The sequence below is a fragment of the Pholcus phalangioides genome, unplaced genomic scaffold, assembly GCF_987345545.1.
Source record: "Pholcus phalangioides strain wild (caught in Gottingen) unplaced genomic scaffold, Ppha-v1.0 ptg000009l_1, whole genome shotgun sequence".
Taxonomy (NCBI): Eukaryota; Metazoa; Arthropoda; class Arachnida; order Araneae; family Pholcidae; genus Pholcus; species Pholcus phalangioides.
The window spans coordinates 5361005-5433093 of record NW_028301602.1 but is presented as its reverse complement, the minus strand read 5'-3'; the positions used below and the strand labels follow the sequence as shown (position 1 = coordinate 5433093).

Sequence of the window (72089 nt, the reverse complement as noted above, 5' to 3'; positions counted from 1 at the left end):
CCTGTTCTTGATTCTACAAAAAGGCCCGTCATCCAGAATGTTAGTGGTTAGAGCAGCGTTTCCCAACCTTTTGAAGTTCGCGGCACCCTCGAGAATAACATTAAAATCTTGGGGCATCCTTCCTTGAATACAGAATGCAGTTTATTTACTACAACAAAAATCACCGAGTAAAAATACATCAATAAAATTTTGTTCGATTAATCATTAATCAATATGAAATTTGTGATTGATGTTTAGAGCACAAATACTTGAAATCAGGCTTAAAAGTTGGCAACGAAACACGTAAATTGTCCTCAAGTTCTTGCAGTTCAAGAAAGAAAATTCAACTGGCCTTGCGGGGAAACGAACCCACGCCGGGTGCGCACCATTAAACTATAAAGCTAATGAGTCCTGTTTCCTTCAGCTTTGACATCGCTGAAGTCCATTTCACCTGTAGCCGACGCATGCGATATCTTTACCCTTTTTTTTCAATATATCCAATGACTATATGTGAAATGGACCTCCTCGGGCGGAGGAAATTTTTTTCTGCTCAGCAAAAAAATAATAATAAATAATGATAAAAAATAACTGGATGCCCGTTAACACTCATTCTGAAAATCATATTCCTTAAATTTATTCACCATAAAAACTGCGTCATTATTAGTTACTTTTGTCCATAACCAATAAACGAATAAAAATAAAATTTCATCAGTAAAAATATGCCTTCTAGACAATAATATCCTAGAATCAAACCGTTTCCTACGCACATTCTTTTGGATTTCAAGCACAGAAAAATAAATCTTTTGAGTATTAGTATTGTTACTTTACCGCACACAACTAACAACTGTTAAAATTTCGGAGCAAACTTGGTAATTTAATCAATATTATCTATACATATAAAAACGAATGTATGTCTGTTTGTCCTTTATGGATGGCCTGTTGTCAACCATATTTTTTTACGCTACAAATCAAATTCAGTGAACATCATGGGAAGTCTTCTAGGCTTCTTCATCTGGATACCCTCCATAACAGTTACCTCAGTATAACCCTAAACCCTAGAGCTCGAGTGTCGCAGTGGCGAGATGCTCGTCTCGCACTATGAAGCATACCGCCAAGGTCCATAGGTTCGAATCCGGGCAAGCACATCAGAAACAAGTTATTTACCAACAGAGCATGGGGCGACCTCCGATAGATGGTGCCTTCATTCCCCAGTTAACTCTACTAGTTGGAAATTGCCATATGGCGATATATAACCGGAGTTGGTGTGTGGTAAAGTAGTATAACCCAATCTATAGGATGATTCACGTCCAAGTTATATGATAACATTGTGCCTGATGGGCGTTAATACTCTATTGAGAAACTTAAGCAGAAGTGATTCATTTTATTATTTTGCTGCCTGTGGGTTACACCAATATTTTTCCACACTCCTCCCCCCCATTCAAATTTTCTTGAGCACCTATTCTGGAAATTTACCGTTCCCTCAACAAAATTTGGAGGAATGAAATTGAATTTTGATTCGTATTTATGAACACTGATACTGATTATCAGGGAATATATTTCGACTTACTAATTTTACGGAAGACGGTGAATAAATTTTATTATGATGTTCGCAATGTTGCGTTTATATTACATACGCGTTGAATTATGGTAATCATGAAAAATCATTTCGAGTTCTTATGCTCAAAATCTCATTGAAATACAATCGAAATGAAAACAAGGCACCGATCACGATGTTGCAAAACTCAGTGATTATTAGTTGCCACATAAATATGAATAGGATACGTAAGGGGAAAAATACATGACCAATATTGAATAACTACTGATAATAATGCTGATGAGAAATGAATCATTCATGAATTTCGAATTAATTTTATTCTTTGAATAGATAAGAGTAGAACTTATGATTATATGACGTGTATTATATATGGTGATTGAGATTTAATATTCCTAGGAGCTCATATCATGCATTTTGTATAAAATATATATGTGTTGTGTATTTTCAGTTACGTAACTATTATTTTATCTCTGGGATTTCTGTGCTCTATTTATTTAGGCGCGCATAATTGATTGATATTCGATACATATATAGCCCTTGAATGGAGGCTTCTTGTCTTCATCTGCTTATTTATCACAAAATCAAGTAACGTCGAAAGAAAAGCCTCAAGCTATATTTCAATTATGTTTTCATTCGCTGTTGTCGATTTTATGGATCAGAGCTCGTATGCACTGTGTGTGTGCATTATAATATCTACTGTTACTGATACGTGTTATGAGATTGAACGACAAATCTGAAATTTTTATCGTCAAAGTAAAAAAAAAAACACGTTCTTGCAAAACGAGCTACATTTCCAATTTTTATTATATGTACAGTGAATTATGTGATTTTGTTGAGATCTTTGCAATGAAGAGTTTCAAGTAAAAAATATGCGCGTCTACAGCAGGTGCGAATGGAGAGAGGTGCCCATATTACAGTATTAGATTTTGAGGGAGCTCTGCGGATACCCTGGGCCTGGCATGGCTCTAATTTATTTGCATACTTGGTTGATGCGAGCGCCCTAATTAACTTGCGTGCATGGCCCAACTTTGATTTAACCCCTTGAACTGCAATTTATTTTCAGGCAGCACTGCTCAGACAGACAATTTAATTTCCTTCGTTTCAAAAGGAGGGATTGATATAGAAACTTACGGTTTTCTTGCTAAAATAATTTGTAATTAGTAAAAAAAATATTTACTTCATACATTTACATGAATTTTTGTTATATATACATAATAGAACATAATTAGTGTCGAAATATTCTTCAATAATGTTTAACAAAAGTATATTATAGTTCTAGTCTTCTAAAGAAAAAAATATGTGTTTCAACATAATGCTAAAATGTATTTGCAACAAATTCAACCAATGTAAAAAAAAAAATTTATATATTTATCCTCACCTATATTCGGGTTTATTTTAAAATACTAATAAACTTCAAGTGTATGATACTTCTCAAAACGCTCCGGAAGATGCAGTGCCACTTGTCATCGTTTGCATCTTATGCAAATATGCAAATATGTAACGTATGCATGTAAATGCATTATGCAAATTAGATTCAAACTGCTACTAGAAGCATACAAACAAATATACAATAGACTCGCTATGATTTAATATAGTTCTCTCATAAAAAGTTTCAACAGTCAATAATTCCTGGAGAGTGCAGCTCGTCATTGTCAGAGTTTCCTCAAGAAAATTCATGACGAGCTGGACTCGTCATTTCAGTTCAAGGGGTTAATGGAGCTTTGGGAGTGTATTGTACAACCATAGTTTTTTTTTTTTTTGCGTGTCAAAATCGTGAGAATTTCTGCTGTCTTTCATTTGTTTTCTGAAACGTTCACGGATATGCATGCCACTGTATGGTTTGGAAAATTAAAAGAGCAAAACAAATGCAAATACAGTAGAGCATCGAATACCGATCAACCGAAACATCGGTTAACCGAAAGCGTTCCAGTCGCCAAAGTGTATTGTTCCCCTCTCCCAGGACCGCAATTAGATGCTTGGTCAGCCGGGGCAAGCATGCATTTTGGCGCGTCCTTGTAATGTTGATGGATAAGTTAGAGGTGAAATTTGCGCCCCCTACGATCCAGCGCCCGTTGTAGCAGACTCATCTGCCCCCCCCCCTCCCCCGACTATTTTCGAAGCTGTTTTGTACATCAGAAAATACAGAGCATGTTGTTTGTGAACGCAAGCTCTGAGGAAAATTGTGTATTTTATTGATGGGAGTGTAAAAAAATTCTCTCATTTTGTTACAAAATATATATTGCAATAAAAATGTTGAAAAAAAAAACCCCACATTTTAAATGCATAGTACAGAGTATCAGAGTACTACAGAGTATCTGCATTTCCACTTCAGAAAATATAATATTAGGATCAAAACCTACATTTTGTTCACTACATGCTGCAAAATAAGTTCACTTGCCTCTATACTCTACGGTAAAACCTCTCTTTTGCGGTGACCGGCGGGCAAAAATTCGTCCGCAATAGAGGGGATGACCGTTAATCAGAGGGTTTAAAATGCATACATTTATTATAGGGGAAAATATATTATTTGGCCACGGAGAATAGGGGGGAACCAAATCTTAGGAGTGTCCGTTAAGAGGGGGTTTTTACTGTATATTCTCCCGTTGAGAAATTAAGTGAAATTATTCAATAAAATTTAGAATAATATAAGAAAATCAACCACGTGGGAAGTGGGAATGAGCTAATATGTGAGAAAATAAAACAGAATGGAAAGAAAAGTTTCCAGGGGTGACGCTTGTTGACTACTGGATTTTCTGTAGAAGTGACAACGCCTTACCCCACTTTCAGCCATCTATGTTCTACACATATACCCTTCCTTCTGCAAGTATCTCAGATCAGGGCTGAACTTACCAGAGACGGGACCGAGAGCGAAAATAGAAGCGGGGCTTCTTAACCCGATTTTTTCTCTTCTGTGAAAGAGGGGAATCAGAAATTTAGAAAGTGAAAATCACGGAAATTCAGAATAAATACAAGAAATAATTCCAGCACCAACGAAAATTCAGAATAAATGAATGAAATAGTTTCAGAATATTGATGAAAAAATTCGGAATTGCAATAATGCCGAAAGTGCAGAATTCCAGAATCGACGAAAATGCAAAATTTATTAAATAAACAATTCCAGATAGGGTAGAAATCAGAATTTATAAAAGAGTAGCACTTACTATATGAAAGTGCTGAGTTCCAGAATTATTTCTATATAGATAAAAATGCAGAGTTATAGAATTAACACAAATTCAGAATTTATGAAAGAGAGAAATTATTATGACCCTATATGCGGGGGCCTGGTGTGACCGCAATTTGTTACACACCACTTAAGGGCAGCTCTGTCTATGATTAAGGCCAAACTCATTCAATATGTTTTGTTCATTTCTTTGCGAGAAAAAACAACAAAAAAACGGGGGGGGGGGAAGGGGCGAGTCGAGTTCGGTCGTTGTAATGGATTGAATGATATTTACTGGTCGTTGTATTGAATAAAAAATTAACAAGACGGAAATAAAGAAATATTTGGGACCGAACGTACCAATCGTAATGATGGAATGGTCGCTGTATCGGAGCGTCGTTATAACGAGCGTCAAATGTATTAGACCAACATGTTCATGAATCTTTTTACAACTGCGGACCTCCCCTCCGCCTAACCCGATTATTGCGCGCTGCTATGTCTCTATGAAGAGATATAAGCAGTTGGGGTCGAAGATCTATAGGGCAAGCTGGAAGGTGTGCGTGTATGGGTTGTGAACCTAACGCGAAGTTTGTTTCTGTGTTTGTGCTGTCATCTGCCATCTATATCTCGAACTATGAGTGAAGTGCAATGACTGAATATTTATTTGTACTGTTGCAAGCCCGTCGCTCTCTGTGGCAAGACTTTTTAACGTGGGGGGGGGGGGGGGGTCAGCTCGGCATTCGCGCCTCGACGTTGGAAACCACAGAAAATAAACTTCATTGATGATTAATATTTTTTATCGCATCACTGTCATTTTTTACATACGTGGGCTAATTAGACCGGGCACTACAATCTATTGCTGATTTCAAACGGCGGCCGGTTTTACACTCACTGAGAGGTTGGTGCGCTAACCCCTCGGTGTGGGACTCCCTGCGGTAGCAATCTTTATTTCTGTGGTCATGTCGCCGTTTCTGTTGTACCCCTGTGTCAGGAAAGTTTCTGAACTAACCAGGTATCGAACTCGCGACACCTCTAAACATCCTTTGGTACTTCAAGCGGTGTTTACTGATAAAAGAAGACTGTTGAAGAAAGCGATAAGGGATAGTAAAAAGCAAGTTGAATCTAGGTTGGCAGATAACATTGGCTCTGACCCAAAATCATTTTTTCGATACGTCAATAATGGATGTAAGGGGACAGTTGGCCCCCTCTCGATAGGAGGCTCAAAAGTAGAGAGCAATGTAGGCATGTGTAGGGCTTTCAATGACTTTTTCGCGTCGGTTTTTAATGGAGATAATGATATTCGATATACGGGTGTTGCATGGGGTAATAAAACGCTCAACGATATTCAAGTGGAAGACGTGGAGGTCCTAAATCTTCTAAGAAATGTATGTGCAAGCAAAGCACCAGGACCAGATGATATCTATCCCAGGGTTCTCAGGGAAGGTGCTAATGAATTGTTGGGGCCAGTCGCACAGATATACAGGAGTAGTGTTGCTGAGGGTATCGTCCCGAGAGATTGGAAACTGGCTAACGTTGTTCCGATATTTAAGAAGGGTAGTAGAGAAGTGGTGTCTAATTATCGTCCAGTGAGTTTGACGAGCTCCCTCTCGAAAATTTTGGAAATTATCATCAAAAGGCAGTTTGTGAAGTGGATAGACGAGAATAATGTATTGTCGGATAATCAGCATGGGTTCAGGAAGGGGAAGTCATGTGTAACTAACCTCCTTTGCTTCTATGATTACGTGACTAAGGCTTTGGGTAAGAGCAAAAATGTCGACGTGGTTTACCTTGATTTCCAGAAGGCATTCGATCGGGTCCAACATGGCAAACTCTTGAAGCGTTTACACGAGATTGGAATAGGGGGCAACTTGCTGAATTGGATAGAATCGTGGTTAAGAGATAGGTCGCAACGAGTTATGGTGAACGGGGAATTCTCTGGTTGGACAGACGTCACAAGTGGAGTTCCTCAGGGAAGTGTCCTTGGCCCCATACTTTTTTCACTTTTTATCGATAAACTCGATCAGGGTATCGATGGAATTACTAGCAAATTCGCAGATGATGTGAAGCTAATGGGGGTAATCGGGAATGAAAGCGATAGGGAGTTGCTCCAGACCAACTTAAACAAGATTGCAGCATGGGCAAATGAATGGAGCATGACGTTTAGCGTAGATAAGTGCATGGTCGCTCATTTTGGTTCGAACAACCCACGGTTCTCTTACGAGTTGAATGGTGTCACTATCCCGGATGCAACTAGAGTCACCGATTTGGGAATTCTCATTGACGAGCGACTTAAGTTTTCTGAACATTGTTCAGCGGTGGTCAAAAAATCGAATAGAATGCTTGGTCTCATTTTCAAAAAGGTCTCTTCGCGTTCTCCTAAAGTCATTCTTCCGCTTTTTCGAGGCTTGGTTCGTCCTGGACTGGAGTATGCTGTAAGGTTTTGGAGACCATACCTACAGAGGGACATAGACTTGGTTGAAGGGGTGCAGAGAAGAGCTACGCGTGTCCTTATTGGCACACAGGGCTTGAGTTATGAAGAAAGACTTCATTTTTTGAATATGTTTACATTGGATGAACGCAGGTGTCGAGGAGATATGATCGAAGTGTTCAAAATTTTCAATGGGATGGATAGGATGGACCATGAACTTTTAGTACACCGCCAATCGACTGCTTTTACAAGGGGACACCAGTATCGATTGGTGAGGGACAATGCAAGGTTATGGTGTCGCAGGGAATTTTTCTCCAATAGGGTTGTTAATAAATGGAATAGCTTACCCCCGGAGGTAGTAAATTGTAACACAATTGACACGTTTAAAAAGAAATACGATAAACATGTTGGGGTAAATCGGGAAGCTATCCATTCTTAGAATAAGACAACCATAAGTATTCTTTATGGGCATTGTATAATATTTTATCATGTGTATATATTGTTTGTAATTTGTGTTAATTGCATTTTTAATTGGGTTGCTGTATTTTTGAAACATATGACAACCATATTTTTATGGGCATCTTTTTATCAGCCACCTCGTTGGGCATTTTGCCTGTTGTGGTGTTGTATTTGTATTTGTATTTGTACCTTATCGACCTGAGCTACCGCGCCCTAAAATAAACTTCAGCCGATGATCATTATGGCGCAGGTGGGGATTCGAACCTGGGTGGTACTCGTTGCGAGTACGTCACTATGAGCACTCAACCAACACAACTGCTACGACTACGGCAATCCGTACTACCCGGTGAAAATGGTTGAAAAATTTTGCAGATCAGAGGGAACGGAAGAAATAGTTTGCGGACCGGCAGAGACAGTATTCGCAGAAATACATAAATAGAAAAAATAATTTAAGTATAAAAAAATACCATATATTAAACAAGAATTATTTAAATATACAACAAATAATTAGCGGATAAAAATACACAAATAGGAAAAACTATTTGCAGGTCGGTAAAAAATAAATAAATAGATAAGAGAAGTAATTTTTGCAGATCGGCCAAAAATACACAAATAGGAGAGATAATATGTGGGCCAGCAAAAAAATTACATTAACAGCAGAAATAATTTCCTAAACGGAAAAAATACACAAATAGCAGAAACATTTTACGAAGCATCAAAAAATAAATAAATAGAGTAATAATTTACAGATTAAAAAAAAACCGCATGCAGTACATATGGAATTGTATTTTATCTATTAAATCTAATGTTATATAGAGCGGCTACATGAACTGGGTGAAATGAACCGGTCAGCAAACCAGCAGTTGAAAAACACCATTAGGTTATAACAATTTTTTTTTGTATATTCTATGCTAATACAGTACAAAATGTGTTGTTCCCCAATACATTATTTTTTTGCGCAAATTTTGAAATATTTAAAGTAATAAAATGCATTATTAATGCCTCACGCACATTATAAAATAATCGAACAGTTTTCATTATTTTGAATCAATTTTCATCCAAATGTATTGATGTTATGCTATTTCATCATTTTATCATACCCGCAAGATGTTAATAATATTTTTGTTTTATTCCTTAAAAAAAAATTGCAAAAAAAATGTGTCAAAGATGTGTGAAGCATTGTATGTGCATAGCATATACTATCGATAATGTGTGTAAAAAATATTAAATGAATCAATAGTTACATAATTTTAATGATATTTCTACTGGAACATATTTTTTGGACATTTCTATGTTTAAAGGTATGAGTGCCCTTAAAATGACGGAAATTACTATAAATCTCGGAAACTTCAGTTTTGTTTGTTTATAATTCGAAAATCAATAACAAAAATAGAGGACATGACATGACATTATAAACAAAATATTCAACGGAATTCGGATTTAAGGATCCATAAGATATAAATCAATATTATCGCGATTCGGATTTCATTCCCATTTAGAATAATGAAGATTAATTTAATCTTACAGAAAAAAAAACCCCCAGAAAGTGAAATAAGTGTTTCATTCTGAAGTCATTAAAGGCTTTTACCGCATGATTTAGCAGAACAAAAGATTAATAATAATAATAGTTACAATGTTTTTGTTGGAAACAAACTTCAAGGTCGGTTTGTCGAGGCGACACCATTTGTGGTTTTTAGTTTAAGAAAAGAAAAGCCCCATCTTCACAATAGAATGTGGATCGTTCTAAAAATTTAATTACAGATAATCCTCATGGATGTCCTGAAGACATAATAAGACCCTTTTTTTTTAGCGCGGTTCTTTGACCGTTAGTTTTTGTTTTAAATGGGTTTCGCGGCTTTTACTGTTCTATTATGTATTAAATGTTGCATCCTTGAACAAGAAATATAAGAAGTGTGGGTATTGTGCAATTGTGCACGTATCTCTACTTGTGTAACGACTCCAGTCTTTTTCTTTTTTTTGGAAAACAGGACGTTTTTTTACGGCTGTGTTTCTGTCAAATTTGCAATTATCGAATGTCAGTTTGTTTTTTCGTTGTTTTGTTGAAATGGATGCCACTGATTGCAATTGAAATTAGATATACGTACAACCATAGTTGCGTGTCAAAATCGTGAGAATTTCTGCTGTCTTTCATTTGTTTTCTGAAACGTTCACGGATATGCATGCCACTGTGTGGTTTGGAAAATTAAAAGAGCAAAACAAATGCGAATACAGTAGAGCATCAAATACCGATCAACCGAAACATCGGTTAACCGAAAGCGTTCCGGTCGCCAAATTCAAATTTGCTCGCTATGTTGATGTTCCGCTAGCGGCCGCTAGTGCTTCCCCCAAGTAATATAAATTATATATTCCCCAAAAGTGGCTCGAAATATATACATTTTTATGTTTAATATCACTGTTTCTTTATTTCACATGGCTTCTATGATACTGGTAGAATTTTTTTCCGTGAATGGTCGGTTATATGTATCCGAACACTCCCCCAGTCCTCAATCGTTTCGGATAATCGATGCTCTACTGCATGTCTTTTTTTACTCTTTTTTTTTTTTTGTAGATCGGAAAAAATGCAGATTTCCTGAAAAAGTTTTCATTTCTTATCCGATTCTCGAAATTTCCTCGCAGTAAAATACTCGACTTGATATCACTAAAGATTTATGTATTTCATCAAGGAGGGATACCTACCTATAATGTCGATTTTTCAAAAACATGACTTTAAAAATTTATTATCATATTTTATTCAATTGGAAATCAAATGCAAGAAAAATCATGTCAATCGGTTAATTATTCTTTCAAAATAAAAGAAAGAAATATCATTTATTATCATTATTAATTACAACGTAAACGTATACCAAAATAAAAAAAAAACACTTTGAACGCGATCATCCGTAAGATTAAAAATTTAAATTATAAGATTGATTAATAATTATATATATATATATATATATATATATAAGATTAAAAATTCACAACTTCTGCATCGAAAATTCCGAAAAATTTTGCAGAAATATTTATTCGACATGTTTCGGTAAAATGAGCATCCGATTTAGCAATCGACCAATGGGAAGTTATTTTTCAAAAAATAGTGAAATTTTAAATTTTTGCTTTTAAAAATTTACATTTTTTTCAAACTTTAAAAAAATTCATAAAATTCTAACAAAAGTCAGATATTAAATTCCAATTTCCTATGTACAGGGTGGGTAAAAAGTCTGTAGAAACTTTAAAAATGAATAAAAACCGGAAAAATAACTGAAATAAAAAACGGTTTGCAGGGTTAGCATCGCTAGGTCGCGGGAATTTTTTAAGACAGGAAAAAAAAATAACTAAAAAAACAGCTGATAGGTGGCACTGGTACGAGCGACTTTGGTGGAAATATGCAAATAAGACGGTTATAAGAACTGACGCTCCTAATCCACAATCACTTCACTGTTGTAAACCGTGTATGTGGACCTGCTGCACTCTGCCGTTGCTGGATTTGTGACTTGCCTGCAATGTGTTATCCCCTGTGGTTATCTCCCCGTGAAAAATTTTGGCCACAGAGAACAATGGACACAACAACGGTACAAATATTCGATCGTAACAATTCCCTCACTGTTGGATGCATTAACAGCAGCGCTTACTTCACACCACACAGCACAAGATACACACTCACATTGTTAGGTAAACATACTTCCCGCATATAAGTCAAATATCGGAGGAAAATTATGAAAGAACAGCAAAAACTAACGGACACACAACGCTCCTTTCCCTCATTTATATTGTCCTTCCCAAACTTTTCTCCGATTTTTTAATTCGAATATCTCAGTAAATATAACACTTAAAAACTTGGAATTTTTTTGTTCGCCTCAGTAGACAGCGCAACCAGGGAATTTAAAAGACGGGGACCGTATAAAATTGAGATCTTTTTCTTTTAATTATGGGCATGTTTTCCTCAGCCGCCTGGTTGGGCATTTTGCGTGTTGTGGCCTTGTATTGTTATATTTTGTCACACACTGTATTTTCATTCTCAAAACCGGTGCAGGGTAATTTTTGAATGCTTTTGAATATTTTTTTTAAATTGAAACTATACCCCCACGATGATGGGATGAATGCCGCATCATCACTTACAGGGCACCTTGTATATTTAACGGCACTACTCTTGTCATGACGTCCGGCCCCTGAGTACCCTTTAAATTGATCCACTCTGTGTATTGGTTATCTTTCGAATAATTGCAAAATATGCACTAATATTTTTTTTCCTATTTTTTGTAACCATTAAAAATTTTTGTTTTTCTTTTCATTTACTGTATTTCTTTTTTTAAATCTTTTTGATCTATTACGTGTTCCCTTTGCTTTCCCGGCCGGACCACTGGCTGGAGTTGTTTTCCAGCACGAGCATTCCCTTCGGGGCACTGAGCCAAAATCGCAAATGCGACTGGTGTACCTGGTCGTGCTCAGTTTATTCAATTCAATTCAATGCCTCTGGCACAACTCAGTTGCCACTGAATGGTAAGCAACGATTGTTAGTCCTGAAACAGTGGTTAAATTCACCATAACGGCTATAGACCAAATTCTAGTATGGAAAAGTATGTGTGTGTGTGTGTGTGTGTGAAAGGAACAAATTAACTATTTCATATATTATTTTTTAATTATTGTTTGTCCATTAATATGAGTTGATTTCTTTATGCAAGCATTCAGTTTTGATTTCAAAAATATATCATATTTGGTCACGGGCACGATAAAATGCCAGTGATTGCTGGGGGAAAAAATCCGTGTAATGCATGTTATAAATTCGTTAAAGTAAACACAACATGCAACATGCATATACCGCTGTGCAATCAAACCCCCGATTTAACGAATCCGAAGAAATTGACCATTTTATTCTTTAAATCGGGGTCAAATAGATCAGGAGCATAAACGCATTCGAAAAGGCAAATTTTAAAAGTTACTTACAACAGGGGTTGCTGTGTCAACTTATTTTTCTGACAACAGTTAAAAAAAGAAATACAAGAACTTAAAGAATAAAAACCAGGATGCATAAGAAATTGCTCGGTAGAAGTTTTTTTTTTGACACTTCCAACATTTTTATCAAGTGCTGTCAAAATTGTCATTTTTTGCTGATCGCGCGAAAAGCGTTTTCTCCTTGGATGACCCACCATTCTTTACTTGCCAATACAGACACACACACTTGAAGAACTATTTTTTCTTACTGAAATCTGAACATGCGGACACTACAATATTTTATGGTATTGATGTTACACGGATAGCCGAAACCTTCCCACGTACATTCTGAATGGCTTCATTGTCTCCTTTATTCTAAAGAAGCGCCGAAAATCAATTCCCGGGTAGTCAAATCTTTGGATTGCGGTTTTGAAAGGCGAGAAATATAAGGAAAAAATTTAATAATTCAAAAAAATATTCGTTATATCGAGGTTTTTTATTCCTTAAATAAGGGATTGACTTCTATTTTTCGCCAGAATTACTAAATAAATTCGTTGAATTGGAGTTTGTTAAATCGGGGTCCACCTGCATTTGTCTCATATTTCATACGAATGAGGAACAAATGTTTCACGGTGTATTTGTATTTGTTTTAAAGAAATTAATAATATATAAAAAGAAAAGAGTACGTAGACAACAAGGTACAATTAGGACTTGCGCTTGAGCAGCAATCGAACAATCAAATGTAATTTGATAAAACGCAATCTCTGTTTAATCCATTGAAAAATTTATCAAAAAAAAACTTTGTTTTAGAAACTCAAATTTATTTTGTTTTTGTTTTCCAAGACATCAATACATCCGTTCATGGAACATTTCGCCATCGGCAAAACTCCATTTAAAATTTTTTTTTATCTTACAATCCGATGAAAATATTAAATTTTGATTATTACTACTTTTTTATATAATGGTTTAATATTTATGTCGATTCATCTATTCAGCTTGTTGCTTGGTCAATCTAGAGTGAAGATAGAATGATATCGTGAATCATTCGTATGAAATAATATGAAAAAATCAGGATACGCGCGACTATAAATATTGCAAAGGTAATTAGTCTGACCTGATGTTGTTTCTAGATATGAAAATCTTTTTGCTTTTTCTCGTTATTTTTCAATCCTTTCGTAGTGACATCTCACGGAAGATCGCGTTTTCTACATTAAAAAAAAACCGATCTTCCAAGAAAATGAATGATGTGGTTTTTGAAAAAAAAGATGAAAAACATATTTGCTATGTAAGTTCCTTAAATCATACGTAGTTAGCTTTTTCTGTTTCACTCTTATAAGAAATGTCATTTTAAAATAGATGTATTGAGACAGATGGATCTTCTGAAAACAAAAAAATGAGGGTGGAAAGAAAAATGTTTTTTTTCATCTCACCAATACATCAAGGAAAAGATTCTGAATATTATTACCGACTTGAACTCAGAAAGAAAAATCAATTGTTCTCCTACCTGAATTGATTTCTGGTCCTCTTCTTATTCGGACAAGTGCGAGATCGAATCCCGATTCTCTCGCAAGTGCTAGACAAGTGCGCTGCTTGTACAACACGAAAGACAAGACTCTCTGTTTTCCTCACAACTCGTACAGTAACGTGACGCACACAAGTACAGACATAGCAGCCTCGATTAACTTCAGCAAATGTTTTTCGCCTGGTGAGGCGACTATACGCACACATACTCCCAGTAGCGCGCTTGCCCGCATTGCAAGAGGACCACGGCTCAATTTCCGTCATTTTTTTTTCATTTCATTCCGTGCACCGCCCAGGCTCTATCGACCATTGTCAATTTTAGCCATTGCCCGGATGAGTCAATTTCCGTCAGTGACCAATTGTCTTTTCTTTCCTAGTTTACCTCGGCAATAAAATATAGGAAAAAATAGTGTCTTTTTTTGAAAAATGTTAAATGGCTCATTATAAAATAATATTGATAATAAATTTTGGGATACAATTGTGAAGCAGAAGATGCCTTCTTAAATTTATTGCGATAAAGAAATTGCCTTCATATCAGTTGAATAATCAGCACGACCTCGACTATCCATGCCTTTAATATCAAGAGAGATTTGGGTTATCCAAGGTACCTTCCGTAATTGATCTTGAAAATCATACAAATAGACAAATTGTTCACATGAAAAGGCACCTTCAAACCCTAGACAGACTCATTCATCTTTGAGTACATATGTGATGCTAGTATTACAGATGTAGCCAATTGCAGTTCCCTATCCCGCTTTTATTGTGATAATTAGGCGTCACTTGGAATAGAAAAAGCAGTTTCTCTTCGAAGATAAAAGACGATGAATCTGCCCCCTCCCTTCAAGGTGACTTAGGTTCACAAAATGGAGAAACTAAATATTGATTAATATCACTTGTCACTGCATTGCGTCTTACTAAGCATCACACTGAAGTACTTTTGCCAAAAAAAATGGTCACGTATAAAAGTGTTTATTTTTTATTTCCCCTTCCTATTTTTAGGATTTTCTGATTCATATACGCGATATGTTACGATTTTATCCGACTTGATTTTACTTTTGTCACTTCGAATACGTGACAGACCATGACCATTTTTAATTGCTCGGGCTTATTTCATTGGAACTTAGAATTTAAATCATTTCCGAACGTCTGAACGAATTGTATTAAAAAGGTGTCTTTTCTTACTAAATCGATTGATGTTCTACAACTTTTTAATTTACAGAAAGATAGTTGGCTTTTTCTCAGCCCAAGATAACAAGGAAACAGATATTTTCTGGATGTTATGCTGAGGTGAACTCGGAAAGAAAAGTCATCTTGTCTCCGCCAGGACTCAGTCCCCTCTTGCATACCGGGCAAGCATGCTACCATCTACACCACTGGGGACACGACCCTCATTCCCCAGAGCGTGAAATAAGGAAGGCAGGGTCGTGTCTCCAGTGGTGTAGATGATAGCAGGCTTGCCCGGTATGCAAGAGGGTATAGGTTCGAGTCCCGGCGGAGACAAGATGACTTTTCTTTCCGAATTTACCTCAGCACAATATCTAGAAAATATGTTTCCTTTGTGATTTACTGTTTGATCGTGTCTCCTATATTTTTCCAGACACAAATTGAATTTTAACACTTTTTTTTTTTACTTTTGTGGGTGGGTGGGGGGGGGGCGTTGCAAAGTATGAGTACTTCATTAAGCGTTTCTCAACCTTTCTTAACTCAAGAACCAGCAGAATAACTGAAACAATTCTACGGACCACTGACTTACAACATGAGTAATGTGAGCATCAGTGCTTCACCGTAAATGGGATTACTCAAGTCCTGCAGGCTTACATGAACCTAAGACAAAAAAAAAAAAAGTTTTAAATCACTCCCGGGTCTGCTGTTATGCAAATATAGGCATGATTTCACATTTTTTCACAACAGGTAACATCACTATCTACTACCTGAGGCACTAAACTACGTTCCCGCTCTTCTCTTCCCAAGTTCAGATTATATTGCTTTTTGAGAAAAACACGAATTTTTGTGACCTGATAACTTTCACCTTCACTTTTTTTTACACACGAAGGGCAAAGAGAAATTTACATTTCATAATAGTCCTTAATAAAATAACAATAATGTTAGCTGGATAGAGAACTGCTTAACGCAGTAAAATTTATAAGCAATGATCAGTTTGCTCATGAACTAAAAATGGGGTTACTTGGATTCAGCCAGGAAATGTTTCTAAGTTATCCCTATCAGCATGTTTAATTACACATTTTTTCCAAATTTCACCATAAAAATGATTGATATATCTTCAATTTCTGTCAATTTTCTTTCATTAAATGTTTTAGCCAAACTGTTCATGTGCATTTATTTACTGATCTGAAACCACAAATGCTCCGAAATTACAAGAGTTCTCCTGGTTGTAGAAAGTATGCCGATTTTATAGCTGAAAAATCAGAAAAATATTTAAACGCAGTAAGGTTAGGAGAAATGTCTTAGAGAGATGCATCAGCCCACTTTAAAATAAGTAGGTCTACTATAAAAAAAAGAGATTGAAGAATAATTTATTAAACAAACGTGGACATCCAATCATTTTTTGCCATTTAGATAAAATTAAAATATTATTACTCTTATTAGGACTAGTTAGGCAGATTCAAAGGAGGAATGTGAAATATTTCATTCAAAATCGCAGAAATTATGACGTATTTTCGATGTGTTTTCAAATTTATTATCAAAATACATGAACTTTCTTACAACTAATATGTCTCTTAGTGTTCTATTTCCAGCTCCTAGGCCCTACTTTAACCAATTACCTATTTTTTTCATGGTAAATATGGTTTGGTCCCGAATCACCCAAATCCGGGGGTTACTTGCACCCAAACTTTAATAATTTATTATGTATGCATAAAATTGAAATTTTGGTTTGAAAAAAAAAACTAGAATCTTAGAAAAATTACATAAAAGTAGTAAAAATTAGGAAAACAGCGGAATTAATGGTTTTAAGGTTGTCTTTTGGTAAGAAATGTACAGAAATATTCACATTTTGCGTCCAAGTAACCCCAATTTACGGTACGTAACAGGCATTTCTGTATTTTTGTCCGTTGACTTTTTTTTTATACAATTGTCCAGTTTTTTCTACAAAAGTTTATTTTGATTTGTAATATTTACAAAAATCGTGAATGAAGATAACTTTCATAAATTATTTTATGATAATTATGATTATAGATATAAATACAGAAGAACATCACTATGGAACACGAACAGACTTCGCTTATAACGAACAACTAAAAAAATTGAAAAAAAATTTAAAAGTTTTAAAATTAAACAAAATTTTTTAAAGTGGTCATTTAGTTAGAAGTGGTATGACGAGTGTAAAACTCCGACTACGTTGAAAACGTCATTTTATAAGAAAATATCGCTTTTGAATCTACTTTATTTTTTTACGAAAGCCCAATTTTTTGTAATTCCAGAACAGGCCTTGTTTTGTTTACATGACGCTCAGATCCGAAGTTACGTCCACATTGTTGCGTTTTTACATACAAGTATCCGTAAATAAAAACTTTAAACGCATTTAACGAAGAATGCTATTTTTGACATCTTATTTGAGTTTGAAACACGATTGTGCCAGAAATCTATCCACAATATCATTAATATCATTACAGAATTTTGATATGATATTTTGCTATGTATTGTTGATGTTATGAACTAAAATATAGTGTCTATCACATATATTTGTCTGATGACACTGTTTTATAGACGAAATGTAGAATGAAATTTCCAAAAATTCACACGTACATCAACAGATTTGAATGTAAGTCTATGATACTGTTAAGACGACCCTGTGCCTACGAACCACTTGTACCATCGTCGCGGATCATAGGTTGAGAAAACGCTGATGAACCTAATAACCGTTTTACATTAATTACCTTGGCACCACATTCGCGGCTGTAGCTGACTTGGTGCACGAGTTATCCGAGATGCAACGGACTTGAGTATTCAGCCCTGTATTTTTGACGCTGTTGAACTATTGACATCTTTTCCTTTCATGCTGATGTTCTTAAAATTTGCCGAAAGTCATAATTACATGAAAAAAAAACCATTTCAATTTCTTTGAACGGTCGATGGCTCCCAAAAAACCCACAAAACTTTTTCCTTTTCATCGAATTTTCATGCCGTTTATTTTGAAGGGGGTTGACAACTTTGAAAGCGAATCCGCTTTCGTAAGATTCGAGTAATAAAAAGTACTGATTTCTTTTTCTTCACGACGTATTATATCAATAGATCGATCCACAAGCGAATGGCCATCGAACCATGACAGAATCGTCGTTACGCTTCTTTTTCTGTTTTTTTTGTTTTTAAGGCCATCGGTATTTATGTCAAGTTCAAACGTATTGCGGTTTCAGACCAGGCTCGTCTTACGAACAAGGTGTATCTGTCGTTCGTATTTAGATTATTCTCCCGTTCATTCAGTGGTTTTTTTTTTGTGCTCCGATAAAGAAAATCGATTATAGCCTACAGATATTACACCCACCGCAGATGCCAAAGAGTAGTATCGTAGAAGAAAATATTGAATATCTCTTTAGGGAACATTGCGTAGAAGTTTCTCATCCTAATCAGCCGTGAATATTTCTGAAACAAAGAATTGCGAAGAAACATTGGATGATTGATGCGATACATGCATAACCAGGTTCGTGTTTTCTCATACTTGAAAAATTTTCATTCGTGTTTATATAAATAAATCAGACATTTTTGAAATTTCGCTTCAAAATACTATCATATAAAATTCCAATCATTGTAATGATATATTTCTTTCAATTAAAAATATTTATGAATTATGAATTAGCACATCAGACATATATAATTCTAGTATTAATAATATAAGCATTTATTTATTCACGGTAAACTAAATTTAAAATAAATTAACTCATATAAATAATATAATCACTCATGGTAATGAAATTTCACACTCATCCGTTTCTGTTATTTCGTCGTTTCTACCGAGAAAATTTAAGACTAAAGTGTGTGTGTGTGTTGTGTTTTTTCAATTCGCAATAACTCGAACTCCGATACTTGGAATATCTGTTTAAGTCGAAGTTTTCGCTCAGCCTCCAGAACTTTTTCTGTATTCAGGTGTTAAAAATTTCCCTTTAAGTTTTCTTCCTTTAAGTCGAAGTTTTCGGGAATTGAAGAAATTTAAAAAATAGCAGTTAGCAACAGAATTTAGCATTTAGCAAAGCAACAGAATTTAGCATTTAGCAACAGAATTTAGCATTTAGCAACAGAATTTAGCATTTAGCAACAGAATTTATCATTTAGCAACAGAATTTAGCATTTAGCAATAGAATTCATTTAGCAACAGAATTTAGCATTCAGCAATAGAATTCATTTAGCAACAGAATTTAGCATTTAGCAACAGAATTTAGCATTTAGCAACAGAATTCAGCATTCCGAAACAGAATTAACATTTGAGAGCATTAAATTATCATTATCATTTAGCAGCAGAGAATTTGGCAGATTCACTTAGTGGGTTCATTTGTCTGCTTGCGAAACTGAATAACTTTCTTACGAAAGAAGGACAAAAAAAGGAGAAACAAGAGTGAGATAGTGAAACATCACAGCATTTTTTTGACAGAAAATAGTCTTGTGTACGCTTTATTTATAATTCTTTTCGAGTATCATGTATGACTCCGTTTTATAATATAGCATGTACGCCTAGTTAATTTCTAAATATTCTCATTCAATAATTAAATGTGATCAAATTAGAATAACTTATCTTTTCGAATTTCTTCATCTCCAGAAGTTTTACTACTACAATATTTGTAAAAAATAGCAGTTATTTTGATGCAAGTTTCTTCTTCCCATTCTGAAATCGGAATTTTCGATAAGTTGAACTAACGATAACTCGAAGTTTTTTGTCGGCCGCTGCACGTTCTACTTATCGGGATTTGACTGTATATCATTCATGTTCTAACATTTAAATTTCTTTGCATAAGGGCAAGCATTTTTTAACCCTCTATGGCATACATGCCAATCTTCCGAACAAGCCTGTCTGTAGTGACAACGTTCATCTACAGGGAAGGGGGGGGGGCAAATACTCAATTTTTTCCCTTCTAGGCTATTTCAAAAATTGAAATCAATTTTCTATTTTCTTCAACTTGATTAAATCGGGAATTTACCCAGCTCTGACGAACATTGCACTCTTTTAAGTGACGGTGACCAGATATCTCGCCTCCTTCAAAGCCTCTTATTTTAGTATTGACAAGTTCAAACATTTTGTAAAGTTTACTTCGCAGCAGCATACTTTTTCCTATACCTATTTGTTTGCACCTGCTTAAACTCGGAAGAAAGCCTACTTAATTCAATAATATATGGCATTTTGAAGAGGGTTTATGGATTTCTGCTGTGCCGCTTAAAGGGTTAAAGCAGTCTTTTGTTTAAGTTTTTGCCTGATTGCCGTGAATGTTCTTCACGAAATCAGTGAAGTTCTTCGCGATTCATTGGAACAGGGTGCTATGATTGCTTTTCGTCATCGACATTCCCCCTTCCACTTTCTTTGAAGGAACTTATTCAGGAAAAACTTTATGAGAAGAAACTTGATGAATTATCAAACTTCTGCTCATTTTCGTTTTTTAAAAACTAAAAACATCATACCCATTCTTTTTATATTTTAGGAAGTACATCTTTTAGTGCCATTTCAGTACAAAATTCGGCTATGTCAGTACAATACTTTTCTATCTACAGGTTAGTAAGGAAAGTCCCTAGGCCACACTTTACTAGACCTCAGATACGCCATTCATATTGCAAGGGGTTGTATAGTTATTAAATATACAAAACCTAACTTTTTATACGGATGTCCTGTCTCTTCTAAGGTGTCTCTCTTCTACTTCCTTGTCTCTTCTGAGGCCAACAAAAAAGATTCCACGTTTGTAAGTGCAATATTCGGTTCATTAGCTGTTCTTTTCAACTTTTTCAGCGATTTTTTTTAAATTCAAAGATGTCAGCGAATATTGCGCTTAGAAGCATAGCTTTTTTTTTGTTTGTCTCACGACAACAACTTTCTAACTTAGATTTTTGTTACAGGTTCACATAAAAAGTTATTATTATTTTTAAGTTATTATTATTATTGTTCCCCTTGCAAAAGATGAACGTACGCAATAACGATGTATCTGAGGTTTACGCATTATTTGGGTACTTTTTTTCTTACTAAAAGTATGCCTCAAGGCATTAACGGTTCTCGAGTAATAATAATCAACAAATTAAAACTTTTATCTGTATCTGCATCTGCTTAACAAACGGGTGGCTTTAAGTAATTTTGGAGGATTTAATTCAGCAGGAAAATCATTTTTTCACCATAACGTCACAGCTATATGCAACCATCACAATAATATAAAAATACAATATTATGCTGATATTGACTGGTTTTAGCAAAGTAAAAATTTTTACAGATTTCTTTATTGTTATTTTGAGTAAAAAAGAAAAGAACAGATATATTTAGTTTCTGCAGCAGACTTTTTTACAAATAATCGGAGGCCGACAGTGGGCAAGTGGAACGTTTGCGTAGGGCACCATGATTTTGAGGCTTCAAATTTAAGCAACATTGAAAAACGAAATGTCTTTAGCCATTGTAATTGGTGGGGGAGGAATTTCTAATTTCCGTTATGCTTAGAGCTGTCCCACATTCAAGTCAGATTAAGATTATAAAGCTACGTATGTACATTCAAAACAAAATCTAATAAATCTCTTTTGCATCTATGCAATGTAAACCCTTTATGATTTAATGCCCGTCATGCTACTCGAATTCATGACAATAATTGGTGCTATTATTGATGGCATCACCTGCTCATGGGGTAAAACGTCACTATGTCAAGCAACACCTTCCAAATCATTTCGCGCTTTACATCATTGGACACCTTATAATAATCCCCCCCCCCCCAAACAGACTGAAAACTAAAATTGAAGTTATTCTCACTATGATATAAATTCGCGAGAGGAAATAAAGGCAATCCTAAGATATAACCACAACCCATTTTCAAATTGCTTATGATCATTCCCTTAATAATTCAAGAAAGCGATCTTCTACGTTCAAACGTATTGTCTAATCACGGTACATTTCATTTACTGAATGAATACAATTTTCTCATTACCACTTTAATCTTACGTTCCGAAATTTATGACCCATTTCTGAGATCATTACACGTTCATACTTTGTGAAATGTGGTGCTAAGACGATCTTGAACCTTTTTGTAATTAGTGTGTTAAGATTCATTCCAAGCAGTGTCAGTGTCAGAAGATACGGCATCTTTGTTAGCAACTCGTTATTTTTTGGCACAGTACATTACCGTCGGATGAAAGCCCAGTTTTTTACTGCGTTAAAAAGAAATTGCTAACACATAAAATCGATTAGAGTTCTTCAAAATACTAAAAAGCTTATTTTATAGGTCATCGCTTTGAATTAGCCGATGAGCTAAAAATCCTAAAAACTTTTCAAGTTTTCAAGTTCAACCCTCGCTTTATTAGGATACATATTTCCCAGCAATGTTTTTTTCATCATTAATAAGCATTCTGCGCCCCTGTTTTTTATTTTTCGCTGCGGTTGAGAGGCGAGAGAAATTGCATGGTGAGAACCATACTTGATTTGACATGTTTTGATGCTTGAAAGGCTAAGGGGGAACGAATTTTATTCTTCCGTGATTTATTAAATTTAAGGCTGCTCAGATATTAGGACCTATAAATCCTAGACTTCCCCACCCCCGTGGGAAAATTTTTCCAGCCCCCCCACCCATATGGAATTTCCAGCAGGGCTCTTTCTTTTCGCTTAAAATGAATTTTCTTCTTGTGAATTTATTGAGTAAAAATTCACAAATAACAACGATAACGCCTCAAATAGATGCAATTTCTTTTATTCAACGCCAATAACAGTTAAAGACCTCGTTCAAAAAAAGGATTACCTTTGACTAACAATTTATAACAAATTCGGAAAAAAAATTACCAGGAGTCATAATAAATAATCGTCTCAAGGAAGAAATTTTTATACAGCGGACTCTCGCTAATCCGGCACATGACAGACTTGAGTGTGCTGGATTGCCGAAATGGCCGGATTACTGAAAGTCAATTGGAAAAGCCCATTTAAATAATATAAACTTCTACGCACGGACTTACAGTGACACGATTTCCTCTTCTGTTCTCTAAGAAACCCCCCGCCTAAAAAACGCCGGATTATTGGATGGGCTGAATTAGCACACGGCCGGAATATCGAGAGTCTACTGTATTTGCAAAGTCCATATCGAATCTTGAAACCATTCATCGAAAATATAAATAGGCAACCCCCCAGCAAAATTTGACCTTCTTCTAAAACATCTGAAATAAAGAACGTGCTGTTGTTTATTATTATACAAGAATTTTTTTACGCTCTAGGACTGACCAAGAGGGTCCCTAAAGCCTGGTTTTCCTAGGAGTAGAACTTAGGTGCCGTGTGCAGCGCGCAGTTTCACGCTGCGCGCGCTGTAGAAACTTGCTCCTAGGAAAACCTGGCTTAAGAGCTGCATAGAGAGTGCATGTATTGTATTGTTGTGACGTCTTTCATTTTTATTTTGTATGTTATTGTCTGTCTGTGTTTATTACTAATAATAATAATATTTGAGTAATGTTACGTCTCTTTCTCGTATACCAGTGCCTGTACAAGCTTTCCCTCGCGGTCAAGAGAAATTTTTGAAATTATAGTTACACGTAAACAATTGAAATCACTATAATATGGGCATTTGTGTTTAGAAAAAAAATTATCCCGTTATGAATAATAATTGTTACTACTTATGTTTATTAAAAAACCATGTGCATTATTACACCAAATTTAAATGGTGTTTGGCTTGCTACGCATAATATTCAGCGTTCGAAATCATTGGTAGTCCGCTGGTCCCAGACCACTCATTAAACAATCGGACCACCGAGAAAAAAATTGTGGTAGTCCGCGGGACACCAGTAGCGAAAACTTCGCGTGCCCCTCCTAGCGGTGATATATTTATCGCAGAAGAATCTCCTATGGGGAAATCACTGATCCGCAGTGGATTTTTTATGGCTTTTTAATCCCCTTAGTGGTCTCTTTAAATGCTAATATATTTGGAAAAATTAATTATTATTTAGTGGATTTCGTTTAGTGTGGATCAGTTATGATATCTGCCCGAGTGGCAAGATGATCGTCTACCACCGTAAAGGTTGCTGTCGCGCTCCTGGGTTCGAACCCGAGGGAGGATATAGGTAAGATATTTTCCCTAACGAACGTGAGGCGACTTCCAATAGACTGTGCCTTCATTTCCAACCCATTTCATTAATGGCAGTAAATTGCGATACAGCGAAAGTTGGTGAAGTAGTAGTCATGATGTCTGCGGACCAGTGGGTTCCCGCATTCAATTTTTCAATTCTAACGCTGATATTGGAATTAAATTAGGGAATCCTCTCTCTCTCTCTCTCTCTTGAATTCCAAGGATTCCCTAGAAATTTTTGTCCTTGATATCTATATTTTTGTTCGTACTAGTAAGGAAATAAATTGTACTATATCCATGTGGATGTCCTTGACATGTGACTGCGTCAGTGGGATTGACTCAACACTTGAACTTCCAAACCACACTTTAATTAATACAAATACAAATACAAATACAACGCCCCAACAGGCAAAATGCCCAACGAGGTGGCTGATAAAAAGATGCCCATAAAAATATGGTTGTCATATGTTTCAAAAATACAAAGATTGTAAAAATAACTCTTTGTAAAATAAGATTGTAAAAATAACTCTTTTAATTAATTAATTGTATCCATTAATTAATTGTTGCCATTAATTAATTATTTCAAATTAATTAATATTATCATTAATTTCTACCATTAACTAACTATTATGATTACTTAATTATTAATCAGAAATCAATTTATTGTTATTTTTATAACGAAAAATAATTGAAATTCCCGAAACAAAATTGTGGAATATTTGCTTTTTTGGTCAAGGACTCTCTTGAAGCTTCGTCCAGAGATTTTAACTATGATCGGCTTTTATTTTTAATACCGTTCATTGCAGAAAAACTGGGTGGACACAAATGTGTGCTAAGAATGGCATTTTTGATTTTTTTTGTAGCGTTTCAAAATGTGGCATACCGATTCTCAAATCTAAATCTATTATGTACCAAATCAAATCAAAATTTAATATTTATTTTTTTTAATGGTTTAGTTGTTATCCTCTGACATTTCCCTCACAATTTATTTTCACTGTGACCTCTCTTCTCTTTTTCTGCAATATTTTAATTCACTGACGCTGATACACATCAAACTAAGTTTTCCCAAAATTTTTGACTTGAGGAGTCTCATTAGTCACAACGTTCACTGATTAATTTCATTTTAATGCAATGGTGACGAGGTTCCAAGGGCTGCACTGAGCACAGGCTGTGAACCTTAATCAATGGGATTTCTCACCCAATCCGCGGAAAAATATACTCGCATATGTCGGTCGTAGCTGCACAAAATTGCTTTTTCAAAATATTTATGCGAGAAATCGAACCTTTGAAAAATTCGTTCAATAAGCATCTCATCGACTTTACACCTCTGTAATTCAAACGCTTCTATTCTATTTTAAGCTTTCTCTCCAACAATTTTAATAGTATCGTCTAGGACTTGTTTTTTAATTCAGGTACTCTTGGCATTTCTTTTTTGTATAAATAAGGCATACCTTTCAAAGGTAACCTTTTAAGGTAACCCTTTCAAATCCGAGCATTAATTTTTGGAATTTTTAAAATATTTTTGCATTTTTGATGCTCAAAAAAATGCACCAAAACATAAAAGTGTCAGCAACTCTTTATTATTATTATTATTTTAATTTGCAATTTTTTTTGTGAAGAAATAATTCACTTTGTTCAAATTTTTTTAGCGAACATGATGCAGGATACATCATCTTCACATACAATTTTTTCCTAGAATTTTATTGCTTAATTTTATGTAATAAATCACACTTTACCCGGAGACACTTTCTCCTGGAAGCCATCTTGAAAACTTCCTGAAAGTTCAACTTCTAGTGCTGCCCTCTGATGAGAGTCTTGAATGTTCGTATCACCATATATTTCTTATTCAAAACTTACACAGTCTTCTAAGTTAGGTAGAGGTGAGAGTAAAGTAACCCACACATTTGTGGCACCTGGGTCTGAAAGGGATAAAAACACTCTTCACAGCAGTGTTTTCATTATTATGATATACATCATAGCAGCTGTTACCAGCAGCTTCGCTCGCGTGGATTTGTTAATATGAAAAGTACTTGGCGATGATTCTCCCATATAGCATTTGAATACCTTCATGACCCCCCTTGGGGTATGAATTTTCAGAAATCCCGTCTTAGTGGATTTCTACATAACAAAATACATTACTGACTAAATTTCATATTTATGGTTTCAGCGATAGTTGCTCGGTATAACCTTTGAAAACCTGGGGGTTGATATTTGAAAAATCCTTTCTCAGAGAGTCTCTATATTACAATATTATAATACTGACGAAATTTCATATTTATAACTTCATTAGTTTTCGTTCGGCGTGATTTCTTTACATTACCGTACCTTTGAACCCCCCCCCCTCCTATGACTCCCCTTAGGAGTCGAATTTCGAAAAACCCCGTCTTAGTAATTTATGTTATTAAATAAAACTGTTGATCAAGTTTCATATTCATAGCTTCAGCAGGAATTTCGGATCGGCGATGATGAATCAGTCAGTCAGTGAGTCAGGACACGTTATTTCATATGCATAGATAACTCGTCTATTGTCCCAATTTTTATTTGATATTCAACTTTGGGCTTCTTTAGAAAAAAAATTTATTTAATTTTGTCTGGAAATTTTTCACCGATTGAAAAACTCTTTAGCACATGAAATTGATGTTCCTACGATGATGAAACTACTTCAACTTTTAATTCTCAAATAAACTGCCATAATACGAAAAAATAAATCTTGTATAATGCACCGAATCGAAAAGAAAGTCAGATATTTTAGTCATTAAAATGTTGATGAAGGAATTAAATTTTGCGAATGCTTGTTCAGTTGCTCAGGAAAAAATACACAAAATAAGCAAAAAATTATAATATTTGCTGTAGTGCTGTTGTGGTGGGTTGATAAGTCATGAAGTCAGAGATGGGAAGAGCTCAGTGTGCATGGGTTCAAACGCATCCACAGGAAAACTGCAATGACGTGAAGCTAATGGGGCTAATCGGGAATCAAAACGATAGAGAGTTGCGCCTGACCAACTTAAACTGGATTGGAGCATGGGCAAATGAATGTAGCACGACGTTTAGCGTTGACAAGTGCACGATCGCTCATTTTGGTTCGAACAACTCTGGGTTCTCTTACGAGTTGAATGGCATCACTATCCCGGATGCAATTAGGGTCACTGATTTGGGAATTCTCATTGACAAGCGGCTTAAGTTTTCTAAATATTGTTCAGCGGTGGTCAAAAATCGAATAGAATTGCTTAGTCTCATTTAAAAAAAAAATCTCTTCGCGTTCTCTTAAAGTCATTCTTCCGCCTTTCTGAGGCTTAGTTCGCCCTGGACTGGAGTACGCTGTAAGGTTTTGGAAACCATACCTACAAAGGGACATAGACTTGGTTGAAGGGTTGCAAAGAAGAGATACGCGTGTCCTTATAGGCACACGGGGCTTGAGTTATGCGGGTACCAAACATGGCCACCGCTCGGCTATCTTGCAGCTGGGCCATGCTGGAAGGAAAAAAAGCCCCACCAGCCACAAGCGGGCCGAACGCCGGCCGGCATTGCTCCACCGGACGATATGATCTAAGTGTTCTAAATTCTCAATGGGATGGATAGGATGGACCATGAACTTTTAGTACACCGCCAATCGACTGCTTTTACAAGGGGGAACCAGTATCGATCGGTGAGGTACAATGCAAGGTTATGGTGTCGCAGGGAATTTTTCTCTAATAGGGTTGTTAATAAATGGAATAGCTTACCCCCGGAGGTAGTAAATTGTAACACAATTGACACGTTTAAAAAGAAATACGATAAACATGTTGGGGTAAATCGAGAAGCTATTCATACTTAGAATAAGACAACCATAAGTATTCTTTATGGGCATTGTATAATATTTCATCATGTATATATATTGTTTGTAATTGCATATTTAATTGGATTACTGTATTTTTGAAATATGTGGCATCCATATTTGTTACAGGTATTTTTTCCTCAGCCACCTCGTAGGGAATTTTGCCTGTTGTGGCGTTGTTTTTATATTTGCATTTGTATGAAATATGATTCGTCGATCATTCCATAAACATTGCGTAATCCAAATAAAGGGCATCAGTCTCCATGGTCATGAGAATGAAACCGAATAGCCTTGCAACCGTGGATAATGTTACATCACAACACGAAGGATCGTCTAGAATCCGAAATATGAAGTAGACTTTTTCTTGCGGATGAAAATGAAAAAATAAAAATGAAACGCAATGCATTATTTATTACGCTAATATAAGCTGAGACGTCGATGGTTTCTTGGGGCAGGGATTATTATGACTTCTGTGCCTAAATCGATACACACGGTCGACTTTCCAGGTCAATAGACCATCCTTAACGCTCAAGAGTCGCTTCACTGAAGTTTCGTCTCAAGTGTCACACTCACACACATGCGCTTATAACATCGAGAGAAAGGGACTTACAGCGACGCTTTCGGCTATAGCGTACGCACCAAAAATAGTATCGGCGATGGAATCATCTTTTTCTTTCGTTATTGACGGCATTTTCTTCCTGTTTTCTTAGAAAAAATTTTTTTTTTCTTTATTTTCTAGAATCTTCGGTGTATATGCTCTGATAAGCACTGATATCCGCAAGAAACCTAAAATTTCGGTATATTAGGATGAAATATGAATCATAAGAAAGTTTTCCGTAGGAGAAAAATACTCGTATTACATTCGACGCGGTTTATTACAACCTGAAGATTACGACACTTTTACTGTATTTTCTGCGTACTGAGTGAAGTAACCTACTTAGATTACGGGGGATAATCTGCATATGTGCTGAATTATATAGGCGTATACCCCCCCCCCCCCACATTCCATGCAAACAAAAGCCATCTTCTCTCCCCTCCAGACATCCTATTTTTGACCCAAAAGTTTGATATCAAGAGATTTATGAAAGATTTTTGTGCTGTGTTATTACATTGGGGAAATAATTTGATTTGGATGAGAAGTAGAACGGATTCTTGAGGTACTTATAGAAAGTTTTACGGTATGAAAATGATTTATAAATCGAATTGGGATCGATATTTGTGCATCCTTCCATTCTGTATTCTGTACTATACATATATGCAATTTTTTGGAGAAGTAGAGCACTTTCCGTTTTTGGATATAAAAGCTTCTTGTGTCTTTTTTTTTTTGAGACCAAGTGGTCTTTGGTTGATGATAGTTTTTCCTAATTTTAGGTTCATAGCTGATGAAACGAAAATAAAAATTGACTGAAATACATTTTTGTTGAAGAGAATGTTGTCTTGAGTGAGAGGGGATTGATTCTTAAGTCATCATACAATTATTGTATTATCTAGAAATTATCCGGAAAAATCATTGAGATGTTTGACGCGATATGATCATCGAGGAATTTTTAAATATGATTTACGCAAATATAATATTTCGAAGAAAATTTCATTATAAAATAATTAGACTCTCTAGATACATCCAAATTATCACTCTCTGTCAAAAAGTTTTTAAAACATTGTGAATATAGTATATCGATCTCCATCATTAGAAATTTCCATTTAATTTATTTATTATAAGAAAGAATGGCGGTTATTAAAACTAACATTCTATAACATTATGAAACAGTGTTGTGAAAGGAAAAGTTATTTTGAATGTGATTGTTTTGAATAGTCAATCCCGAAAGACAGCATATTTAGCGACAACGATTTCATACAGTATTCTTCGGCAAACATGTTTCTGAACAGTATAAACAGTATGTCGGTAGAAATTTTTCGGTTGGTCGTTTTAGTTCTAATTAAAGCCTAGAAAAAAAATCCAAAAAGTTATTAGTAGACAGCGAATTAATTTACCTGGTATTTGAACGTTTCGTTAGTACTATATGTGCTTACAATAAAAAAATACCAGTTTAAATGTATTGAATAAAAATATACAGCTGTGCATGAATATTTACTTATTTTGCCTCAAAGAAAGCCACATTCAATAAAGTTTATACTTTTCGGGCTGTTATGCCATGTTCCAAGCTTCTTTGAAGCAGACGTTTCGTCCCCTACTGCGGTGGACATCTTCAGTGCAGTTTTCATCCAAAGAGGTCGTTTCGTCTCCTCGCTTGACGAAAACTTCACGGAAGATGTGCACCGCAGTATTCGAAACGTCTGCTTTGAAGAAGACTGGAACACTACATAACAGCTCGAAAAGTATGAATTTTAGTATAAACTCCGGTCGTGAAAGCCTGCTTCTCTTTTCAAAGCCATATGTATGATTTGTTTTATACCTTTAAGGAACACTTTGTGGGTGCAGTGCTTTACACAAAAGTATAGTTACGCTGCTTTCATACTGCAAAATACAAACAGCCAACAACGTATGTAAGGGATATTACGGGGAGGGATTAAGCAATTAGTAGTTCTTTAAATCTTTAAACTATCGTCAGTTGTCAAAGGGTTAAAAATTAACCAAGTGGCGATGATTTCGAACAGTATTTCAACAAAAATGCTATTAAACAGCAAATTTTTAGCAACAGTATTTTTAGAAACGTATTTAGCAAAAATATTCAAATAGTATTTTCAGCAAAAAATTATTTCAAACAGTACAAAAGAAAAAGATGTTAAATATCATTAAGTATCAATGCTGTTAAACGGTACTTTTCTGTAACAATGATACTATATTTTACTCTAAATTTCGTTGAGTGGTGGAAATACTCCTTCAAATTTTAGGATTGTTTTAATACAGTTATTTTCCTCTGTTTTTCATTTGAAAAAAAAAAAAAACCTTCTTTTTACGTCAAAAAATTTTACAGAAGAGTGAGAAACTACTCTTCAAAATTATTATCATCATTATTTTGGAAAACAATGGTTGGTACGTCCTTGACATTATTCGTTGCATTATTCATGATCATATATTTGTGATATATTTCCACCGAATCATAATATTTTGCTCGGAAAATGAATTTATAATATTTTATAATAATGAATTCAAGAACCAATAATGATAGCTTCAGAGGGATGTCAAATGTATTATAAGGCAGTTGAATCTTACGTAAGATAGACGAAGAGAAAAGAAAGACAGACATGCCTATTCATTTTCGAAAGAAATGGAACATCACGAACCTATCGGCTAATCGATCGGTCATGCGATCGGCCACGGATTAATGAATACGTTTCCATTACCCCGAACAAAATGTTATCCGAGAGTATCTTTATTTTCTTCCAATCGGCCGCATTCCACATGAATAACCAAGACATGGATCCATAATTCATTGAGAGAAATATCCAACGGCTGAAAAACGGCTTCAGGGTCTATAATGATGTCGATTCGGAAAACAAACATGATAAAAAAAAAAGTCATGCTGAAGATATTGATTACAACACGCACTTTGCATAATAAAGAGACGCAGCCCCTGACATCAATTCCGTATTTGTGGATCAGTTTTGGACACACGGAGCGGATGGAAAACATCGTGGTGTCTGATTATTCGGGTGTTGGGATTCTACTGCATGTAGACATGATCCAAGACTCTCCCATGATAACAAAGGTAAAGATATTTGGAGTCTGCCTATGAATGCTATGAGATATTATATCATTGATTTCTGATCGATCTATTACTATTACAATGGGAACCCCAAAGTTAACGAATCAATTTTTCGGTCCCATGGATGTCCGTTATCGAGAGGTTCCACTGCGTTATTATTATGTATCTAATTGTCATTATTTGCCTGACAATATTTGTTTTTTGTGTTTTTCCAGGCTCTTTAAAACTAAAACCAGGAGAAACGACGAGATGACGAAAAAAAGGAGCCACTGGTTACTACCGGTGGCGTTGTTCATACTGGTAGCTCATTTTTTCCGGCCGTCACTTGCCGGTAGGAAAGGCCACAACCAACTTGAGAAGTTATTGGCCGCTGGTCTCGTAGCCAAAGCATTGTCCCAGGGTAAAGATGGAGGAGGTGGAGGTGGAAGAGGTGGCCACCACTACATGCCCATCCCGGTCCCAGTTCATGTTGGTGGCGGACACCACCATCATCACGGTGGCAGGAGCGCGGCGGCAAGCCATCAGCACCACGTGCATCACAAATACGTGCCTATCCCGTGAGTACTGCTCTGTTAACTAGTGCTATTTGCTATATTACCAACAGAAATGTTTATTGACATTGTTTATTTTTTTTACCATTTAGAGTGAAGCACCATACAAACTTCATAATTGCTCATCATAAAGTGCCTGTCCCCGTCCACGTGCCCGTCCCGGTCATCAAGACGAAGATTGTCCACGTTCCCGTGGAAAAGACGAAGATACTGCCCGTGATAGTGAACAAGGGAGCTGGCGGTGCCGGTCATCACGAGCAATTCCACTTTTCTGGCGGTGGTTATTCGCCATCCGATACCAAGACGAAATTCAAAATCGCCACTACTTCAGGAAAAGCGCTTTCGCTAGCCACTGCTAGCAGCAATGGAAGCACGAGGGTAGCTGGTGAGGTAAGTCGGTTTCAACTACTCACGTACTTGGTATTTTAGGAATTTTAATACACAAGTGTAGTACTATATTGGCCAGTACGAAATTGACCAGTTAGCAAACTGGCCATCCAGTTGAACCGGCAAATGTCCGAAATTCGGGCTGTGGCCAAGCTTTAGCCAGGCTATGACCAGCCAGTTCGCGAGATCGCTGGATATCCCTGGCCTAAGAAAAGACCTCAATCGGGTCATCATTTGGAGTATTTGTTTTAGTGATAAAATATGGCCGCTTATAATTATGGTTAGCTATGGCAATGGTAATGATCAAAGGAATCGGAATATCGATATCTTAAGAAATTCATACCTATATTACAGGGGATCTCCAGCTATCTTCCCTGTAATGTCCGAAATTCCACAAAATTTCGAACACTGGAAGGGTCAACTGGCCAATTTCAGGCTTTGGCAGTAACACATGTATAGCTTTATATTAGCACTTCGATTATTACATTAGGCTTTCTTAATAGTGTTACTGATCCCACTAAGCTCGGAACATACCGATTCATAATCCTTTAAGCCAGAAATAAAGATGATAATGAATTTATTGAATAAGGAATTTGAATAAAAAATATGGGAAAATATTGAACGATGATCAAATCAATTCCTGTTCAAGTTTTTTATTCAACTTGAATATACTGTATATATTTTTTTAATATTTAAATCTTAAATATTGGTCTCTGTTTGCACAAGAGGCTATTCTCTTCGTGCCGCAGGCAGTAACCAATGGCAAAAGAGACATCTGGCGATCCGCCATAGACAAACAAATCTTAAGGTGACGGCAAATACTCGAATATGATGTCTTCAATGAATGATTATTTAAATTTAACCCCTTCGCGGCGCGCTCACAAGGTATTGCCAAGAAATTCAGATGATCTCTATTTGTCGAATGGGCATTGAATATGGTAAACTTGCCCTAACCTAACCGTATGTTAGAAAAAGGGAAAGAAGGTGAAGGGAAAAAAGCGGAAGGAAAAAAAAACAAATTAAAAGAAAACAGTATAATAGATAAGTACGGATAAGAGAGGGGATAGAGATAAGAGAGTAGATATACGAAGTGGATTTCTCTTTTCACCCTCACCCTACCCGTTCTCTTTCGCTTTTATGTGTATATAGTGGAAGGATGCATCATATGTAGGGAAAAATTACTAATAATTGTAAAGAAATGAAAGGAAGGTAAAATCAACACCTTCCTAGGGTTACAACAAAGCCTCGCGATGATGAGTAGAGAGGAAAGAAAACGGAGAGAGCTGTTTGAATTTATTCCACAGGCATTTAGACGCAATATTACGTCCTTGATCGTAAAGTGGTTAAACGTTTGCAACATTTATCGATCAAGAACATGATCATACATCATAGAGTCAATCAATTTTTATTTCTCTATCAATAATCGAAAGAGTTACTTAAATTATAAAGCTTTTTCTTAAAGATAAGGCTTTTCAATTTTAAAGCCCTTTAATATTGAAAAATTCAATTCCGTTTATTGTCTCTGTAAAAATTGAAATACGGGACGAAACATTCTCCAATTTTTTAGAAATACGAGCCTTTCGGTATTCTCATAATCAAACTATAATTAAGACTGATTACGAACCACTGCACCGTGGTACTTGATATGCAGGGCGGGGACGAGAAGCCTGAACACATCTTAAAAATTAATAACAAATCATGTAATCATAATAACCGACTGACGTAAAAAAAGATGTAGATTGCACTGAAGTGCTTATCATTGCCCAAAGTTTTTTTGATAAATTAAAAAGAAATTGAAATTTCACTCACAGGTTGCACTGTAAAACGGAAAAAAATGACATAACACACAAAATGAAACGCAAACAGTGCATAAATAATGTTTATCACAATTTCCGTTACATAAAACTACAGGGGGATTCACAAAAGATGGGGAAAACTTTAAGAAGTGATAGTTCACACCAATACAAACAATTGTCATCAAAGAATGCATGGTCTAACATGAAACGCAAACGTGTTAGCGCGTTTTGAAACGGACACTCCGCAAACATTAAAACGGCATTCCTGTTGAAATTTATCGAGAGAAAAAGAACACCGTGTGCGTGCAAATGTAACCTGGACAAGAAGAAGAAGAAACCGTATGCAAATCTGCGTCACAGTGAATAAAAGGCGCGAACGCTATCCCGTACGTTACAACTGTTAGAACTGTTGCCCAAGTTTTTCGTTTCACAGCGCCGTCTGTGGAAGAAATTTGACCCTTTTTTCAATTTATAAAATAAACTTTAGTTCTCTCTCTCACGATAAGTACTTTAGTGTAAAGTGCACCTTTTTATGTCAATTGGTTGATTTGTTATTAATTTCCAACATGTATCCAGGACTTCTCGTCCAGCCCGTAGTTCTCGAAGATTTCATATTTTGAAAAATTTAAAATTGACAAAAAAACACCAGTAGTTGAGTTTGTAGTGATAATTGAAAACTGATCACATTAATTTTCGATAATGAAAGTATAGCAGACTTCTTAGTGACAATCTAAATTGACGCAGAAGCGTTGAAGTTCTTGCATTGATGAATAGATGGCAGAATCCTCATCATTAATATTTTTTGACGTGAATACGTCTTTTAAATCGCCTGACGATATTGGGAGCATTCACAAACGATCGTGACGAAATTCTTTAAACGCTCATATTTCAGGAAGTACCTAACGCAAATCAAAAGCAATGATATCTATCGTCAGATGCACATGGCAAAGGCGCATCCAATGATATCACTCCGGTGTCAATACCTCCTCCCGTCTGACACCAGGCCCACACCATCTATAGCAGAAGGCCTCCTCGTCCGTGCGAAGATAGTGACGTCACTTAAGAAGGTCATCTCACCTATAGCCATTCGATATACTACAAAAAATGTAATTATGGCACACGCGTCGGCCTGCTATATCTAATAGTTACAGGTGAGATGACTTTTATCAGTGACGTCACTAGCTTTATGCGGAGGCCTTCTGCTATAGATGGTGTTGACCAGCCCTGCAGCCCCGATTCGTAACAATTTTTTTTTCTGCCATATCTCGAGCAGTTCTCAGCGAAAATAGACGACATTGATATTGTTTGCTTGCAATTCCAAAAATAAAGCCGATGACAACGTCGTAATTGCATTATGTACCTAACACGCGATTAAAGACACAAAAAACGTATGCACGTCAGAATTTGCGACCGTGTATATGACACAGCCTACCTCAATTTTTCATTTTTGTGAATTACTATATGTAGTACACAGAGTGCAAAGTAAGTGCATATGAATTAATTCTTCATTGTTTATAGGGAGAGAGAATTCAATTTAAAAGTTTTTACCAAAGTAAGGATCTGAGAAATTCCATTTATTTTACAAGAGTAGTATACATGCTAAAATGTGGATTTTGTTTTTTACAACTCCCCCTTTACCTATAACATAATTATTAACTTTTTGTTCGGCATCTAGTGAGTTACACAAAAGATAGTTTCATGTTTCGGTGAATGAAATAACCGCTGAGCTATCGCAAATCGAAACATTTAACTCACCGTTTCACAATGTTTTAGACCGAAGGACCACTAAAGTTTGGTTGAAAATTTTTTGAATAAGTTTGATTCAATTACACTTAAATTTTCTGAACTGCCTCAACACCGCATGTCTCATATTCGCGGACGAGCTCTGGCCCGTGGACTACAGGATGACAGACGCTGATATAATTAGTGTATTAGAAGAGTGCACCTGAGAAGAGAGAAGTGTTTTGGTTATATGTACCATATATATATATATATATATATATATATATATTTTTTTTTTTTTTTTTTTTTTTCTTTCACATACGTGCTTACGCGCATATACATCTCCTGAAAAAAAAAACCAGATGTTTCTCTTACACCACCAAAGAAAATCTTTCGCGAAAAATGATAAAAATTAATGCATTAAAAGAATCATAGCAAAGAAAGACCGTTTGAACAAATGTTATTAAATTTGTGCCAAATTTGTGTTAATATATGTATATACCGTCCTTTGTAAAATGTATGGCATATCTTAGATCAAGGGTGCTCAACCTTTTGAAGAGTGCGGGCCACTTTGTTGGTTTGAAAACGTGTCGCGGGTCACATAACTGATCTGTGACTGCGCGAAGGAAAAATTCAATTGCTCTGTAAATGTGACACAGGCCACTCAAGTGATCTTGGGAATGTGCCCTAGGTCACTTAAGAGATCTGTAAATGTAAAGCCGGTCATATTCAATTGAACTGGAAATGTGCCTAGGGCCACTTAAGGGAAGTAAGAATATGCCGCGAGCAACTTGAGTGATCTAAGAATGTGCCGCGGGTCACTTAAGTGATCTGGAAATGTACCGCGGACCACTTAAATTAAATAAAAATGTGCCGCGGGTCACCCAAGTGGTCTCGGAATACGCCACCGGTCGCTTAAGGATCACAGCTTAATTAAGCTTTTTACAAAATCAAATTTCGAGGTCGCGAGCACATATTAGACGATTCCGAGGTCCCCATTTGGCCCGCGAGGTATATGTTGAGCATGCATGGCTTAGATCCACACATTAGTAGAACGCTTTTTCTAATTGTAAGTAACATATCGCTATGATCAACGATTCAAAGGTTATACGATAAACATAGACATTAGTCTTTTCACACTTTATACCAAATTATAACCTTCTCTTATATATTAACATCACTCATTATAAACTTTCTTTCTTTTTTTTACCAGAGGAAACCTTCAGGTCAGCCCAAAAGATGGATAGTGGTCGTCAAAAACCGTCGACGTACTTCTGCGGCCGATAAACGGTCGGAAAAACAGTCGTGACAAAACTAAATCCTAATACTCCAAAAGTGTTTCAGCTCAGTTAAAACAGGGAACCACAGGGTGGTGAAAATAAGAAAAGACCCCGCTGAATAAATAGATCATATAAAAAGAGAGCCAAATGCAATTGATGTCGGGCGGATCAACAACAAAAAAGACACTACAAACAACGATGTAGACAAAAACTACCTCAGCTCTACAAGGGCTGGTTCCCAATTCCTAAATGGCTTCAACGTCAGTCTTCTTACTGTGTCTTCGAATTAAATGTTGGTATTACATCCCCCCCCCCCCGACGTAAGTATGGTTTTTCCGAAGGACATTTTCTCCGTCACCATATTCACTGGAACATCTTTTGAGCCGAATTCGAATGGATATCTGTCGTCGTAAGGCTGGATTAGCCGCATTGAATGCAGCCAATTCATGCCTTTGGTAATGAAATAACAAAAGGGTTAAAATTTTTGCTGGTCAGATAACAACACAATCAATTTTTACACTCCAATGTATGGTTGCGTCTGAATTAATTTATGTAACGCTTCGTGGAAAAACCAATAAACGCCGGATCTTCGTTTGACTGCAATAAAACAAATTTTTATGGCAATAAATATACCTTTTTCATCACTGATCTCTGTTATTTTGATTGATTCGTTCTCAACTTAATAAGCCTATATAATTTCGTAATCCAAATGCATATTCCTATTCTGATCGTATTTGTTACATATCTAAGCTTTGAAACAGTGTTTCTTAACCATTTTTCGGCCCCCTTTGAGCTACTTTATTTTCTCGTGGGTCTCCCTGCCTTTTGCTGGGGTTCCTCTCCCCATAAAAGAGCGAAACCCTTCTTATTATTGAATTGATTTTTTGAACAAGTTGATATTGACGAAGAATTTGATGGGTAAGGCCAACTCCTGATTCAGTGAGAGTTTTCGGGGAGCAGTTCTATGCAATGCCTTATCACCTCCCTGGTTCCTCTGGCAAAAGAAAAAGCTTAATTATTTACTTATTTTTGCAAATCATGGTACCAGAGCTCATCATGTAGGTCCTCCTACTGACATCAGGGTCATGCCTAGATTGGCCCATGTTTTAAGATGGCTCTGTGCAGGGCCGTTTTAGCAGCATCAGTGGCTAATTATCTTCCTGGTTATACTTGTATGCAAACTTATTCTATATAATAAAAAATAGTGAGGACCCTCCTACGCACTCAAGGCCGCGGACTGTGCCTAAGTAGGCGCATGTGTTAAGACGGCAGTTATAAGCAGTTCAAACTTTTTCTCCTCACCATTCTTCACTTGAAGGTTAATTTCTTTACAAGTGATTTTTTTTTCACGGTGCTTTGTGGCCCTATTAGCAGCACGTCATGGCTCAATCTCCTCAACTCGATTCTCACCCATGTCCCTCCCTCAGAGTATCGTCTGACCGCGAGGGAGGGCCACATAACCACAGGTTCAGAAACACTGGCTTAGAATGAAAACCTCGTACATAATTTTTTTTTTTTTCGAAAATGAGTTTTTGACAGTATTAGATTGAGAACCCTCGGATCTCACCCGTTACAGCTGTGAAAGCAAACACAGTCAAATCTCGATAAATCAAATGTGCAGCGGCCGACGAGTTACCGTTAGTTCTAATTCCGATTTCCGATAAGTAAAAGAAAAAGATTTCCTAAATTTTAAGTGTTATTTACAAACGTAATCTTAGTGGAAAAAAAATTTAAAACTATACTGGACATTGATAAATTATTCTGTAATTATTGAATGAGAACATTGGAAAAAAACAAAAACACTTCAACTCGGACGTAGGAATTATGAATATACGTATGCAAAATATTTGTGTAAATGAAACCCATTAATAAACAGGGAAGGGAATGAAGATTGTTTTCTGCAAAAAGAATGCAAGTTCTTTTGATGACGCTGTGGGGTGGTCGAGTGGTCATAGTGACGGAGAACGAGAACCTGGGTTTGAACCCCACCAGCATCACAGTGGTAGCCCGCTGAAGTTGGTTTTCTGTTGTACCCAACTCCGTGGCGCGAATGCGAGCCAATCTTCCAATTAGGAAGTCCCCCCACAGCGAGAAACAGGCCTGAAACGGTACAAATATTCAATAATTACACTTCACTCAGAGTTCGATGTATAGATGACAGATGGCAGCACTATAACAAGCATTACATAGAAACAAACTTCGCGTTAGGTTCGCAATACGTACACGCACATGCCACCACGTACCAATTCACTAGATGTTCCGCAGAATAATATGCACAAGATGCATGTGTGGTTCAGTAGTAGTAGTTTTTGATTTCCTCTTGTTTCATTTGTTGTGACGGTGTTTTCACTCCGGGGGGGGGCAGATTTTTAGACAACGAAATCGTTTTGAGGGGAAAGCTCGAGTGGGTAAATGAGCAAAAGTAAATACACTACTTTTTTGAAATGCTAGATTAAGCTCTTTGCTATTCAATGCACGATTTATCTCAATATATGTCCTTTCCTGCACTTTCAACTTCAGTCTGTTATCAGAATCGTCTGACTGACTCCTTTCTGGCAATCAAGGTACCATAAAAAACAGATACCTTTATTATTGGGATTTCATTGCGCAAAATATTGGAAGAAACGTCGACACTATATAAGTGTCAAGTTTGTCTCCGGCAAAGAACACTTTACTTCTTTTTTTTTTGGTTATTTATAGTCTGTCTTTTCTATGGCATTAGACCGTCGTCTCTCAGAGTATGCACCACGATTCCTGGAAGGGGAGGGGGTCGTTGTCAAGAACGTCGCAGCGAGCTGTTGACATTGATGAATGACTATTTAGTGCTTTGAAGAGTGGTTCTTTTTTCAGACTATTCTGAGGAGCCGCGGATAACTGTTGTCATGGCAAGGGAGCCACAGATGACAAAAGATTGAGAATTCCAGCCACAAATAATAAGAATGGTGATCCACGGGGTCACGACCCGCACTTTGGAAACAACTTTATTACGGTAATAGACGTGAAGAAAGAAAACTCTTTTCAGATAGTCGTATCCAAAGGTCAGCAAAATTTCTAGGATCAGCCCAGTGCACGAATAATGCCCTTGTTTCTTGTATAGAGGTCGATACGGTATTTTCGCAGGGGAAAACTTATTTTTCAAAGCAAAGGAAAGGAAACTTTTTTTTATGTTTGAATATCTCCAAATTTTATTGATAGTTTGTTGTTTTAGTTTCAAATCTAAAAGTTATAACTTTTGCTTCGACAACTTCTACAATCAAGATTTGTTCCGACTTTTGAACACTGCATTCAATCGCATTTTACCTAAAAAGCGATATCGACGTGACCAAACGTGGAACAAAAGAACAAAAGTGACCAAATCACAATGGGTCAGTTTATCTACAAAACTCTAGAAGAACAGTTGGGGAGAGAAAAAAATATATTACTTTTTCTTTTATGTGTACGACGCACTTGTAATTTCTCACTGCAAGGTCTGAGAGAAGCATTTTTTTTAAAATTCATATCACACCCAGAGACAGGGCTTAGAAGAACAAAACTTCGAAAATTGAGAAAAGTTTCTAACACTGAAATAATATTGAAGGTTCTGGAGCCTAGAGACGACTACGACTGGGATGTATTTTCATACAATGTCGATATTAAAGATGCATTTAAGTAAAAAAAAAACACTGGAAAAATTATAAAAATTAAAATTTCACACTTGTATGTACTTATTTTAATCCCCGATTCCTATGATATACTGTGCATATATACAGGGTGACCTTGCTGGGACAGTCCCAGTTTTTTCTGTTTTTCTGACTGCCCCGACTATTTTGCAAAAATGCCCGTTTTTTCACGTATTTTCAACGGAGCCAACTTGACTTTTATTCTTCAAATCAACGATTAAAATTACCTTCCCAACTCAAAAATTACATTACGATAGGTCAAGACTACAAATAAGGATATTTATTTCACATATTTGTTTATTGTTTATTTTTTAAATCACTGCAATTTGTTTGAAGTGATTGTTTTCATTCATGCAATTTTTGAAGTGGCGCTCCATTTTCCTCGATTGGTGACTTTTTTTGGGATTTTCACACGAATTGGCGACTTTGCTCACTTTTGGCAATTATTAGTGATACGTCTCGTATTTTTCCTAATTTCGAAGGCTAATTTCAAGTATTTTTTAGAGCAAATACGGTCAACCTATACATATATAGCTTTTCATGTGGTGCTGCCATCTGTTCGTGTAATTAACAACCAAAAACGCATTAAAAAACCTTTCCCCCCCCCCCCTTTCCTTTACTTTTGTTGAATTATTGATGATATGATAAAAGTGCATCGCATTTAATGCATGCGATGTTTAATTTGAACGGGACACATAGTTTAGAGTTCATTTCGATTAATGATTTCACGCCTATATTCAGTGGGATTAAGACACAGAACAGGTAAAACCGGGGTGTAGTAGTGGTTGTTGCGTAGTGTTGGTGCAACAACCACTACGGTGATATGCAGCTTCATTACCATGAGCATACGTATCTGTATGCCGGAGGTAAAGGGTGCTGTATACATTTCCGTGTCAATATTAGGATAACGCTATCAATTTACCGTACTTTCGTTACACTACACAGAGGTATAGGACACCAAGTCCTATTTCAATAAATAACAGAGATGTATTCTTTGATTTTATATAGAATAAGCGAGCTCCATAGAAAGACATACTAAAAAAAATCTTTAAAGTGTTCTCCTGTAAAATTTCCCTTTTGTGACATATCGCTTTTTACCACCGGCATACTGAATTATGGTGTCTAGATTTAAAACATTCAGGACAATTTTGAACAAACACATTCGTAATCGAGCCGTAGTAGCCGCTGTGATCCATGTATGCGTAGTGCTACTCCCCAGTAGCGCAACGATATCGTTAGGATAACGTACCGATACTGGTCCGACGTCGGAACGTCGAATGAATATCGAACGTCGGAAAAAGGTAGGAAATTTTTGCATGTCCTATATCGAACGATATAGTAAAAATGTATTCACTCAACAAATGCCAAAATATCTTCTTTTTTTCTCTGAAATAGTTTTACTAGCATTTCGTTTCGAAGGCGAATAGCTTATACGATAGTATAGTATAGTATAGAACCGAGCATGCCCAGGCTCTGTCGCTTTTGCGATATAAGCTCATTGATCGTGAGATCGTGGGCGTGCCGGAAAAAAACTCAAGCCGGCCGGAATCAACATCCACACCCCACACCCAGACCCCCAATCCCAGGGTACATCACCGCTCGACAAGCCAGGACAGCACCGCGGGCGCAATCCCTCCTCAGCACCGCCGATATAGCTTATACGATAATTAGTCTCTCTTGAAATAATCCAAATTTCTCTATGTCGAACTACGTCGGCAAATGCAAGATATTTCTACGTCGAACGATATGGAAATCTCTACGCCGTTCTATATCGGTATACTACTGGGGTACTATTAAACCATTCATGCACCTCGCCATATTTCTCTACGGAACTTTTAATGGGTGCAAATACATTCCTATTTGCAACATTGTGAAGGTAACGTGAAGTTTATTTCTGTGCTATGCTCGTGGTAGTGCTGCCATCTATTTTTTTTTTTTTAAATCCTGAGCGAAGTGTAAGGATTGTGGATTTGTACCGTTGTAGGCCCGTTGCTCTCTGTGGCAATACCTTTCAATGGGAAGATCGGCTCGCATTCGCACCTCGATGTCACCGAAAAACCACAGAAAATCCAACTTGAGCCGATTACCAATGTGACGCCAGTGGGGAAGGGAGTGGGGGGGGGGATTCGTCCTCACAATGCGAGTGCGTCACTATGACCATTCGACCACCATAGCGGCTATGTGTAGCACTGCGTTCACAGTAGACTTCTTATAATATTCAAATAAAAGGTTGAAAAAAAAAGAGGTCCGTTTACAGTTCAAGTGCGGAACCAGAGAAGATGTGGGAAATCATTCCCTCAAAAATGAATCACACACACACGCAAGAAATGAATTTAACACTTTATTATCTTCCTAGCTTAATAATATCTCCTGCTCGATCCCTGCTTCGGGTGCTGTCATGGAAACTGACAGGGCTCCTGCCCGGGAAGAATCTCATAATTAGTGTATCACTGATTTTTTTCGTCATTATTACTATTGACCGGCCTGTAACATTTTTCGTCTAGGGTCCTACTAAGGATACTAACCTAGGTGCCTCGATCCAGGATGCGTGAGCCCTAGGAGTGCTTGTATGTGTGTGACTGGATAAGACATGGGAAGGTGTTGAACTTGCAAAATCTTGTTCATACGAGCTGTCGTCTTCTTCTTCGTCTTCCTTAAAACAGCGGCAATTAACCTTGAAGTCTTGATGGTCAGAATGTCTTAGTGACCTGCTGGAACGCCACGATGAACTGACGAGCGGTCTCCACCTATCGTCCTGAAAATTCACAATAAACGGGTCGATACCCGTCGTTGGAGGTGCGAGCAAACTCGACCATTGCTTCTTCCGGCCTCTGTGAGTGTTTCTGAAAGGATTCCTACGATAACCTCTAGATGAGTATGGATTTGGGATGTACCGTGTTTCGCTGGTTTGTCTGTGGTCGGTGTGACTGGGGTTCGTACCTCCGTCCTGTTTGTTCAAGATGTCACGGACGACCTTACGGACGAGTTCTTTGTCCTCGCTTTCGAAGTATTTGTATGGCACGTACCCGTTTTGGTGCTCCTTCGGGGGTCTGTTATTAGGGATTCGAGGTGCCCTATCTTGGTGGGTGTTCGTACTTGATGGATGGTGGTGGTGATCACGATGATCCCGATGCTTGCCTTCGATGATTATCAGTCTGGTTCGCAAGATCCTGTTGACAAAAAATATTAATTACTGTGTTTGACTAATTAGACTAATAATAGACACGGACGTTGTCACGCTGAAGCACTCTTCCATGGGAAATCACCAAGTAATCCTGGAAAAACTCGATAATTTAAGAAAATAATTTGAACTCTTCAAATAAAATCTTGTTTTTTTCGAACTGCATTTTGGACTATTGGGGGAAGTACTTGTAAAATTTGGGAGCTTATACTATGCGTGTATAGGGTCAACACAAGCTGATTTTGAGAACTTTAGGGATGGATGTACGTGAAGATTTTGAGACATTAAAAGAGGATTAGATCCACTTCCAGATTTTGGAAGCTTAAAAGAGACGTTTTCACAATTCAAAAGCTCAAAACAGGCACTTTCAAAATTTAAGAGCCTAAGGGAAGAACGTGCAGGTTTTGAAAGTTCAAAGAAGGCACTTGCAGAGCTCAAACAGGGCGTTAGAAATTTTGAGAGCTCGTAGCAGGCATCTGCAGATTTCACGATCTCCCAGGGGGCATGTACAAACTTTCGGAACCCATGAAAAACCATAAATAAACACTGTGTTTGTACTTGTAAATGGACACCCATGAGACGAAAAATTTTGTTGGCTAACGGCGGATTGTCCGCTTATGGGGAGATATGGTATACAGTGGAACCCCGTTTAAACGACTTTTACATTTACATGACGTTTGTCTTCTGTCGCAATTGGTTCCCTACATTTTAATGTATGCATATATGTCACTATAAAAGTGATTCAACGGTAGTTATGTGTAATCATCAATCGTCTCGATGTGAAGGGAGTTTGATTAAATTTCACTATATTTATCACTTTTACTGGCGATTATGTATAATTCCCAAATGAAGTTTAAAAGTCTGATAAATATGAAAACAAATTACGACCTTCCTTCTTTTAAATAAGTCCAACTATATATATATATTATGAAAAGGTGAAAGATGAAAAGTTATTGAAAAATTGTGAAAAGGAAAAATATGGATCAATGAGGAGGTCGTTCTCAAGGGGGGAACCCCCCCCCCCCCTCCCACATTGCTCCAAACTGCAAAAATGTTTCTAATGATGGTAAGCCTAATAGGTATAAAATTACCATCAGTTCCCCCGACATTTTTGCGATAAACAAGCTTTGGAAGTCAAACAGCAAAAATGACAAAATACAATTAGAATCAAAATTTGAAATAACAAATGAGTTAAGAACACAAAAATATAGTATATACACAAAGTGTGTTAAAAATTGAAAAATGAGAAAACTTGAAGAAAAACATACCAAGAGTAAGACTCTTTTTTAAAGCGTGCCGCCTGAATTGACCCTAACATGATACTTGCCCTACACATATTTTGCAATAAAAATTAAATTAAAATAAACGTGAAGAAGATAAAAACATTCGTAACAACATTATCAGTCTTGTAATGTTGGCTTTCTCCACACTTTTCAACAAACAAAACCAACATTACCATTTAAATTCACCATCCGGACCATATTTATATTCAATTAATTAAGTAATTTTATTGACGGTTTTTCACATTTAACTAATACGAGCTTGGGATGAAACATAATCTCAATTGAATATGATGAATCCTCGGTATACGACAGAAAGTTAATAAATTAGAGTTTGCCTAATTTTCTGTCCGCTGTAGAGTGTCCGCTAACGGGGAGTGGAATACATTAAATTCCTATTCCACGTTACCGGGGATCAGAAAAGTGTCCATTAACGGAGAGGCTCTACTGTAATCAGACGAGTTACTTAATTTACTCACTTAGTTTTAAGTTATAATTATTGAAATATAATTTGCACTGCTCTACATTTGTGCGCCTTATCAAATTATTAGTAAAATGTTTCCAATACATACGGATACGTCATAACATGAGTGGTGTGTTTATGATGGCTTCTTTTTGGATAAGCTGAAATATACCATCCATGAACGCACGCTGCGAGGTAGACGACAGCTAGAATGAAGTTCAAGAGTTTCCAAGGATGTCCTCCTGATACGAGATTTGACAGAAGATCCTTGAATTATAAAGAAATTGATATTTTTGTTATATTTTGAGAGAAATATGTTTCAAATATCTATCAATTTTCTAAACTAAATTCCTACCTATCCAAGAACACAAATAATGCAAATTATAAAATAATAATAATGTAAATGTATATTATACAGTATATATAATGATATTCATTATAATAATATAATGTAACTTCCACACTTGTGAAAGGTAGATGACAATAATTTTTTGTTTCCGTTGGAAAAACTGTGTGGTGTTCGGTCAGAACATGATATCTCCAAAAAATGGCTTTTTGATATACTCGTAGCAGTAAGTCTTGCTAATTATAACTAATTATAAGTGTGATAAATCTACAAATACGTGCGTACGGCTAAACAACATGCTGACATATGATATTTTCATTTGCATTTGTGTGAATGCTTTATTTCTGATTTTTAAATGACAATGAAAATGCTTATATCTCAAAAATGTGATTTTGGAGTTACCATGTTCTGACCAAATACCACAGAATTGTGTATTGAAAACTGAAAAATTTCTGCTTTAAAATAATATAATAAATCCATCATTTAATATAATCATATTAGATATTTAACCCCACGTACAGATTTTCACAACACGTTTGTCATTGATTTTGGACGATGTGACGGAGCTTAAGTACCAGCAAAATGTTTCCAAAAATTCAGTATTTTTTTAAGGGAAGAAAAAAAAATTAGATCATTGCAATTTTTATTGTTGCTACCAATATACATAAGCCCCTCCTTTATTTCTTTTAACTCGAGAGGAATTTTTTCTCATCATTTTCAATGGAAAAGAAGAAAAAAGTGGTTACTGCCGTAAATAAAAATAGGTTTTGTTCCACCTTTTTACCCAATGATTCGTAAAAACCTGAAGTTTACATCCAGTCCTTTTACAAATACAGCAGGACGAGTTAAAAAAATTTTTTTACATCTTTGGACGATGAAAAAAATGTTAACCGAACTAAAAACTGTTCTAGAAGAACGGTACATATTATCTATAAAATATACGGTAGGAAATTTCGTAAAATATTTGAAAACATCACAATGGAAGCAACCAAAAACATTGAAATTTGTAATTCTTTTTAAATTAATTGAAACATGAATAAAAATCACACTCACACGCACAAACCAGTTTAGTCCCATATCATACTATCATGACATGAGGTAAGAAATGTCAGAAGGATTTAAAATATTATTTAAGAACTACTGTATTTACTGTATCAATTTTATTTGTTTATTAGATGAGATCTTGCCACCACCTATCGAAAGATTGTCGTCGGTACTGTACTGAAATACACGGATTTATCTACCAATGAGTATGCGCATTGTGAAACATATAATATATTTATTCCAGTATATCTTCATTCTAAAAAGCAATTAAAAAACCCAGTTTGGAAATATTCAAGTGTAACAATAACAACAAATTAAGCTGCCATCAGACCACATCTATTCGCTTACAGCAAAAATAAACACAATAAAAACTATTTAAATTTCATCACAATAAAACATTTTCCCCACTAAATATGTAAAAATATGTAAAAAAACGGGAAAATATTTCTGAGCGTGAGAAACGTATATCATATGATGTGCATTGATATTTAGCAATTTAATTTAAAAAATTATAAAGAAAATGAGTTTTTAATTATAAAAATAAATTTTAAAAAATTTCATCAATTATTGAATTTTAAAACTTTATAGTTTTAATAAAAGTTTGCCAATAAATATGTACCGACATGCATATAATTATTGTTTTTTGGGGCTTACAAGCCAACTTGGCCCTAAAATATTTTGTATCTGTATTTGATCAAATTTAATAACTTATCTCATCTTAAAATGATGGTAAAATGGTTAAAAAGCTTTACAACGAGTATACAAATTCCATCTAATTTCTTTCTTTCTAGAAAGGTTCACTTCCACGCAAGACCTACTTCCGATTCCATTTCCCAGAATTTCATCTCGACGACCAATCTGGCCGATTTGAGAAATCCATTCAATTTGGCAATCGGATTTGGCTTCTAAATGTCTTGCAAATGTAACCCTGGTGAAAACATATTCCACATGCATGAAAATTATACCGTCGATATATACATCTACAACTGGATCTTATTCTTTATTTGAGATCAAAACTAGTGTACCAAAATTTAATTTATGAATTTATGAAAAAGTAAATAAATTGTTTTGTGTTAGGGATTTATTAGAGAAAACTTACCTTTATTGGTGACATGAAATTGATTAGCCTCATTCACGCGAAAATCATTCCAAGTAATCTGTATTTCAGAACGAACACGAGTGAAGAATCCAAAGCTTTAATTTTGTTGCACGAAAAAATTTACTCCGTCTGTTAATTTTTTTTTCTTTTATCAAGTAAAGCGATATTAAAATTACTTCTTTTCACACAATACAATTTCGAACCACCCTTAGATAATCATTTCCTTCAGTGCCAAGCGTTTCATTGTCCTTTTAATGGCAAAAAGTAGTGTTTTTGTGACCGTAAGACATTGTAAAACATTTTTTTCTGTCTCACTGGACAAAATGGTGTTTTTAGCAGTTTCATATACGCGTGACGGTCAAAATTTTCTCTTCTATACATATATATATATATAACTTGCAAAGAAGAAAAACAATTTCGACCACGAAACGTAAATTACTTACTTATTGTTTTGTATCATTCGAAACAGATTTTTTTTGGAGGAAAATAAAAAAAATTGTTTCCCACATTGAGGATGGCTCATGTCAATGGTCAGTTGTTTCGAGATTACCATTTTTGTTTTTGGGTTCGTTGACCGTGAAAATCGTACCTCTTACATTGTCGTTTTTTCCCCTCTTTTGTCTTAAGAGACATTGTAATTATAGACATTTTGTTTTAAACAGGCCAATTTATAGGAAGAAGAATCTCTGACAGCGATGGGAATTTGACCTCCTATCGTTATTGCGTGCTTGCTTTCCTGTGGCTAAGATTATCTGCAAATTAGTGAATTGAATTTCCCACGTAAATTTTATGGAGAGAAAATTTAAATCAGCCCTTAAATGCTCAATTTTTTTTTTCGAGCTGATAATTTAGTCCATAGTTCATGACACGTATTAAAAGCCGGAAAAATTATTTTGAAAAATCTATTTGGAATTGTACAGCTTATACAGTGCCTTATTGAAGACCTGAAAAGCCTCGAATATATATCGTACATAAAATAGATATATTGATGTAATATTACTTTCGAAAAATGTAACTACTTTCTTTGTGATTATATTACTATAGTAAGAACAAAAATTCGCGTTGCAAACTTCAAGGTCAGAAAAATTAAATTTTTTCAAATTAGTGAAACCACAGCCGCACATGATCTGCAACAAGCATAGAGTTAATATGGACCTCTTCCAGCAAATTTAAAACATAAAATGGAACAAATATGGCCTCACCTTATGTGCAAAGAAAATTATGAATTTTTATCTTCAAACTTCTTACAGCAATGGACGTTTAAATAACCCTTTGCATGTATGCAAAGCTACGCCTTTAAAGGTTAACATCAGAGACACTGATTTGATCAGTCTTTACAAACAGAATCACAATAACACTAATTCATGTCTTCATCTTATTTGAATGGCATTTTAGATGCTTGGGTGTCAATAAATTTGAAATTATTTTTATTAAAATACTTTATTATATATAATCAAATGGAATTATTTTTAGTTCAAATCAGGGAAAAATACTTTCTGGATGTTATTAACGAGGTGAACTCGGAACTACACAAGACGAGTTTGCTGGTATGGAATGAGAAAAACTGCGCTTACCAACAAACCACGGAGATGCGCTTTTTCTTCCCTTATATTGAGGCCAAACTACTTCTCAGAAAGAAAAGCCTACCGGAGACCAGTAGACTTTACTTCCCGTGTTCATCTCGACATAATATCCTGAAAATGGCTACTTTCCTTGATATTGGGCTGAGAAAAACACCATCTTTCATTCTCATCATTTTTAAAAGTCATTTAATGCCAAAAAACCGCTCTCCAAATGTGAAGGTATGTTACATATAAGATCATAACATTGCTGTTAAAGGAACAGATATTTTCCGGATATTATGCCTAGATGAACTCGGAAAGTAAAGACATCTGGTCTCAGACGGAATTGAACCCAGATCCTTTTGCAAACCGGGCAAGCATGCCACCATCTATACCTCTGGACACATGGCCCTGCCTTCCTTATTTCACGAATTGACTTTTCTTTCCGAGTTCAACTCGGCATAAGAGAAAATATCTGTCTGCTTGATGTTTTGAACTGAAAAAAAAGCCACCTATCTCTCTCTACCGTACCAACCGGGGGTCATTTGCTGCAGTTAAGGGAGGCTATACTGTTGCCTCTATTTCAGCCTTTCACGCCGCAGTGCTCGAAATAAGAAAGGCAGTGTCGTGTCTCCAGTGACGTAGATGGTAGCATGCTTGCTCAGTTTGCAAGAGGGCCTGGGTTCGAGTGCCGGCTGAGAACAGGTGACTTTCCTTTCCGAGTTCCCCTGTACATAATATCCAGAAAATACCTGTTTTCTTGATATCTTGGGCTGAGAAAAAAGTCGTCGATTGCTATTGATGACGTTTCATTTTCTTAAATTAGTATAATAAAGCATGATATAATTCATTTTTAAATTTTTCCCACCAGTGTGGATACAGTTCTAGTAGAGCTAGAATGCATTAAATGTGTGCGTGTAAATGAAATGCATGTGAAAACAGAATTTTAATTTGTGTTGCCTAGGAAATATTTCTTTCATCAATTTAGAAGTTTCATGCTAGATTTATAAATATATATTTCAAATTGAACCATAAGTTTACATGTTAATTTTTCATTTGAGCTGAGCTTCAAAATTTTTATAGGTTCTAATTCATTTTAGGGCTTTGGAATATTTATGACAAATAAAAAACATGTAATCTGTTCTCACTTTCATAAACATTAAAATAACTTAAGCACTGCAAGCGCATTTCTGGCCTACTTGGCCGAGGTCTTTGCCCATTTCTTCCTAACATTTATCCATCTGTAATAAGATGATTTTTATGTTTCTTTCAGAAGCGTCGCATATAGATGACGTTTCTCAAGATAGATTTCTGAACTCGTTTTGTTTAAGTAAGTCTATCTCCGGTATTTCTGAAGGAAACATCAGATCAGATCAAAATGTACAAACATACTGCCAAAACAGCTCTGAAAGTTTTAAGATTGAATTAGACACCGGCTTAACTCTTTGACTGCTCGAATAATCGTAAAAATGCTTCTCTCTCTTTTTTTTCAATTTTCTTTTGTGAAAAACAGATCACAATTAAACCCAGACGTTGGGAATTCGATACAATAAAAAAAAAAGTGGAGGGGGGGGGGTGATACAAACGCAAAATCTGGGTTCGAATCCCTTGTCACCGACATTCTAATTGATTGGAGGAAGGCACCTTACCACTTCACCATCCTATGTGCATCCATCCCATGCAGTACAAGCAAACCTGTCTGCGAATATAGAAATGATTAAAAAAAAAAGAAAACTAGAACAAGGAAACAGGTATTTTCTAAATATTATGCTGAGGTGAACTCGGAAAGAAAAGTCATCTGGTCTCCGATAGGAATCGAACCCAATCCTTCTTGCAAACCGGGCAAGCATGATGCCATCTACACCACTGGAGACACGACCCAGTCTTCCTTATTTCACGCACTGTGGCGTGAGGCGCTGAAGTAGAGACATTGGTAGCTTCTCAACTTCAGGAAATGGTCCTCAGAAGAGACGGTTTAGAGAGAGATGCATGGTTTTTTCTAAGTTCAAGGTATCAAGGAAAGAAATATTTTCTAGACATGATGAGGTGAACTCGGAAAGAAGAGTCATGTTGTCTCCGCCGGAACTAGAACCCAATCCCTCTTTCTGAAATTAAGAAAAGCTACTAATGTCTCTACGAAGGTTTTCAACAGCTGGCTGATGCGAAGATATATTTAGGAAAGAGAGAAAATTCAACTGCCCTTGCGGGGTATCAAACCCACGTCCATTCACTTTCCGGGTGAACGCCCTAGACCACTGGACTACGAAAGCAACGAATATCTCAACCTTTCCTTGGAACTCGTGCACTGAACGGGACCGTACATGGACGATCGGACCTAACTCAGGTCAAAGCTCACAATTGCTGATACTTGTCATCTTTCCTAAATATATCTTCGTATCAGCCAGCTGTTAAAAACCTTCGTAGGGATAGCAGAGAGTGGCATCATCCTCGGATACTCGAGTCCCGGTGGTGGCAAGATCACTTTTCTTTCCGAGTTCACCTCATCATAATATCCAGAAAATATCTGTTTCCTTGATATCTTGGGCTGAGAAAAAGACATCTATCTCTCTCTCAAAACTAGAACACATAATGCATATACGCCATTTTAAAATTCATCTTAAAAAACGGCAATCAAAACATCCTCATGTTCAGAGGATGATTTGGCGGCCTACAACGCTAATCATCTACACATGATCGGTGCGTATTAGAACGATTGCTTGCCTTATAAAATGATGAATTTTACCAAAAATATGAAATCATTTTAAAGTGCAGTTATTTTAGAATTCAAAATTCTTTTATTTTCATCCCTACAATATCTAGAAGCAAAGTTATTGTGAATTAAGTAAAACGAACTGAGAAATTGAATTTTCTGGATGTTATGCCGAAACTGATAATTGGAAAAATTTGCCTCCTCCGGAAATCGAACCCGGTTTGCATACCGGGCAAGTGCGCTAACCAATGCACCAGAGACACACACTTTTCAGTTCCTTATAACACGCATTAGTAGCGTGAAGCTCTGAGTGGTGTCAGCAGCCTCCCTTAACTACAGCAATTTTCGTCCCAGTTGGCGTTTTGTATGAAGAGATGGTATTTTTTTCGGGCTGAAATATACTGAGAAACTAAATTTTCTGGATGTTATGTCGAAACTAACTCAAAGGAATTTGTATCTTGTAGTCTGAAAATGAAATTTCTGAAATGCGTTTTCTAAAGATTTGTTTCCCGCCCCCCGTTTTTTTTTTTTGCTTTTCACTTCACGAAAAACTTGATTTCCAAAGCATTTTTTGAAAAATATCTGTATGAAACTTCCCCACAGTATATTAAACAGCTCTGTCTGTACAACAAACTAAAAACCAAGCGATAGGTTTTAAAAGTTTTTGATTTACAGGATTTTGGATTGAAAATATCAAGTATTTTTTACGGGAAATTCACACAAAAACAATCACATCTCAAAAAGTTTTCATAGTATTCTAAAAATTTTAGTTCATTGCATAAAACAATGTCATAGCACTAATCTGTGTGAAGAGCATGTTGATGCAAACAGTGGTTTTAGTGTACAACGTCTAGGCGAAATAATGAAAATACGCTAATATTACAATGAATTTTAAATTTTTTTTGCCGAAATATTCATGAAATACTATTTATTTTCTTAGTTTTATACCGTGTAAAACCAAAACTGCATTCGTTTTTACGCAAGAAATTCGTTTTTCAACAAATTAATAATATACCATAACTTCCTGCGTATAATTTGCATATGCAAACTTAATAAAATATGATGATAAATTATCACCGAGTATAAAATGTTACGGAATTGAATGGGGTTGTTGGTGTTTGAAGAAAGACAAAAAATATTTTTTTATTCAATTATTTCAATAATTTTTATGTTTTAAAAGAGAAAATGTCGCACGACAATATTCTGCTCAACATCTTTATTAATTATTTTCTGCAATTGTTTTTTAAAAATACTCTATTTCTATCCCAATTCAACCTCTCAAAAAAAGACTTTTTGTCGATAAAAAACTATAATCTACGTTTTAACAAATTCAGATGTTTTTCGACGTATAATCCGCGGAATACACACACACACACAAAATTACGATATACTATGAGAAATACCGTAATTCGTAAAATTCACGAAAAAAGCGCAATGTCAATGTTGTTAATTAGTAATGCCGTATAAAAAAATAGATCTGTTTATTTTATTTATTTATTTTTCGTTTTGCTTTGTTTCGCAACATGTAACTTTTCCCGTACCTTTTTTATTTCATGATAGTTTTTTTTTTCATTCGCGTTATAGGCCTTGAAGGAAACCACCGAGTGAATATTGGCAATTGTTCTCAACCTTTTAAGCATTTTCCTTTAACAGCCGTAATATCATGAAAAAAAAAATTGCAGTTTATTGACTTCGAACTTTCACATGTAAGAAGACAATTAACCTTTTGGTATCAGTTGGGGAAAAAACGGAACGAAACAGATCTTATAGGTTGGAAAATACGAAATAAAATGTTTTTTAAGCTCTAAATATAGAAAGACACTTGAATTCCACTGTTTTTTTATTCTGAAGAACTATTTTATTTCTCCTTGAAAAGTAAATTTCATGGGGCAAGAGCAATGAAATTGTCCCTCTTTTTTTTTACTCATTTGAGGAAAGCAAAGTAAGGAGAAAATAAAAAAAGAGAGATTTTTATATAAGTACCAAGGGTTAAAGTTTTCACTGGTTTTCACGCTGAAGTGCACGTGTTCAAGAGTCAGATGACATAGAGAGCATCTTATATAAGTGGTGAGTGCGATTAATTTACAAAAAATAATAGTAATTAGTAATCTTTTTGTTATTTAGGGAATGAGAAATTATTTTTTGTAACACTGATTCTCACGGATCTGTGTAGTTTCCTGAATATCCAAGTCGAATAATTTCCGGTGAATATAAGCCGCGTTCGGAAAAAAGACAAGCAAGTTTTCTTAGAAACGATGCAGGTTTTTAAATACTAGATATTTGCATACGCCGCTCTAGTTTTTATTAAAGAGCTGGAAAAAATCTCTAACATTTATATATATACAAAACTTGTTTTATATTTATTTAACTGTCTTACAGGACTGTCTTTTTCTTTGAGTTTTATATATCTGCATGTTACGGTCAATGTCGTAAATCCAGTTATTATGCATAACGCAGATCATTTTCATAAATTTCTGTAAATTTATCACTTTTGCCAGCTGTTATGCATAATACCCAAGCGTCGTGGGTAAACATGATAAATCTCACGAATTCATTGCAATTGTCGGTTATTATGCATAATCGACATTTCGTATTGGTAAATATGATAAATTGGTCCCCATTGTCGTGATAAGATTTAATATTTAAATAACCGTTCTTGTGTGAGCCAGAGTCTGAGCTGGATATAATGAACTCTGATTTAACAATTTCTTTTTAACATACCCGAAATTATTACTATAAATAACTCCTACTTGACGAATTCTGAAATCGGACCTCGATATAACAAACTACTTTCTTAACAAGTTTTATGATCGTATTTTTAGTATTTATCAAATTTACCAATGACTTCGGATGTTATGCATAATCGCTGAGGAGAGTGATAAATTCATCAAACGTACCGTATAAAAACAGCAGATTAACCACATTCACCGACACATTACAATGCATAACATTACAGAAACAGAGAGAGAGAAAGTGAAATATACATAGCTACATTTTTTACATACGCAATGCCCTGTAGTATCGATCTAATTTTAAACTACATTTCAAAAGGAAATATCCATTACGAAAGTATTGATTAAAATATATTGGAATCCCCCGAAATCTCAGAGAGTCAGCAAAAATGTTATTGCACAAGCCCAAAAAGCAAAAATAGCCTTTTAAAGTTACATAGGCCCCAGCTTTATTGTGAAAATGTTCAGTAATTTTTTAGCATAGACGTAAAAAATAAAAATTATTAAGAATGGGCAAAAGTTTCGCAACATTTTAGTAATTTAATTTATACTTTTGTTGGTATCGATATCATAAATGTGATGAACCACATCAGACCATGAGGTAATTGATAAACTCCGATGAGACTATGTTCAGATCTCCATGCCATTCGGCCATCAAGGTCTAGGAGTCAATAATTTTGGCCTACCTGGCGTTAACCTCTTTTTTGTGGTCACTGTGCCTTGATCAACACTGCATTTGCAAAATATGTTTCGGGTTGCTTCCTCAACGTGGTGGATCAACTCTTAAAAAAAACTTCTCGAACTTGGTGTTGTTGCAAATTGTCTTTGAGCTACTTTCTCTAGTAGGTAACCCTTTGACGAAATATCTCGCCTCCTTAAAAGCCTCTTATTTTATCCTTGACAAGCCTAAATATTTTGTCGAGTTCATTTCTCAATGGAAGACCTTTCCCCATATCCCTAAGTTTTCCCCATACCCTAAGTTTTCCCCATATCCCTAAGTTTTCCCCATATCCCTAAGTTTGCACCTACTGAAAATCGGAAGAAAACCGATTTTTTTTTATATGTGACCTTTAGAGGGGGTTCAGTGATTTCTGCTGTGGCACTTGAAGGGTTAAGTTTCTAATGGTGAACTTCCTTCGGTAAAGTGACGTGGAAATCCTCAAACTATGCTTTGATGTAAAAATTGCAAAAATTTTGACTCCCTTTAATAAATAGCGATTTATTTTGATGTAAGCGACTGGGCGAGGAAAGAAATGGCGTAAATCTCGTGTTATACATTTTTTTTATGAAGCCATACTCTAGTATGAACCTGTTTTACAATTAATCACGTTCATAAGGGCCTAAAGGTATCCGACTACGTTGAAAACGCATTTTGGAAGAAAATATCGATTTTTATTTTTATGAAAACTCTATTTTTTGTGACTCCAAAACAGACCTTGTTTTGTTTATATGACGCTCAGAACCATAGTGACCGCCCACTTTATTGCTGCGGTTTTACATACAAGTAATCCACGAATAAAAATTTTGAACGCGTTTAACGAAGAATGCTATTTTTGACATTTTGCCTGAGTTTAAAACAAGATTTCTAAAAATCTATTCATTGTATCATTACTAAATGTTAAATATGATATTTTGCTCTATATTACCGAGGTTATGAACTAAAATCTGAGGCCTATCACAAATATTTGTCTAATTACAGTGTTTTATAGACGAAATTTAGAATGAAATTTCCAAAAATTTTCACACGTACATCATCTAATTTAAGTGTTACTATGAGCATATCATCATGCAATCCTTTAAATTCAAGTTTGTAACCTGCATCATTACTAGCTGAATGTATCTAGAGCATCCATTACTAGCTGAATTTTTTGTGTTGATTTACTTTTAATTGTGTCTGAATTTTCTTTTGTAATAATGTATGATTTTATGATATCGATTCCCTTTATCTCCCAGAATACACAAAATCGGGATTAAGGGAGCCCCCGAAATTATTAATACGTCTCTGGCCCCGCTATTGTTTTCGCACCGGGTCCCGCGTTTGGTGTGGGTGGCCTTGTGCTATAAAAAAGTAAACAAAATATTATCGCTATATTCTAAACCTAGAATTTTCGATATTTTTTTCAAGTAGTATCGGTAAAGTGTGTAAAATATTTTCTTGAGAGATATGCAGCATTATATTTATTTCCCTAGGTTCAGAGGTCGAAGCAGTTTCTTAATTTTTAATGGCAGTCAGCAAAAAAGCAGTGAAATTACGAAAGAACCAGCTTTTCCTAAATTTCCCAATTGTCTTCATATTGATATCCATGTTCAGTCTCGATAACGTCAGTTACTCTGCGGCACAAGTTCAGTTTTTTCCATACTATTACCCGATTCACGTTCCGAAACCGAAGCATACTGTCAATTTCGTCAAAATGCCGTAAGTATATATAAAGAAAATGATTTGAATTATAATATAGTTTATCAATTGAAATTGGAAATGTTTGTTGTCTGTCACTGATGGTATGATATTTTTATTTGCATTGCAAGCGCAATTTCTGTCGTAAATTAATTTTACTGAATTCGAGTCTTACGTCTAAAAATTTAGTCACAACTTATCAAGAAACGAAAGTTGTTTGAACATGAATATCGAAGAAATCCAGTGTAATGAAGATGCATTATTATTTTTGTAATTACTAAACATCGATGCTGGTCGTCAAGGAAATGAAATTAGTATTAATTTAAAGCTCCTTGAACTTACTACTTCAACAGCAATGTGAAAATAACTTGAAATTCAAAGCAAATTTTATTACACTATGTAGCAAAAACTTTTTTTTCTTTGTCCTTAGGTAAAATTTGTTATTTCTGTGTTTGTTCGGCCTAAATAATAATGATAACGATTGTTATTCCCGCTTCCCCTCAAACTTTAGTTTTGTAGTGAGGGGATGGATATTTATTAATTGGTCATTTACAATTGGCTGATGGGGTGACTGGAATAATAAAAATTGCAGAAAAACAGCTTTTCACAAAAGGATAATTTTAAAAACTGTAAATAACTTTTAGAATAGAAGTCATGTATCTGGACGTTTCACAGGAAATAAAATTTGAGTTAAAATAAAATTTTGAATTTTAAAAATGATGTGTGACGTTCTCCATTTTCATTCACATTCACACTTCATCTTCACGTTTTAGTCCCCAAAAGTTACTTCCACGATATTTTCAACGTGTTGTTCCTTATAAAGGGATGCTCCAAATCAAAAGTTCCCTGGTGAAGGTACTCTTTCGGGTAGGCACAAACGCTTTTCGTCGGCTGAAGTTGGTTTTCTGTGGTTCCCAACTTCAAGGCGCAAATGCGAGCCGATCTCCCCGTTAAAAAGTCTCGCCACAGAGAGCAACAGTCCTACAACGGTAAATCATTCAACCATAACACTTCACTCATAGTTAGTAAAACTGGGGGCAGATGACAGCACTACACATAACAAGCATTACACAGAAACAAACTTTACGTCAGGTTGCACTACACGTACACGCACATTAACGCATGTACCGATTCGTTGGGGGGTTCCGCGGAGGGGGGGTGCATGTGTGGTGTAGCAGTAGTAGGTAGGGGCTCGGGGATCCATGGTGTTCTTAAGTCAGCCACCTTGTTGGGCAATTTGCCTGTTGTGGCGTTGTATTTGTATTTGTATTTGTATTTGTATTTAAATTTTCCGAATTTTTCTTCACAGCTAAGCCAAAACTAACTATTAAAAAAAATTCTTTTCGATCGATTTAATGATTTGTGTTTATTATACGTTGAAATTACCTTTTAAAAGAAAACAATTAATTAACTAATTAATTTGGATTGATATCTTTACTAGAACCACTTGGGTTAGGTACACATATGTAAAACCTGCGGTACCTCAGGTCTTAACTTGCAAAAAGAATCATTAAAAACCGTTTTAAATGGGATACACATATGTGTACCTCAGAAGCGAAAAGGATAAGCGTGGAGAATGAGTGTGCCATTCGGAGAAACATTGGACATAACATTTTTGTACAGAGTTTTGTTTTTCTCCTAAGCTCAAGATGATTTTTGGTCCAACGATTACCTGGGAAGCCGTTAAGTTAATGCGAATATAGATATTCCAAACTTCTTTATCGGTCTTTGACGTTTTTGAGACGTTCTTTGTATTACAGGCTCCTCTGCAGTCCCATAAAACCCGTCTTTTAATCTTTGTCACAGAAAACTTAGAGAACATGTTGTGTAGGTTTTTTAATGTTTTAATCCTGCAAATAGTTTTTATCTAGAACTGTGAGGAACTATTTAATGGGACAAAGTTATGAGTATAATGGTGGCAGTAGTACTTTTTGGAAATCAATCATGTGAAATGTAAGTACAGTATTTTGTGAAAATTTCAATATCGCATGACACAATGCCGAATAAAAAGAAGCTGTGACACAACTATAGCATTAGATATACTGCATATATCTGCAGTTTTTACTGTCAAATCAGCCATTTTTATTTTGGCATATCTTTGGTTTTGTTAGTGGGAGAAAGTGTGACCTTTTTGACGATTGATTGGTAACGATTGGCTGTATTTCTCGTTATAGTTTCATGAAATATGAATATCAATGATTTATGAGATCAATAACTGGCGATTCGAGGAAAAATTTTAATTTATTGCATAATGTTTTCACGATATTTTCTTACAACTCACATAGTCCGGCTTCTCAGGTATTTGACCCCCCCCCCCCCCCAGCAGATAACAAAAAATTTGCTGTGCTTATCGTAAGAGCAAAAAAGTATAAAATTGCTTTATATTTGGTCTTTTTTAGTCGTAAATTATTGGGAGATGTGGTCTGCTAACTAAGGACTAAAATCGTGTTATAAAGTGTTATCAAAGATCAAATTATTCCGAAATTTTAATTATTATCGAAGATTTTCTTGGAACAAAATAACTTTATAGCATTAATTCAATATAAATACAAACACAATATTACAAAACAATGCATATATTTGAATATGCACAGTTATTATGAAAATGCTTCTGCCACGAAGCTGGGCTGGAAGAGATCTCGGCAACGGGATAAGTCCAGTGGCAAAGTTCTGGTGTTCATTCATTCAGTTATTATGAAAATGGAAAATATATTTTGGTTTCGAACGTTTTTCAAAACATTTTTAAATGGTAGAATATGTGGTTACCAGACGTCCTTCTTTTTTATGTCACTTAAGCGTCCTCCTACGCTTTAGAAAATTCACTCCATTTGTATTCATTTTCCAGTTCCCAGAAACATTCAGAAATAAAAAAATGGAATGGACAAATAACACTCAATGCCGATTCCTATGATGAAATCGCCTCTGGCAGAAAAGAAACACTTCCGAAAAAACCTTTCTGAGGGTAGGGAAAGAAAATTTCTTGCCTCGCTTCAGGCAAAGTAATAAAACTGGCCAGACTTTGTGAACAATTCATTATAAGTGAGGGGATCGGTATTTGTTCTTTTTTTTTGCCCTTCTGTTGGCAGGGCCGCAACTAGATACCTTGCCATCCGGCGCCCTTTTTAATGTAGAAAAAGCAGTTAGAGGGGGAATTCGGAGCCCCCTTTTGGTTCAGCACCCGGGGCGCCAGATCCCCCCTGCTTCCCCCCCCGCCCCAGTTGCGGCCCTGTACTGTTGGTAATGTTTTGAAAAATTATTTTGTGTGGAAGCGAATTTTTTCTAAGTTCCCGCCAGTAAAGTGGTGCCATCTGTTGTGGAAATCTTGAAAAGTGACGTTTCGAAATAGGCGCACGCAAGCGTACCCCTTTCTCTCTCCAGGTTTTGAATCTGATGACCCTATTAAAATAAAAATAAATTTGTTCTGGGGATCAATATCAGAAATGAAATATCCCCATCAAAGTCATTGGACGCTATTTTTGGTGCTGCCATCTGTAAGTATATATCAGAACTATAGGTTTCTCAAAAACACTTTCAGTGAGGTATTCTGCTTTGGCTTCAACTGCTAAAAAAGGTCTATCAGTCTAATTATTTTTTTAATTAAAAGACACAGTTTTCGACATTAGGAGTCATTATCTTTCATGGATTCGTAGTTCACAATATTTTGAGAAACTATGCTATTGATTTTAAAATTTTAAAATTTTTGGTGTGGCAATATGATTGGGATCAAATCGAATGTTTGACAAGTTGGTGGATAAGACAATTTTCCGCAACGAATGTTATTTTCTTTTCCTCTCTAATATTATCATTTTACGCTGTATTTTACCAATGCAATATTGTGTTACTCCAAGATGAAGGAGAATAGGGCTCTTTTGAGCTCAGTGCTGTGTATAACATTCAACGGTCGCGATTCGCAATAAATACGTATATGAGAAAAATTGAGATTACGACGTCCTTGAGAAAGTATAGGAAACCACAGCAGATCGAGCATTTGGAGTGGGGGTCATTCAAGTATTACGTCAGCATCGGGGGAGGGGGGTTCGGATTTGCTGACTTTTGATGACAAGGGGGATTTGAAGGTTGCTTACGTCATCAACCACCCCTTTCTTTTTGAAGATATGAAATATTCAAAGCTGCTGACGGGGGGGGGGGTCAAAAATGGCTGAAAATCTGCTTACGTAATACTTGAATGGCCCCAGTGGAAGAATCTGTGGACAAAAATTTATAATAAGAAACTGCAAATAAAAAACAGCACAAATGTTGCACACATCCTTTCGGAAGTGATTCTATTCATATTTCTCCAAGCATTATATAGCCACATATACTACTCGCATTTACTCATCATTTTGCCGCATTTTAATCACTACTTAAACGCATATAGACACAAAAATTAAAAAAGACTTTTTTTTTCTATGTACTTCTTTCTTTTTGATGCAAATAAGAGGAAATTGTGCAACTTACATGTGACAAGAACTAAAATTACAGCATTGCACTTGAGAGTTACTTATTTCTTTTCAACGTAACTTGATTTAGTGAATATAGTTAACAAATTTCTAATTCACTGAGTACTTGAACAGAACTGCAAGTCCGTTAATGTAACAAAACTTTTGATGTAACAACAACTTGGGCTTTTTGCGTCACGAAACCCATGTGATGTGTTTTTCCACCCCCCCCCCCTTTTTGGAGAGGTTGTTTTAACTGTTTTTGGTAGCTGAGATTGTGAGTGTTGAATGTAGCGGGGGGCATTTGCCTGGCTATCTCAAGTGTGACAGACCACGACCGAGTTTGACAAACCAGCTTCCTACATACAACTACACATACAAACAATACACTGTACTCAACACTAACACTGACTCTCTTTAATCCTTCACAAAAATTCATGGCCCTTCATGGCCAGTCTTTATGCTGACAGTCGGCCACTGAGGACGAGGAATCAGCTACAAATTTAATTCTGCTCTGCTCTGTTTCTTTGTAGCGTTATGTTTGCCAATCAATGAAAATAGCGCGAAGTCATTCGCGTCCTGAAAGAATTTGAGGTAATTGAAATAACATTATTTAACACCTTTGATGGTACGATTTTTTGAGTGAATGCCGTGGAAAACATTTGATGTATTTCTTGTCGTAAGCACCGCATTCGACAAACAGAATATTTGTTCAATATTAGCGCCGCCTGATGCGTATTTACAGGAGGCTTCAAGGGGGTAAATTTGAGGAATGAGTAGTGAAGAAAATTATCAGAATGATAAAAGCCTAGTAAAATGTTTTATAGTCCACAAGCGGTAAAACAATTAGTCTGCCTAGAGAGCGAGGCACTAGGTCAGTGACTGACCTACAGGGTTTGCAAACATGTGAATGGACAAGAGTATGTAAGCACTTGAGGGATCAAAAGAGTGACCAATAGAGCAAAGAACCTATCAGTGAGTGACCTAGAAAACGAGGAGAAAGATCAGTAACCGACCAAAAGAGTGACCTAGAGAGTGGCTGAGCGTGAGAGTGACCTGGAGATCTAGGAACCAGGTCAGTGAGTGGCAAAAAGAGTCTGTAAGCATGTTAATGACCAAAAAAGTGGCCTAGAGAGCGAGGGCCAGATCAGTAAGTGACGAAAAAAATGATCTAGATTGTTTGTCAGAGCGTGGGCGTGACCTAGAGATCTAGGGACCAGGCTAGTGAATGACCAAAAGCGTGACCAAGAAAGGGAGAAAGCATGTGAAGGACTAAGAGAGTGTCCTAGAGAGCAAGGTATTATATATATCAGTGAGCGACCAAAAGAGTGACTTAAAGAACGAGGAATTAGTCAAGATTCAATGATGAAAATAGTGATTCAGGTAGTGTAGGAGCATGGGAGTTAATGTAGAAATCAAGAGACCAGGTTAGTGAGCGACCCAAACATTGAGTAAAGTCCTCCTCTCACACGAAAATACTCAAATCGAACTCGAGTAGCTGGACTTCAAAGAGTCGCGAGTAGCCTTTTCTCCCTCACGCGGTGCTACTAAAAAAATCTCAAAGCCTGGGAAAATGAGTAAAAAGTACACAGTATTTACTTTAAATTCCTTATTACCTCATGAACCATGAAAATTAAAAAAAATAAATTTCCAGCGATTCTAGCAGCGTTAAAGATAATATTATTATTGTATCAAAAATAATTGTTATCCTACACTATCATCTCCGCTATAAAAGACGAATTAGAAAGAAATTATAGGTACATCCATGCTTTGTAGACTATTCATTTAGAACATTAAACGACCTTAGCACAGGGCCGTCTTAAGAGCATTGTGGATCCCGAGAGCGAAATTGATTTTTCTGAGCCACCCACCGCCTATATGGCTAGAAACTTACTTACAAATTCACATGCTCCCTCTCAAAAATTGGACCCATATTTCATTTCCATGAGGCCGCAGGTCATGCCAGGGGGGGCCCATGTATTAAGACGGCACTGTTTCGGCGACAGAATTACAAGATTCTTATTCCAAATTCATCGCAATCCACGGAATGAGAAAATAAAAAAAACCTGGAATAGGAATACTTACCTGGAATTAACTCCTGACACGCCGACATTAAAGACATCACAATTTAAGGAATGTGTGAGCCCGGATGAGTGAGTGATTGCCTAAAGGTAATCAAATTCACGTAGTAAATATCCATGATTTTGAGAGAGTATTAGTTTTATAAGAGATAAAGAAACTTTATTTTCGATAATATCAGACTGCGTTGTTTTCGTACCGAGAGAAAAAATATAGCTCTGTTTATCTTGGAGGGGATATGGAGTTTTCACTACACACGCACATGTGTGCGTGTGACCTATATTTACATTACACATATTCCAGTCCAGGGAGATTATGGTAGGCTACAGTAGGGAGCAGAAATTCAAATTAAATCCAACTCGTGGTCAACTAGCACCTCCTAGAGATAGAAGGCCTCTGCACTCTGCTTGTGACGTAAGTAAGTAGTCCATTTTCCCACAGAATTTTCAGGGGAAAAAATTCCCTGCTCGTGCCAGTATCATCGTTGTGAGGAAAAGAAATGATCGGACTCACAATTGGCGATGTCTATGCCCCACATCCAATCACTATGCGGTATTTGTGAGGCAATCAGGAGAGCCAAAATAAGAAGAAACGAAATAGGATGCCGTGTTTCAAAATGCGGAAAACTTGCTAGGTAGTCTGAATGACGTTTATGGCAAACAGTGCAGAGGCCTTCTATCTCTAGGAGGTGCTGGGTCAACCCATCGTACGACCTAAATCGTGAGTGACCTAAAACTGTGAGTGATCATAAGAGTGATCTAGAGATAGAAGTGTATTTACAGGGACGGAGACAAAGAGGGTTATGGTGGAGGGCTGCAAATTCCAGTCAATAAAATTAGATTTGAATGGGAGAAGGACGGCAAAACTTGTATAGCCCGACAAAAACAAACGCGGCATTTTGTTATTTTTCGTTAAAAGCACATGTCTGTTTTTAGTGCCTATTTTAAGCATTTTTGGCGCTATTTTAAGAATTTTTAGTGCCTATTTTAAGAATTTTAGTGCCTTTCTTGCCTGCCTATTTTGACCATTTTAGTGCCTAAACTTCCGGGCTGTAATTATAATATAGTACATTGTAACAGTTTTTTCTTTTATTATGCTATTTGTAGAATGTTGAAAGAGAGGATAATAGTCGTCCACAAGGACAGGGGTCTCGTCGATGACGGCGAATACAGCCAAATGAATACGGCCAACAGTCTCTTGGAGTCGGTACTGCGTACACCATCGGAGACCAACTGGCATCACATGATGGGAGACCAACTGTCACTGAACGATGAATTTCATCCTCTCATGATACGATAAATCTTCGTGTTTCCATTGACACATTTTTTTTTACATAATGCCATGTCATATACATATACGGTAAAGTCGTGTTTCATTTCATTGTTTGTATACCAAAATAATAAAAAAAAATAAGCAATTAAAGCATGTGAATAAATTTTTCCGTTGATGCTTGGAATTCGATGTACGTACTAAAACTCACCACACCATCGAATGCAAATATTGGAGAATTTAAATTTCATTTAGTGTCCTTGTTTTTTAATAGATGGTGCCACGGACAAGACAATTTAAAATTTGGTTATGAGTAGGGTTAACAGAGTCGAAAACTGAGGAAGGAGGACGCCTGCCCGAGCATCCTTTTTAACGTCACTTTTGCCAATGTTCACAGCAGATGGCGCCACTAGGAATCAGTATTGAGTGGTGTTTGCACTTTGTTTTCTTTGTTTTGGAAATGTCTTTGTTTTTGGAAATTACAAACAATGGTATTCTTAAAATGGATGTATATAGTGGTTTTCGTCTTCGACAGATGTTTTTCCGACTCTTATTTCATATTTACCTGGAGCACGCGCCTGCAACTTCAGAGGAGGGGGGGGGGGCAGGCAGAGGGGAGCAAAAGTTTCACCCTTTCACCTTCATCATTACAAGGGGACGCCAAACTACGTGATTGTCCCGGCTGACCAAGCATTTAGTTGCGGCTCCGTCCTGGAGCAAGCTAGGCCGTGGTTAGAATAGTATCGCTGCATAGCTTGCAACTTAGGTTCTTGTATTCTGGGAATTTCGACGGGGAATGAATGGAGAAAGCGTGTAAAATGTGTGAAAAAAAAACTGGCACGCAAATACTCATGTTAATGAAGAAATAATTATATGTGTTTCAAAGTGGAAAAATAAATTTCCCTAGAAAAAAAATAATACACATTAAAACTGCCGGAACTCCTCTTAAGTCGTCACTCCGCTTAAGCCATCATAATTTTTCGATAACTTGAGGTGACGACTTATCGAGGTTTTACTGTAATTCGAGAAACCTGAAAGGAGGACAAAATAATTTTCTAAAACGTAGGAGGACGCTTAAAATCATACCAAAAAATGAGACGTCTGATAACCCTAATCAAGAGAAACTTCGCCTCATGTAACCCAATTATTTTTACTGAATTTTCCCCGTTTCTTCCGACTTTTGTATAGAAATGACCGTATTTTCAACGAAGTTTGGTTGGATCTGTAATTTAATTGTAACTTACATCGTGGATGAATATAATTTTCGTCACCTAAAAATTAGACTACGATAACTATGGCTGTAGACGGTCATTTTTGCGTTACATTTTAATTCCCTGCGGCCCCCTTAATGTCCTAATCATGGACAATTTCATTTTAGCAATAGTTAGCGTTTTTTTTTTTTTTTTGACATTCAGCATCTTTTTGACAAAAACTGGCGATGTCCTGTATTGAAGATATTTCCTCTCAAATATATATCTCCCGTATTCAAGATCTCTACTCCCCGTATTTTCATCAATGAAATATGGTCAACTTGGTCAAGAAACTCATTGTATATAAAGATGGTGTTATATGCATAAATTCAAATAAATATGTTTTCTTTTTGAAACGTTTTCACTTTCAGATGGTTTCAGGAGAACATCTGAATATGCTGATCGAAGGTGTTGGGGAAACGCTGAGTTTCAAGTGACAAAAAATATTTTATTCAATCTGCCTGGCTTGTTTATTACGTTTTTCAGATTCTAATCTTTTCTACAATGTATAGTCCGAAATTCGGGCTTTAGCCAGACTTCGGGATAGCCCCTACAGGTCGAACCCTATACACCCCCCTACATATGTGCATCACTAAGATATACCGATATTCAGATTCCTTTGATCGTTAGGGTTGCCATAGCTAACCATACTTTTTATGGCTAATTATAAATGGCCATTAATTGTCACAAATATACCCCAACGTGGCGATGACCCCCGAATCATAAGGATCGATATATAGAGGCCGGCTAAAGCCCGGCGAAAATTGATTCGATCGAAAAGTTGGTTCGAAGCCCGATTTCAAACCTGGCTTTGGCAGTTACATATATAAACATACGCTTCTCACATGTATTATCAATACCTATCGATGCATCCCACCGGATATTTTTCCCCATACGAGGAAAAAATTAACTCATTAATTTATAAGAATAACTTTTTCCTCGTTTATACGAAGTTTAATGATGAGGAAATACTTTTCATGCACATTACAATGTGATTGACGTCATATGCACACACTCCTCATGTCTGAGGAGCCAGAAACTACATTGTATAAATTTTACACGATTCGGTTCAGCTACCGACATAAATTTTAGTAAGGTTTATGTGCAGTCAATTCGCGATAAGTCGAACTCCGATAACTCGAATCGATAACTCGATAAGTCGAACTTTTCACCCAGCCCAGAATTTTTTTCATATTTTAGTGTTTAAATTTCCCCTTATAACTCGAAGTTTTCGGGAAGGAGAGATATTTTTTAAAAAAAGCATTTAGTAATATAATTCAGCATTTAATAATATAATTCAGCATTTAATAATATAATTTAGCATTTAGCAATACAATTTAGCATTAAGTAGTAGAATCACCGACAACAGTTCTACACGAGTCAGTGAGCTAGTAAGTGGGCGGAGAATGACCGAGTCCGTGAATGATAAAGTAGTTAGCGAGTGGGTGACAAGTGGTTAGTGTTGGAGAGTGAGCGGCCTAAAGATAAAAAAGGTGAAATAGTGAACGATTGACAAAACGAGAGACGTAGTGAGTAATTGCGTGCTCTGGTGATTGAGTGTGTGACAGAGTGAGCGAGTGACCTAGTCAGTAAGTGAACGAAATGGTGATTGGCAGTGTGTGTGTGACAGAGTGAGTGACCTAATCGGGGAGTAACAGAGTGAGTGACCTAATCAGGGAGTAACAGAGCGAGTGACCTAATCAGGAAGTAACAGAGCGAGTGACCTGGTCGAGGAATAACAGAGTGAGCAACCTAGTGAGCGTATGGCAAAGTGAGAAAGTGAGTGACCTTAGAATTAAGTGACTGACGTGGTTAGCAAGTGACCTATGGAGTGAGTGAGAGAAAGGAGTGACTTTGTAAGTGAAGTAACAAAATGATCTGCCCAGTGAATGATTGAGCGACCTGGTGAATGAGAGAGAGCTCACTTACATTAGCTCCCTCACTGGCTCATTATCTTACTTGCTGATTCATTTTTCCCTCAGCGACTCATTTGCTCATTCACTCACTCGCTAATCGCTCACTCACTCACACGCTCATTCATTTGCTCACTCGTTCATTCACTCATGTGGTACTGTTGTCGGTGAATTTTCTCGGTGATGGATGAATTTTTCATTCGTCGAATTGTTGTCAGTGAATTTCCCGGACACAGCTATATGAGAATATGTTTTTCCGCTTCCAGAAATTTACTCACGAAAGTTCTCAAAAGTATTTATTAATTATGGGAAATGTGCCCAACAATTCGGAACCAAGCGCAATGTGCATCACAAGTGCTGTATTTCATTGTGCTGTTTTAGCAAGCGATTTCTCTCCGGTTAGAGATGGAACGCGATTTTTCTCCTTTCTTTAAAGATGGTGCGTCGTGTAACATGGAACATAATAAGCATTATTGGAGGTGGGATAGAATATATCTTCAAAATGGAAAGTTTAAGTAAGAAGAAGAAAGGTCTAGAGAGAAATAATGTGTGTCCTGACGCCCACCTTGACTCTTTTGGGACAGAGAAGGACGTTTGTGCTCTTGTAAACAGACTATAGCAACACCGCATCATCAACCACAAAAACTATCAAACTTTCATTTTTTAATGTCACAGACTCATTAAATCTTGTTTTGATGAATTCAAATTGGTCTACTTCATTTTGAGCACCTCTATTCTACATTACCCGACCAAGATCCGTATTATAACCTCTATGAAAATGATTCTTTCAAGTGTCATTTTTTTTTTAGTTATAATATAGTAACCTATTCTAATGGCCACCGCCGAACAATGGCCACATTTTGTTGGAACAGAACGTGTACCACAGGCCTAACATTACAGGTTATCTCCGAACAATGGCCCACCTTCAACATGGAGTCGGAAAAAAAATATTATTACGCATATTGCTATGAGAAAAATTATTTTCAAGTTCCTTTTCAAGGGAGTTCTTTTCCTTCAAACTCTATGCGGGAAAAATTTATGCGATTTTTTTTCCTAGGTACAAATTCTAAATGGGTACATTGAAAGCAGTGGAGAAGGAAAAAGGGCCACCATAAAGTGATCTACAGTTGTGCCATGGGCCACTTAAGTGTTCTTTAAAATGCTTTGCGGGTCACTAAAGCAATCTATAAATGTGTGTGGGTAACATTTAACAAACGTGTCATGGGTTGAGCGTGTATTGTCTAGTTAATTGGGCTGAAAACACCGGCTCTCGTCCAATCACCGAGGTTAAGCAGCATCGTTCGCAGTTGGTATTTGGGAGCGGGAACACCGCGTGCTGTTCGCATCACTTGGCACCCGAGTGGCATGAAGATGCCCGTCTACCATCGTGAAGGTTGCTATCAGGGTCCCGGGTTCGAACCCAAGAGGGATATAGATAAGATATTTTCTCTTATGAACTCGAGGCGACCACCGATAGACAACGCCTGCACTTCCAATACATCTCACTAACGGCCGTAAATTGCAATATAGCGATATGGCCAGAGTTGGTGTTTGGTGAAGTAATTGATCGTAGGTGAGAATAAATAACTATTCGGAAGTTGCTGGTATATATACACCGTCTTGGTCTACATCCATTTTTCGCGCTAAATCGTTCTGTTCTGCTCTACCTCAGCAATGCAAACCTAAATTTTAGGATGCCAAAATAGCGTTGATCGATTAGCAGCTCTCTAACTATATGCTCGGTCTACCGGGGGCATGCACATATTTTGTCGCCTTCTTGTAATGTTGAAGGAGAATTTATAGATGAAATTCACATCCCCCCACCCGCTCCGACGGCCGGGGCATCAAACCCGCCTGATCCCCTCTGGTTGTGGCGCTGTCGATTAACCAAATTTGTAATCATAGTATCAATATATAACCATACATTCCTAGTTATAAACATATTCCTAATAATATAACTATCGTAATCAATTACAGAACGGATTATCATTTTACATGTTGCATAGATCCCAAATTTTAGTTGTTTTGCCAGAAATAAAACGGCCATTTCCAATAACGGCCACTTCTCAACAGCAGCGACATTTTCATTGTCCTGTTAATGGCCGTTGTTGGGATATTTACTGATTTATTTATTAATATGATACACTTGTCAATGCAAACACCAAATTCTATAGAGATACAGGTTTGAGGTTTCTACCATGTTTCAAATTCTAGTAAGCGAAAAAATAAAAGAGATATTACATATTACCCGAATGTACTATACCTATTCGACTATTAAAACTTAAATGAAGGAATTATACTGTACTAGCAAAAATACCCAGAGCTGCTCGGGATTTCTTCAATTGCTGGCAACATCAAAGAAGTGGCAAACCATTGCAAAGGCATGTGCATGTCTGAAACGCATAGTTAAGGAGCCACGGCAAACGAAGTAAACATTCGGAAAGTGGCTGTTAGGGCCCAGAAACCGTTGTTGCCTGTTGATTTTTCGCCCATTTCGGGCACTTGCCCAGCTCTGATGAACTTTTAAAGCAGCGCACGGTTCAATCCCGGTCCTTTTTGGTATACGTGCAAAATTTGGGGAAAATCGGTCTGAAATTGTAGATTTGTTTATAAAGAACAAAAATACATACAGACATGCATACTTTCACATTTGTATATAAGAATTACAATATAAAAAATCACACAAACGAGGTGAATTTTAGTGGTGAAAGAGAGAGAGAGAGAGAGAGAGAGAGAGAGAGCTATAAAATAAAGCACAAAATGTTTTCTCCGATGTGAAGTAACTATATAATACAAGTAATAACGAACCGGAGACATTATAAACCAGGACTAGATGAATCGAAGAAACAAAGGCGCCAACAAATTTCTAAGCAGCCAAACATGGTTTTAACTCAAGAAAAATGGCCCTAAATAAGTTTTCTTCGTCAATTTTCCGGAGTGTTATTTTCCTGTTAAGAGAATCTACTTTTTCGGCCCGAAATATACTGAGAAATTGAATTTTCTGGATGCCATGCCGAAACTAATATTTGGAAATAAGTGATTTGTCTCCTCTGGGAATCGAACACCCGGGTCCTCTTGCATACCGGGAACGTGCACTAACCAATACACCAGAGGGACACTTTTCAAATTCCTTATAACACGCATTAGTAGCATGAAGCGCTGAGTAGAGACCTTGCAGTCTCCCCAACTT

General features: G+C 36.3%; 3 protein-coding genes across 4 annotated transcripts; 2 read left to right on the top strand and 1 right to left on the bottom strand.

Annotated features, from left to right (window-relative positions):
- Positions 1-18389: 18389 nt before the first annotated feature.
- Positions 18390-38126, top strand: LOC149081669 (uncharacterized). Of its 2 annotated transcripts, none has more exons than XM_089237075.1 (4): positions 18390-18691; positions 31958-32299; positions 32386-32683; positions 37412-38126. In XM_089237075.1, exons 2-4 carry the CDS (start codon positions 31992-31994, stop codon positions 37505-37507), a joined length of 702 nt encoding a protein of 233 aa, XP_089093201.1. In that variant the 5' UTR covers positions 18390-18691; positions 31958-31991; the 3' UTR covers positions 37508-38126. The 2 variants fall into 2 exon arrangements, with proteins under 2 accessions (XP_089093201.1, XP_089093202.1); XM_089237076.1 differs by lacking the exon at positions 18390-18691 and adding an exon at positions 31640-31745.
- A 5370-nt stretch (positions 38127-43496) lies between these two features.
- On the bottom strand, positions 43497-48896 carry LOC149081668 (uncharacterized). Its single transcript, XM_089236845.1, has 3 exons — positions 48551-48896; positions 46171-46328; positions 43497-44307 (listed from the first exon to the last, which is right to left on the bottom strand). Exons 1-3 carry the CDS (start codon positions 48581-48583, stop codon positions 43638-43640), a joined length of 861 nt encoding a protein of 286 aa, XP_089092971.1. The 5' UTR covers positions 48584-48896; the 3' UTR covers positions 43497-43637.
- A 5925-nt stretch (positions 48897-54821) lies between these two features.
- On the top strand, positions 54822-65869 carry LOC149081667 (uncharacterized). Its single transcript, XM_089236844.1, has 3 exons — positions 54822-54889; positions 57745-57970; positions 65574-65869. Exons 2-3 carry the CDS (start codon positions 57777-57779, stop codon positions 65764-65766), a joined length of 387 nt encoding a protein of 128 aa, XP_089092970.1. The 5' UTR covers positions 54822-54889; positions 57745-57776; the 3' UTR covers positions 65767-65869.
- Positions 65870-72089: the final 6220 nt, after the last annotated feature.

What these genes read in the sequence shown, in the direction of transcription:
- LOC149081669 (XM_089237075.1), top strand. Translation starts at nt 31,992, where the DNA reads ATGACGAAAAAAAGGAGCCACTGGTTACTACCGGTGGCGTTGTTCATA. An exon ending in CACAAATACGTGCCTATCCC is followed by an intron (nt 32,300 to 32,385) that starts GTGAGTACTGCT and finishes TTTACCATTTAG; the next exon opens with AGTGAAGCACCATACAAACT. An exon ending in GCACGAGGGTAGCTGGTGAG is followed by an intron (nt 32,684 to 37,411) that starts GTAAGTCGGTTT and finishes TTTTTTTACCAG; the next exon opens with AGGAAACCTTCAGGTCAGCC.
- LOC149081667 (XM_089236844.1), top strand. Translation starts at nt 57,777, where the DNA reads ATGGCAGTCAGCAAAAAAGCAGTGAAATTACGAAAGAACCAGCTTTTC. An exon ending in GTCAATTTCGTCAAAATGCC is followed by an intron (nt 57,971 to 65,573) that starts GTAAGTATATAT and finishes TGCTATTTGTAG; the next exon opens with AATGTTGAAAGAGAGGATAA.
- LOC149081668 (XM_089236845.1), bottom strand. Translation starts at nt 48,583, where the DNA reads ATGAGGCTAATCAATTTCATGTCACCAATAAAG. An exon ending in ATTTCATGTCACCAATAAAG is followed by an intron (nt 46,329 to 48,550) that starts GTAAGTTTTCTC and finishes TTATAATTCAAG; the next exon opens with GATCTTCTGTCAAATCTCGT. An exon ending in ACTCATGTTATGACGTATCC is followed by an intron (nt 44,308 to 46,170) that starts GTATGTATTGGA and finishes TTTTGTCAACAG; the next exon opens with GATCTTGCGAACCAGACTGA.